The following is a 72,089-nucleotide window of genomic DNA, read 5'->3' on the forward strand; positions in this document are numbered from 1 at the left end:
TCAGCAATGCGTGATATTTATTCTTCAAAAACTGAGATGTTCCCAGTCTTCTGTGTTCAGTTTCATTCAAAAATAGTACAGTTTGGGAGTGTAGACATGATGAGATGTTCTCTAGAGGTGCCATGTCTTCACTCTTTTGTATACATTTGTATGCATTTTCTATGAAAAACATTTCTCCAGTATGCCATTTCTTCTTTACCACATCAACTGGTAACACTCAAACTACATAATATATCCACGGTGCGCCTGTTGGTCACTTACAGATGATAAAACTGACAGTCAGCATCATCTCCTGAAGGTAGGGTGGCCATAATTTCTCTTAAACTGACTTAAAAATGGACATAATTTGGGAAGCAGAAACAGGGAGACTTCTCTTAAGGTTGCAGAAGGTGTAAGATGCAAGCAAATCGCCCCTTTTAGTTGGGACATTGGGAACCACTGAGGCTTGCTGCTCACAGTAGGCAACTCAGATAACAGCTGCCCTTCAGCCAATGAGTCACACTATGTTCAAGGGGGAAGAGGTAGGAACTGTTGTAACTGTGGAAAAGAAAAGGGGGAAGAGGAGGAGAAGAAAGCTGCTTTCCCAAAATATAAAAAAAAAACACCTAACTAGACAGATATATGAAGCTTTACAGATTCAAATGCAGTTGCCTCGAAACAGTGCAGATAGTTATCCATTATCCTCGCAGTGTGTATTTTAGAACTGGCACTATTCCATTATTGTCAGAATAATCACACTTCCTTTCTACAGCATTCATATTAGTGGGCCCACTCAAGCGGTACATTGTTTACATTGCAACTTTTGATCAGTTGATTGTAAGTTCATTCACTGTGTGTGATGCAAGTAGCAGGCAATTTGCTTTACACCTGATAAGTCAGGCGCAGAGTTGAAGAACTGCCTGATGTACGTTTATCTGAATGCTTTCATTAATAAGGCACCCAGTTACATTTTTTAACATCTTTGCATTGCGACACACAAAATTAAATATTTAAATATGTTGAAATACAGAGTTTTGGTTGTAAACAACTAACAAAATTTCATTTGAAATTTTCTGCTCTCTTCTACATTTGGTATTTATACGATTTCTGAGCTTTAGAGAGAAGATCCTGCCATTGAATGACATAATCATAAGAGAGTCAGAACAGCTCGCTTCATAATTAAAAGCAAATTTTACTATTTCCTCAACTGTTGATACTTGTAATCTATTTCATTCCCCAGCCAACTGAATATTCATGAGAGAGGACACTCTTTCCACATCAGCACTGTGTTCTGAAACACTAACAGTGAATTCTCCAATATTTAGTAATTTCCAGTGCAGCCCTGTGTGTCCACACCATTCAAAGAAATTGGTCGATTTCTCCTGACATGATCTGCTAGACCAATTATCACTATTCTTGCTGTATTGTGATTCAGTGAACTGGTTGAGAAAGCAAAACTGGTCAAACAATGCACTATCATCTACTGATAATCCTTTATCTTGCAGAAATTTTACTGTCCTTGTCACTTCATTCCAAACTGGCTATGATTCCAGCTACATCCATACCAAAATGGAAGAGTCTTTGAAGTTTGTTGACCAGTTTTTTTTTTTAATAATCCGCATGTTTCGTTAAACTGTTCAATATCAGAACGAAATTTCTGAACATCCCTAGCTGATGCAACCTCTGTTTTCTGCAAGATAGATACCACTTTCAATGGACAAATTTTTTCCTCTTTACACTGTTCCATAGCTATGACATCATCTCCCAAAATCACAACTACTTCTATAATACTGTTATCTGCCTTCTCAAGTTTAAGTATTTGTCTATGAAATACTCTCATCTGACATTGGAAAAACCATAATTATGGCTCACTTACTGGATTCTGAAACACAGTTTTCATAAATTAAGGTGCTTTATCTTTTGAGAGGAAGAATTTAGTACTCACTCTACTGCAACAAAGATAACCACCTTTTTTTTTATATGTGACAACAATGCATGACACTCTATGCCAACAAACCCAAAACATTCTTTTACACTCCTTTTTTACTGTGTATATGGAAATTTAATTGAAAAGTTTAATAACAAATTTTCCCACATGGCCAGCATTTGTAATATGTGTGCAGGGCTCTACAAGATTTTTGTTTACTTCACTTTTATATTTTCCGGAAACATTGTAACACCTAGTTGTATTCCTTCATAATTAGTGTTGGCATAGTCACCACAAAACACTATGCATTTACTTTTGTCAATTTTGTTTTCCTCTAAGCCAGTGATGCAAAACATACTTCTTACAGAAGCAGTTTCATTTGGTAGAGAAGTTAATTTAAATAATTTCAGTTGAATTCCATTTTTCAGTATAAAATACTGAACAATCAATAGAAATATTTTCTTGGCTTTGTGATTACTAGCATCTGTAGCTATAACAAAATAATGGAACTTTGAAAGATTATCAGATATTCTTTTGAGTGTCGGGTGCTAAGACTGGTTTTAAAATTGCTGTTGATTTTGTTCTGCCCATCACATTTTTTTGCTGCTTTGGATCCATTAAAAAGTTTGGAGCTTAGAATATAAGTACAGCCACTGATTTCAAAGGCACGTGGTGTTTAATGGCATGAAAGTATGTTGCTAATTCTGTTACTAATTTGCCCTGTTTAAATGAATGTGAAACATAATAACTGTCCATTTTTTTATGTGCTAGCAGAGTACACATTTGATTTGTGCTTTATGCTAGCTAAATGATCCTTGAATATCTGCTCTTCCCCCCTGGTGCAATGGAAACATACTACTTATGAATTACACATTCTGCTTCATAGTCACTTTTTGCTTGTTTTATGAAGAACCATTCTTCTGAATATTTTCCTTGGCATGAAAAACTCCCTCTTTGGCATTTTGAGTTAACTTGAAACAATCAAACACTTTAATAACAAATTAACTGCAATACGACGCAGACAGAGAAACAGAGAACCACGTTGCTGCAAAGCTTCAACTGAACTGAGATAAGGGACAATGATAGAAACCCAGTAACGTCACTGCACAAACACCATGCAATAATAACCTGAACGGGACTCAGTCAGTTATGATAATAAAAACTGCCATTATTAAGCTTAACAGCTGGAGTTGAAATGTAGATCCATGCAAGAATTTGGAGCAAAAATAGATAATAAGAGCACATTTCTCTGAAATCCGGGACAAACTGCTGCCCGGAAAGTATTTTTCATTACACCGATTTCTTTACTCTGAAACCGAGACTGTCCTGAAAACCAGGACATCTGGCAACCCTGCCAGAAGGTAGTACACAAGAGCTCTCTGTAAATATTTTATAATTTCAGCAACACCATCTGATGCAAAACCCAACAGTCTTAACAATATTTATGCCTACGCTGGGAAAGAGTCACACAGCATATGCCATTGGCTGTTGCTGTTTAGTGGTAACTGCTTCTTCTTTCTAAACACTAGTACATTACTTTAGGTAGAAGGTTTAGGGTGAGAAATGCCAGTTTATTGAATGCACACTTTAACTCACATAAGTCATTACTAGTTCCTAGTAAAAAGTCGTGTATTCAATACTTATTTACGTATTGTATGGCACATGTTAAGAGTTTTGAATTCAAAGAACAGTTATAAATGCACAAACATTAGTAAACTACAACATATCAACGCAGGTTTCCAGCATAATATAACACGGATGATGACAGGTATAGGAAAATATCAATGTTTTTTTGTATAGTTTATCACACCACTCATCATTGTCAGGAAATCTTTGAAAGAACCATTGCAGGCACGTGCAGGGTATGTTGATACAACATGAGCAACCGTCTGCTGTTCTGCACCACAGTCACAAGACGGCAATGAAGATTTGTTCCACTTGTACATAATGTCTCCATATCTTCCATGGCCCATTCGGATGTGGTTCACCATAGTTCAGATTACTTGAGTCTAGTCAAATCTATGGGGTTTCTCTCCTCAATGCAGGACAGTATCAGGAATTGTGGAGGACAGTTTTGTTCGCACCAGCATTTCCATTCATCGATGGCACTGAATTCCTTTTCAGTTAGAATGCTGGCTGTGATAAGAGTGGCGCGTCTTGATTTTAATCTTTCTCTCTCCACAGGGAATACATCATTCAATACTGAAATGTCGACATTATCAACAATCTTCTTGTAAACACATACTAGCACACACACTTCTGCCTGGTATCAGGAAGAATGTTACTCAAAATGGGTAACCAGTATGTGAAAGGAATCTTATTGACCCACTGCCAAAAAATATGGATTTGTTAAGTTATACGTCTATCTTTTTCACAAATGGACCATTAAGCCAGGCAGATGCCCAGTACTCTGCTGTTGAGTATTCCAATCTTTAAGTCACATGAATCTTGAGGGTGATGTTAAAGAGCAGTCACTGTGAGGCAAATATCTGAAGTTGAGAGGTAGAGGAAACAAGATAATCTCAAAGATCTCCTAGCTAAAATGAATTAGTCCCAAGACATGTATTCAATAAATCTGATTGCACAATATTATGTTTTTTGCAAAGTTACGATCAGCGGTTCTACTTACCTTCCACACTCATGTCTTCTGCAGCTTTCAACTGCAGTTTGCTCCATAGCTCATGGAGGTGATATGTTGTCATCCATATCTCACAGTGGCCTGCTCTCATTCACAATATAAGCTTCTCTACATCCATAGTTGGTAATTAAGTACAAAACAAATCCAATAGCAAGCAATAACAGGTGCTCACTTGCAATGACTATGTCTGACCAAACACATTTCACTAGGATCCCTCTGTCAGCCGACTTTTAATGGCCAACTTGGTCATAAGCAGTGCGCATGTGCCCAAGCTGCTACATGTCTTGGGATTAGTCGACCATGTGTGGCATCCAACTAGTTGGAACAATATAGTTCCAGTGGAAGCTCAACCTAAACTGTTGATCCTATGTACTTGATGCTACTAAAGCGCAACCTAAACTGTTGATCCTATGTACTTGATGCTACTAAAGCAATGAAGTGTATTACGTGTCAACATTACCTTCATTCAGTTGGAACAACAGACACTGGCTGTGAGCCTAAAGATTTAAATTTCTGTACATTCTAACCAAAAGGGTATTTTGAACACATAAGAAAATTTTTCATGTAATGCTGATATGTTCTGTTTCTACATGTTTCTCATGATTAATGTAATTAAGAAGAGAAGTAGAAACTGAGCTCTAACATGGAAATAAAGTGTTTATGAACCCATATATAACATATTTTCTTCCTCTATTGATGAGGAATGTTGCCTTAAACTATGATCATACATTTTTTACACCTTTTATAGGATATCTGCTACAAAGAATGGGGGGCAGGGGGTGATTTAGGGAAAACATGGAACATCTAAATGTTGATGGCTGGACAGGGATTTGACCCTCACTCATCCTGTACATGAGTTCAGTGCCTTGAGCACTGAGCCAACTCAACTGGTTTGTTACAGATAGCCAGAAAACGAGCTACAGAAATGACATGCTTTTACTGCAGTGCAATCCCTTGACTTAGATTTCTAATTTTTGCTTAACTTGTCTAAATGCTCTCTTTCAATCTGGCTATATGGCATGGATTTGTAGAGATTACTCAAAAGTCTCTGCGAAATGGACAATTGTGGTTGTGGTGGTACATTTTGCCAGTGTTCCAGAGGAGAAGTCCGTAGATTTAGGAAAAGTCATAAGAGTTCTAATCTTGTTATAACGGATTTTTCAAGTGAATACAAAATATTTTAAAAGTATTTGAATCCTGGGAGCACACTGGCCATTCAAACTGATTTCTTCTCCATACAGAAAGTCATCCGCTACAAAACTCCATGGAGAACTCAGAATTGCTGTGCAACAGAAGGAAAGAGTCACTAATTACACTTTTCCACATCAGAACATATGATTAAAGGATTTGTCCCCATACCTTTGAGATACCAGCCTACCATTTCCAATAGTGCAGATGTATAAAGACGACAGTAATTACATTGCCAAGTTTTTCTGTTGGCCTTACATGCCCTGAGTCACACACGCATGAATAACAGGGAGCAGATTAGTATATTCCAGTTTATTATGCTGTATTTGAAAGTATATACCCCTATGTAAAATATGTGTTACGTCACTATCTTTCTACACTGACATCCATAACCAGTAAAGCCAGAAGGCTGCCACCGTGTTTCGCTGCCAGAACCCGGAAAGGGGCTGAGATGAAACGACGAAATTCTCCATTTTGGCACCAGAATAAACCAGTTACGACACATTTAGCCATGCCACCTGCTGCCGGGATTGGAACATTATCGATGCAGCATTGTACGATGGACAGGACACCACATGGGTGACCGGGTTACACTGTGCTTGAGCCTGGCACTGTGCCGCTTCTGGAATCTATACGATCAACACAAAAGGGCCATGTTCAGCAGCCTTAAGTACAACATCCAAGATGTATGTCATGCCCATTGTCAACTTGATGATGGTCATTCAGTTTCAACTGTACTACCAGATGCTCCTTCAGCTAGCCACTGGTCTATAGGCCATGTCTATTCCTGATGCTGCCAGGAGCTGAACTGGTGCCTTCCAGCTGGAGGCCTACTGCAGCTTGATATCACCTGACACCAGGGTGCCTTCCTGTGTCCACAGCTTACCACTCATGCTCAGGTGCCAGCCGCACCTAACTTTTGCCCAGTTACCGCCCACCCTGCGTACACGCAGTCCGCTACCACAGACTTGTGTGTGCATGCTACTGAGCTCCATTCTACACTGAGGATCCTTGGTTTGCAGCTTTGTTTGGGTGCTTCCTGCACCAGGTCCACCGCTAGTTGCTGGCTGGTCACTGTGTTTGTGCCTAACGGCGTGGTCGACTTACACTGGAGTTTACTGCCACTGTGTGGTTGCGTTTGCAGGTCTACACTTGCTGAGGTGTTGAAATTGCTGCTTATGTGGCCACCTGTCCAGTTGGACTCTTCATGTTGGTGGTCGCCTACTGCTGCTGCATGCTGAACCAAGCACGCACCACTGCCCAGGGCCACCACATGCCACTGGGGTACATACTACATCAAGATGATGCCTACAGCTTCTGTAAAATTCCGTAAAATAAACCTGTTGTTATTTTCACTGCCTGTATGATTCCATGGTGCCAATGGCCTTGCTGTGGTGGTAATACCAGTTTCCGCCTAAATCACTGAAGTTATGTGCTGTCGGTCTTGGCTAGCACTTGAATGGGTGACTGTCTTTGTCTACCAAGCGCTGTTGGCAAGTGGGGTGCACTCAGCTGTTGTGAGAACAACTGAGGACCTTCTCAGAAGTAGCAGCTCTGGTCACGAAAACTGATAACAGCCAGGACAGCAGCATGCTGACTACATGCCCCTCCATACCTGCATCCAATGACGCCAATCAGCTGAGGATGATACGGCTTTTTGTTGGTACCATTGGGCCTTCTGAGGCCTGTTCAGATGGAGTTTAGTTTTAGCATGATTCCACGGTGGCTGAGGAGCTGACGCTCTGTGCTCATTGTCCTGTCTACAAGCCTCCAACATCACTGTGACCTGCAATGGGGTCAACAACTGTCACTACATATTAGTGTGAAATAAAAGTATATCTTCTACCATGTGTGGGACCGCGTGACCGCTACGGTCGCAGGTTCGAATCCTGCCTCGGGCATGGATGTGTGTGTTGTCTTTAGGTTAGTTAGGTTTAAGTAGTTCTAAGTTCTAGGGGACTTATGACCTCAGCAGTTGAGCCCCATAGTGCTCAGAGCCATTTGAACCAACCATGTGTGGGGCTCAATCTCATTCCTTAACTGTCTTAACTACTGTACTATTCTAGGTCACTTTGGCGGTAATATGATGGATACTAGCAATTTTTACACTGGCAGATTGCTCTTCTCTAACACTAGAAATTTTTTGGCCTTGAGTGGCCCGTAAGATTAATATATTCCTCTTCTGTTACAACATATGGTTCATGATAAGATTAGAACATCAATAGAATCCTGAATCATTCATGAAAATACTCAGAGGTTGTAGAAGACATGTCTCTCATAACCAGTATGGGTTAATCGAGTTAATGTGTATGAGAGAAAAGTGTTAGAACTCATTGTAATATTCACTAGCACTCTCAACATTCTCACCGACACTGAAAAGGAGTTAACTGTGGTTTTAAATTACACATTTTGAGAAAAAAAAAAAAAAAAAAAAAAAAAAAAAAAAAAAAAAAAAAAAAAAAACCACACACAAAGATTCCTCAAAGTTTGAAGCCACATTGCAAAATTTACTACAATCAAATATATAAATTATGTAGTTTTCTAGAGCTCTTATTTTTTGTATAACTAAACCCTCCCAATGAGTAGCACTGGCTTATTTCTTGTCTTCCATTTGAAAAAAAGTTCAATTATAGACTTACCTCTGTAGTCCACCATTAATCTTCCTTCAGAACCACAAAATCTATTGTTACATTTACTTTCAGTTGACACGGCAATCTAACAGTGTAGATAACCAAAACCACTGCTCACCCTTCTCACCACAAAACAGTTATGCAATTATCAGGTTTCACATTCAATTCACTAATTTAATTTGCAGTATAAAAATTTACAGAAAACACAATTAACTATATCTCACTCTGAACAAGAAACAGTTTTCATCATTTTGTTCTAGATGTAACCCACAGAAAATCCACCAGTTCTGTTTGTCACAAAAGACACAATACTGTATACGATGTCTATTAAACTTTAATGACATGGTGTGAACTCTAAGCACAGCCAATACAACCATCTCAATATGAATAATAAAATGGGTCTGTTGGCAAAGGCTCACACCTGACTCTGACCTCATCAGAATCAACATGCCTCATAAGGCCAAAACAGTTCCAAAACTGGTTCCCCTCACAGTCGTCATGATATTCAGTCTTTAAATTGAAAGGAAAATAGTCAAAATCGTCAGTTGGCATTGCAAAACTTGGGTGTATAAAATCAGATTGTTCCCACATATCATTCTTTCCAGGATCTGACTGTACTACCGTACTTGCATACTGGTTGGAGTAATCAGTGTCCACAGACGGCTGTGCAGCATTTATAGCTCTCTTTGCTCTTGTTCTCTCTGCATTGCGTCTCCTAACTCTTTCTCTCTCTTCATCAGACAATCGCGATCGTCTAAGCTTTTGATAGTCTGCATTTTTTGCACGCCACACAGCTTTTTCTTCATCAGATAATGAAGCCCTCTTTTCCCTGGCCCGTAAACAAGCCCGCTGCCTCATTCGTGCCCTGGAAGTTGGTGACATGTTCTCACGGCGTATTTTAGCATACTGAGCATGTCTCTGGCGGTCAATGGTTGCCTGCTCTGCAGTTCGTGTTGCACGATAACGCCTCATCCGTTCTCTGTTTCTCTCTCTTTGTTCGTCACTAGTTTCCTTGGGTCTTTGTGACATCTTCAGGCTGCTTGTACACCTTTCATGACCACAGAGATATTGGTCGCTTTCAGTTGTCTACGGCACGGTATGTCGGATGTATGCAACTGCACCTGCAAGATGATACATATCACAAATCAATTCAGATAAACCCCAATTATAATTACTCAAATGATACTCTGCTCAAGATTATAGTTACTCATTTCTCCAAAAAGTATCAACCAATGAGTACTTTCTGGTAAATTCAATGCATAAACACGATTTTCAAAAAAGCTTTTCATATATTTTGGTACACAATACATTAAGGTTACTTTAAATTTCATGTAGGTACAGATCTGAGACTAAGGGAAGTAGAAACGTCTATGGATGTGCAGTATTTCACAACCAATGCAGTGTCAATCACTTGATATCACACTGAGAATGCATTAACCTTTGATAACTCCCCTAAAACACGCAATGAATAAACAAATTCTAGAAAATCATGTGTGCTCAAATACATACAATAACAAAATCTTCTAACAGAGAAAGATAATTTGATGAAAGTGAGTGGGACATACTACACATAAAACAATAGAAAAAGCACAAGATTTAATGTATACAAACATCTATCACAAAATAAAGTGAGCTGTACTACTTGATGGTGACGAAGTGCTAACCTGTTCAAGTCACTCTCCATGTAAAAAGATCATATTGAATGGTCTTCATAAAATACATTTATGACTCCAGACTCAGTCCACATGTACTATGAAACCAACCAAAAAAATCATCCCATAAACATTCAAGAAGACGGATGTCATCATATGTGTATGCATTTAAAGTTAATTCTTAAGTTGGTAGTACCAGGATGTGCGCATGCTGTGTGCACACAGAGGAGGAGCTGGTCACAGTTTGCATACAGTTGAAGACGCTTTTGGCCATGGTCAGCTATCTTCAGGCTAATGCCTCGGGGGTGTAGCAGTGGTGGAGAATCTGGTGCATCCTTGCGGGATATGTGACCTGAGGGATCCATCATCCTCACCACAAGGTAAGTGGTGTTGCCTGAGGCAGAGAGTCAATGTGGAGGCTGGCTGTGTGGACTTGCTCTTTCATCCTTCAACAGGAACTGAGCAGGCACACGGCAGGGGGAGAGGGGGTGGGGGTGCTTGCTGGTTATCAGGAGCTTCAATGCTGGGCGTGTGATTATGTCCTTCAGTGAAATAGCATCCAGGGCTGGAAAGAAATCCAATGTGAACTCAGTATGGCTGCTGGGGGTGCCTACAGCTATCGGGTGCGGAGGGTGCAGTCATGTGCAAGTTGTGGTTCACATCAGCATCAACAATATCTGTCACTTTGGTTCTGAGGCCATCCTCAGTTCGTATGGACATCTGGCAGAAGTGGTGAAGACTGCTGGCCTTGCTCGTGGTGTGCAAGCAGAGCTCACAATCTGAAGCATTGCTGCCAGAGATGATCAGGGTCCTTTGCTTTGGCTCAACCAAAGGTCCTATTGTGACTGTCTTGGCTACATATTTTTGGACCTGAGTTATGGAGCAAAGAAATGTACAATTCCTCTCGACAGGTCAGGGGCGCACAACACAAAGGAAGCAGTTATTTGGGTAGCAGAGTATTTGTGGAGTGCATATGAGTTTTTTTTAGGCTAGGCACTAGTTTGAGGCCCTCTGATGAACACTCGCCACTCAATACACAGAGAGCAAAACGAGATGATGTACTAAGTAATGACACTTTGACTGTCAAAATTTTAACAGTGAATTATTGAAGTATTTGTAAGAAAATTCCTGATTTTAGTGCCCTACAGGCAAGTTGTCATGCTCTAATTATTCTTGGAACTGAGAGCTGAATGAAACGTGAAGTAGAAGGCACCAGAATATTTAGCGAGGCAGGGAACATATATCGAAAGCACAAGTTAGATGCCGTAGGAGGGGAAGTGTTCACTGCAGTCAAAATAAGTACTGTGTCTGTTGCGTGATAAACTGAGTCTAACTACGATGTTATCTGGGCGTGCATAATACATGTAGGTGAACTCAAGCTAATTATCGTACATTTTTATTGGCCACCTGAGTCTATTGTGACAGTTTCAGAATCATTCAAAGGGCTTCTATGATCGGTAGCGTGGAAAAATCCAGAGCATGTAATATTAGTTGGAGGTGACTTTAACCTGCCGAGTATAGACTGGGACATCTATAGATTCATTGCAGCTAGCATGGACACAGACAGTCTTGTGAAGTAGCTCTGAAAATGTTTTCAGAAAACTGTCTTGACCTGCTAGTTCCATAGTCCACACGCAATGGAAATACTTCAGATCTTGTACCTACAAACAGACCTGACCTTATCGACAGTGTCACTACAGAGACAGTGATTAGTAATCATGATGTCACCACAGAAATGGTGGTTGTTGTTGTTGTCATCGTCATCGACTTCTTCAGTCCAAAGACTGGTTTGATGCAGCTCTCCATGCTGCTCTATCCTGTGCAAGCCTCTGAGTAACTACGGCAACCTACGTCCCTCTAAACCTGCTTACTGTATTCATCTCTTGGTCTCTCTCTACGATTTTTACCCTCCACACTTCCCTCCAATACTAAATTGGGGATCCCTTGATGCCTCAAAATGTGTCCTACCAATCCCTTGTTTTAGTCCTGTTGTACCACAAATTTCTCTTCTCACCAATTCTATTCAGTGCTTCTTCATTAGTTACATGATATACCCAACTAATCTTCAGCATTGTTCTGCAGCACCACATTTCAAAAGCTTCTGTTCTCTTCTTGTCTAAACTGTTTATCATCCATGTTTCTCTTCTTCAGAAACACTTTTTTTAGCATTTATATCCTCCCTACTTCAACCATTATCAGTTATTTTTCTTCCCAAATAACAAAACTTATTTACTACTTTAAGTCTCTCATTTCCTAATCCAATTCCCTCAGCATCGCCTGATTTAATTTAACTGAATTCCATTATCCTTGGTTTGCTTTTGTTGGTGTTCATCTTGTATCCTCCTTTCAAGACACTGTACATTTTGTTCAACTGCTGTTCCAAGTCCTTTGCTGTATCTGACAGATTTCCAATGTCATCGGCAAACCTCAAATTCTTTATTTTTTCTCCCTGGACTTTAAGTCCTACTCCAAATTTTTCTTTTGTTTCCTTTACTGCTTGCTCAATATACAGATTAAATAACATCGGGGATAGACTACAACCCTGTCTCACTCCTTTCGTGCCCCTCGACTCTATAACTGCCATCTGGTTTCTATACAAATTGTAAATAGCCTTTTTCTCCCTGTATTTCACCCCTGCCACCTTTAGGATTTGAAAGAGAGTATTCCAGTCAGCTTTCTCTAAGTCTACAAATGCTATAAATGTAGGTTTGCTTTTTCTTAACCTATCTTCTAAGATAAGTTGTATGGTCAGTATTGCCTCATGTGTTCCCACATTTCTCCAGAATACGAACTGATTGTCCCTGAGGTCGGCTTCTAGCAGTATTTCGATTCTTCTGTACAGAATTTGTGTAAAGATTTTGCATCCATGACTAATTTAACTGATAGTTCAGTAGTTTTCACACCTGTCAGCACCTGCTTTATTTGGAATTGGGATTATTATATTCTTCTTGAAGTCTGAGGGTATTTTGCCTGTCTCATACATCTTGCTTACCAGATGGAAGAGTTTTGTCATGGCTGGCTCTCGCAAGGCATCAGTAGTTCTAATAGTATGTTGTCTACTCCTGGGGGCCTTGTTTCGACTTGAGTTTCTCAGTTCTTTGTCAAATTCTTCATGCAGTATCATATCTCCCTTTCCATTTTCCTCCGCATCCTCTTCAATTTCCATAATATTGCCTTCAACTGCATCTTCATTGCATAGACCCTCTATATAGTCCTTCCACCTTTCTGTTTTACCTTCTTTGCTCAGGACTGGTTTTCCATCTTAGAAACGGTGGTTACTGAAGTTAATAAATCCATCAAGAATGTTAGGAGAATATTTCTGCTGCTTAGAAAATGAGTGGTCACCACTCAGATGTAGAGGAATTATGGGCAAAATTTAAACTGGAATGAGATTTGCGCTCTGCAGCAGAGTGTGTGCTGATATGAAACTTCCTGGCAGATTAAAACTGAATGCCGGACTGAGACTCGAACTCGGGACCTTTGCCTTTTGCAGGCAAGTGCTCTACCAACTGAGCTACCCAGGGTAGCTGGAACAATCTGTAGGATCCCTGTCTAAATACCACAAGGAAACGGAAGAGACAATTGGAGGAAGTAATATTTACATTAAAGTTAACACTAGGCATGTGTACATGTCCTATAACTTGATTTACTCCAAACCATTTTGATAAAAGAATCATTCAAATGATCTATGGAACAAGGGCACAATCCCATCGTTTTGGTGTCACAATATTTCCACCAGCTCCAACCAAATTTCTGTATAATACAGAAAAGGACAGAAGATGATGGTTGCACATGAAAATAAAAATGCTATGCATCCTTTCAAATAAAATGAAAACATGAAGAATAACCAGTACCTGTCTGGATGGTGCCCCAAAAATGCATACGATGTAATTTTGCAATTAATTACATGACAGAATGGTATTTCAATTTATTTACATTAAAAACTGCATGCATATTTACCTGCATACACCGCAAGAAATGCATATGCAATATCATACCAGAGGATTAAAATTCAGCAGTGCAACTCTACAAAATATGGAGAGAAACGCTTTTTCCTAAAACATCCCTCACACCTTCCAGGTGATTCAACATTTCTCTTATCTTGTAAGGGAAATTGACGACACAATTCAAATAATTACTGGCTGCTTTGTGATAATGTGGCAACCATTCTGACGTTTGTCAAGAAGCCCATAGTGAATCAAACTCTTGTAGCTTATTGCGCTATTCATTGAGGGCCCATTTATCATTTCTTATCTTAACCCAGTGCTCCCCCCCCCCCCCCCCTCCCACCACCTCCGAATTTCTCTCCACTCATTAAACTTCTTTAGACATCTAAATAAATTACATTTTGACCTTCCACTTGCATAACAGTGTTTTACTGTCATGGACCATTTACCCTTGATCACTTTAATAACATAAATATGAACTTATCACCATGGACATACTTTTTGTACAACAAGGCTTTAACCTAAGTAATGCTAACGTATTTCAAAGAAAAACTCTTTCCAGCCAACTGAGTAACAGTAATCACCACACAGAACAGCAACAGTGGCAATCAATATTTTATATTCCACAACCAATGAGAGTGATATGCTCAGACTGCATAACATGCAAAACCCATGCTTTGGAGATGAAAGTGTACCATACACAGTTTGCATTTTTCACAGATGATCCGTAAATATAAAGATTATATACCATACATACAACTATCTGTGGCTATCAGTGCAATGCTAAAAAGTTATCTATATAACATTTTCAACAAGAAAAACAAAAGAATATACCAAAAAATTTTTAAGTTAGTTACAGTGACTTTTCATAGTACATCCTCTCCAATTAAATTCCAATGATAAATGTGTGGGATACAGAAACCTTTATGTACTGAGGATCAAGGCAATCTTTACTTTAGGCAAACAATGGCTGGTTCCTTAATGTTTTGTGTGTTTACTGTGACCTCCAGGAAGAAAGATTAGGGTTTAATATCCTGTGAAAACATGCTATTAGAAATGGTGAACAAGCTTGAATTGGCCTAGTTTTTAGGGAAACCTACATCAGGATGACAAGAAAGGGATTAAAGTTTAACTCCTCCCAACAAGTACAAGTCCTGACTCCAAACAACTGTACCACCTAACTGGCGTAAAAAAACAAACAACTTTGAATGTTTCTCTCTGTTATATTATATGGTCATGTCAATGAATTATGTTGATGCCTCAAAGGAAAAAAACACACTCTAAACTTTTGAGATACATTTGTAGCATGAAAGAGTGCAGAGATGCAACAAATGATGACCCCATAATATCACAGCAGTTTCGAAAGGTACTTCGACACACAATTGGACAACACTACTGGTCATTAAAACTGTAACACCATGAAGATGGAATGCAAATGATTAACATTTCAGTGTGTTACACTAACACATTATGTCAGACATACACTATACTCTATGATTGTTAAGATTTATATGAATATTTTCTCACATATCGAAAATGACTGATTCCTGTCCAGGATCGATTCATAGCAAAGAGGTTGTAACATTAGGTAAGGATAAACAAGGGGAAAGTATCTCTGTGGTTAGGGAGCACAAAGGCACCAAAGGAAAAGATGGTTGGCTCCATGTGAGAACACGCGAAGCAATCACAGAGACAGTCAAATACAAGTTACTGAACAGTTAACATGGTGTCAGGATGAAAATAACATGGTGTAAGAAAAATGATGAAAGTGCTTCACATGAATGATATAATTGTGTCTGCAGTATAAGAAGAAGACAAAGTGGGCTCCACAGTACATAGCAAGTGGTTGCACTGGTATAAACAGTTGAAATATGGTCCTAGATGGGTGCAATGTAAAAGCCATATATGGAAAGAGGCTGCACAGACTGTGTAAATGTTGACATCCAACTTGACACACAATCTTACAACCTACAGGCAAAATACCAATTAGTATCATAAATGCACGGATGAGTATGTGGTTTGAATGTAGAAATACAGTTGTATTATTTCAAGTGCACGTGTAGGATGTGATTGACCCAGTTCATATTGCCTCAAACTGGTTTCCTTCCCCAATTCATAAACATTCCCTTCCCCAATTCATAAACTTTGGGATTTAGTGTCATTGTATGGGAAAAATATTTAAGAATATTTGTCAAACGTCTGAAGAAATTCTATTGTTCACTACATATGAGAAGTTTTTAAGCAAGCTCAAACAACACAGATGATTAAGTTTTTACTACTTTAACTTATGAGTCAAAAGTATAATTTCATTTTTTGGATAGTCTAATAATTTGAGAAAATATTATGAATAAGTCAGTTAATGATTCTGAAATTGCAGTTTCTTAAGTACTTCTGTGACTTAACTTAATGTGCCATTCCTGTGTGAATGTATCAGCACTGTCACAGAGTGATTAACAAACGATTAATGAATCACAGTAGCACACATTACTGTGAGGAAGTGGTTTCAATAATGAATTTCACTGCTGCTCAAAACTGCAGACCAGAGGTGTTTTTTTTTTTTTTTTTTTTTTTTTTTTTTTTTTTGCCTGGCGCTCTTTGTACTATTTCCACTTAATGCCACGCAAAGGAGAGCTGTTAAAAATTGTAGTGAAAGTTGCACTTAATGAACATATGGTTAATGTAAGTGCATGTCCAAATTGGTCTGGCAACCATTTATAAAACCGCCGTAACTTACATGAATGAAGCTTTATTGCCCATTTTAAACACTACTCTTTCACTTTTCTATACCCTGACATGTACTCAGCTTCTAAATTACTATTATAAATAACATAGCAACAGTAGTGGGAACTGTGTTGAGCAATTATGAAATTGGATAACTATCTATACTTAGGTAATACTTTCACAGTCAACATTTCTTTAATCTTAATGAGATTAGCAAGTTTATTTTTCAGTAAACTCAACACGTCTGATTTTACTGATGTATTACCTTGTGACCAGATGTTTTCTACAGCAAAATATTTCTGAATTCACGCAAGTATTACAAACGCAACCACATAAAGTGGTTAGGAGTAATATCAAATACATATAAGGAAATATTACACAGGATTTTTCTCATTAACAAACCACATTTGAGTGTAGCTCGTGTACAAGAAGATTTTATTATGCCTCGTGTATTTAGGGGAAATGTCTAACAGTATGTGTTGGCATTTGATACTGGCAGGACTGTGGCCTACCTCCATCATTCCGCAATACTGCAGCTTGCACTGTTCAGGATGCAAACACGGAGTAGATGGGTGTAAGAGGGCCATATCCAACACCGTGCATGATCTCAATGGCCTTGTGTGGCTAGCAACTGAGAGGACAGACATATTGTTCAATTTGTCACATAGGACCATACAGTCCCATCAGGTACCATGAGTCTGGTATTAACACAGACAGTGTGATGACATCTGAAACACCATGAACTGTCATCATGACGTGTTGCAGCTTCCCTTGTTGCATTCGCAGAGAGGTATGCTGACAGTGGTGCATTCAATGAAACTACTATGAACAGGAGTCACACCAAATCCTTGACGTTTCTGTGATGAGATGTACAGAGACTGTGCCATGCTGACCTCCTGCGATACAGAGGACATTTTGACTATTGCCATGGCTAGCACGTTCTCCAGATCTCTCATTACTCATAAAGACCAATCACGGGTTACCTAAGGACTGATATGCCACCATGCATGAGCCACTATGGCTGATGACCTGTGGACTGTAGTGGAAGCAGCATCATGCAGTGACATACCTGTACCTGTCAACTAATATCATTCTGACTCAATGCCCAGCTGGGTTGGAGCCACTGTTGCTGTCAGACATAGCAACTTTGTGTGTTAAATTTCTCATCCCCTATATCCTCAATTCATGTACAAATTTAATACTGTATTCTTTCTGGTATACTGTATATGTATAGTTTTGTTATTTGCTATCCTTCCTGGAGTTGAAATTTTAATGGCCAACAGCGTACAAAAGGAACAACATTCCTTTGATTGCGAGGCTGCATGATTCTGATAGTGGTAAAAAAGCAGATGAGTGCCCTCATTGGAAGTGAAGATAGCAGTAGATAAACTGAAAAAGAGTGCAGCAGCTGTATTTGGTGTACACATAACTGAACACTTTGAGGGACTGATAGGAAATGGTTGTACAGGCTGCTCAAGAGAATGTTGAAAGTTGTTCCAATATCCAGCATTCTGAACAGGAAGAGGAGGAGGAGATTAGTGTTTAACATCCCATTGACAATGATGTTATCAGAGACAGAGCATCTTGAAATGGATAGCCTTTTGCCCACTACTTAAAAAAAGTGGGAAAAGAAATCCACATACACACCACGAAAAATGGCTATGTTTTGGCTTCAAAGGTCAACTACTGACATAATTTTTATTAGAATGCTTTATGAGAGATAAAGCTGTCATCAACCTGCAGAGTGGTTTGAATACTGCAGTGTTTCCCCAGGAATGGTCCTGTTGCAGGTGAACACTGGACTTATGGATTTGCAGATTTGCACTTACTCACCGCTGAGGGGGGAATATGCTCCTAAAAGTTGTTTTGTACATCAAGGATTATGTGCTACATTTACAAGGCTTTTAAAAAAAGGTGCCATATTCCTACATACGGTAGTATTGGTTGAAACAAGAAGAAAAGTTCCTATAATAGGATATCTAGGAACAAATACCTATAGAAATATGGGCTGTTTTACTTTTGACGAGTAGTGTGTAGTGTTCAGCATGAGGTAGGATTCACAAGAGATGGCAAGTGAATTACCACAATATGCATGAGAGGGCAGATGCAAGTCATTGAGCAATCATCGAGGTGACATATTAGAATTGCTTCAGTGTCAATGTACGGGCCAGAATTGCTGGTGTCAGACTCATGGGGCCATACACTTTACCAAAAAAAAAAAAATTAACAGGTGCTATGTATCACCAATTTCTGCATGATGACTTACCAACACTACTGAAGACCATTACCCTTAACAGAGGAACAATGACTGTGGTTTATGTACCACAGTGAATCATCCAATTTTCTACGGATCATGTGACGCTATCCCAACGCAATGTTTCATGGGTGTCAGTTTGGTCCAGGATGTAAAGTAGCGTGGCCTCCCCAATCATTGTGCCTGAATCCACTGGATTTTGGGCTGTGGGAACATTTAAAGGAATTGGTGAATTCCTAATGCATCAACAACGTGCAGACGTTACAGGAATGTGTTACCAATGCATGATCCAAATGTAGCCAGGTGTATTTGATAGAGTCGTTGATTCACTGAGAAGAAGGGCTGAAGTATGTGTGGTAACTGCAATATCTGTAGTGCGTACTTCTACGTAATTATTGTGTACCAATCAAGAGGTACACAACAAATACTGCGACAGACCGCCACCACCACCCAGGCACTATCACTCACTTGGCATCTCTCAGTTCCGTAAAACAGTCTCCAGATGGCACTCACAAACACAGACCTCTTCCTGATTCCACACCACTACCTCCAGCGCATTGTTATGTCTGCTGATACTGTGGATGACCAATAGGGAGTACTGTGAACTGTGGACTACATTGCTTCTGCCTTGTGCTGGTGAGCATGGAAATCCTTTCGCTGACACGTGACAAAACATGATGTGCTGTGGATACACAGAGTTCTGTATCCGCAATTAGACAGTACTATTCAGTGCCCATGGTCAGTCAGCTCAGTGCAGTACCTTCCAACATAGTCATTGCTATCTACGGAGAATTACAACCAGTAGCAGAGTGTCTGCTAACATTACCATCAGTCATACTGACAATATATAGTTTGCCAAGAGACAGCAAAGTTATTTTACTTTTCTTCAATGTAAGAATCACACAGCCAACCAGTTGCAAATAACTATTTGGTGCATTGACCTAGGTTTTGATATCTCTAAGGATGTCTTCAACAGAATGAAATTTTACGAAATCGTCTGACGATGTTCCTAGCAAGAATACATGCCAAAGGCCGTAACGAGTTTAATTTTAATTTTTCACTTGATCATATCTGATCTAAACTTTGACCATGGCCTTCTCGCAATAATTTTACGGTTTCTTAAAATTTCATTCTAATGAAGACATCCTTAGAAGTGTCAAAACCTAGATCAATGTACCAAACAGTTATTTGCAACCGGTTGGTTGTATGATTCCTATGTTGAAACTTATTACACAGTTCATGAGAGACAGCCATGTTTAAAATTGTAAAGTTATTTTAGACACCACTATATTAGGTATAGGACCTTAAGTGCCACACATCAAACTATAACAAAGCACCATTTTATAACCTACTCTTAATAAATGTTATTTGTTATTTCTTATTGTGTTATTATTATTATTGTTGTTGTTAGTTAGTTAGTTGGTTGCTTGTTCCATTGATCAATCGTACGGTACGGTAGCCATTATTATGTGGAACATGTCACGTGCACAAGAAATGCACAGATGAAACAAAATTTTTTAATATATATATTACAATACAGAGTTAAAGATTAATATTTCTATTATTTACCCCATTCCCTTAAATGGCATAAAACGCATATAATATATTTATTTATTCCTATTCAAGAATTCATCTATGGTATAGAAGGAGTTGTCAAGGAGATACGATTTCAATTTATTTTTGAAGCTATTACTGTTGTTGTTGTTGTTATTTCTTATTGTGCTGCCCTATCGCACAAGTGTTTGTTTGCAAGTGTGCAATATCAGCCAACATTAAGTAACCATAACAGGGAAACTGTTTTCTGCTACTGTGGATGTTTGAGCTGAATTAATAGTAACATTCAGTTACAACATGAGAGGACAGATTGGTCAATATCTCAAAAGGTATTGGTTTTCAGAAATCATTGTAGGAAGTTTTCTTCTAGTTTTGACCAATACTATACTGTTGTAGGGATACGTAACACATTTTTAAACACACTGTATGGGGTTATTCGAGGTATATGACAGTGATTAAGGATATCATAGCTGAGTTTGTAGACTATATTATGAGGTCAAGAGTCGCATAAAGATGCACACCAGAGGGAGATCACATTTGTTTGAGAGGCGGAGGAAAGAAGAGGTCTAAAAGAATGAGTTATCTCACCTCCCTTGATTTTCATAACAGTAATGGATGAAGTTCCAAAAGCATTCAACAGAAAGGTTTCAATATCTAATGTTTTATTCTTAACCAGTGATACAACAGAATGTGGTGAGGCAGACGTGAAAGTATAGACTAAACTAGATCTCTGGTATGAAGAATTTGTAACAGTGGGTCTCAAAATCAGCAAAACTGTGACATTAGTGTTGAGCAGATTTTCCCCAACAGTCCATCTAAGACTTGGAGATGATGAGATAGGTGGACAACTTTCAGTACTAACAGTGCATAATGGTGTCTCTTTGGATAATACCAAGTCCTAACATACAGTACATCAGGTACTTAGGAATGAAATACTTTGACAGGTTTCCAAGATTAGCCTGCACAAAACAGATTTTTATAACTATATAGATAAATGGATTGGCTGCAACAACTATTACTACACACACCAAAGCTATTCAAATATACAAACTACTATGGACAGATAAATTACTATGTAGACCCCAAGGACCTACATCCAACTTGCTACAGCACAGAAATGATAATAATGACTATGATCATATACATGAATGGAATGCTGTTCCTTTATAAAAGTCTCTGTTCTTGACTGTTTGCTGTGGACATAAATGATTGCTTATCAGGAGTATGACTTTTGATTTTCAACAGTTGATTCAAATGTGACTGCATTTGTCTTTAAGATGATTCATGTGAAGGAGATTCCAGCACTTCAAAAAGAAATGAGAAGACTGAGGAAGAGCATAATTTGGTACAGGATGATAGTAGTTAAAGGTGTATGGAATGTCCAGTTCCTCAGAAGAAAGGGCATGTAAATTTTTACATGAAGGATTAACTACCAGAAAGCTTTGCACAAGATGAATAGCACATCTGTGGACTTTTGACCAAAAGCAAATTTAAAAATTAATTTCTCAGTAAATATCTGGGGCATTTTCAAAAGAATCCAACTGATACAGTGCACTCTGTGAAAACTGGTGGCCCTGCACCAAAGAAGTCTAAGTGTGTTTTGACAGACGGTTATTGTCAGTGTTTTATAGGATGCAATTAAGACAGTCTTCTTACTGAACGCCTTGTCTACAGTTAAGAGTGGAAACTACTACACAAGTCTTCTGAACTGCCTGGACAGAAAAACATTTGGAAAGAGATCTGGATTATTACAAATATTTTTTCAGGACAATGCGTCGTCCTAGAGGTGGTTTCACAACGGCAAAACTCTGTTTATATTTTTTAGTAAGTTGACAAATAACTCAAATAACTTCCATCTTGCTACTTCTCACCTAGTACACAACATAAATTTAAAACTCTGGGATTTCTATGCATTGCTGGAATTATCTCCTCCTGCCTCTCCTCAAATTCGTACAATTTGGCACCTTGTAACTTTCTGCATATCATCAAATGTAATAGAAATTTGTAACTGGAAAATGTTTTGAGTTCAACAAAGAGGATATGAGAGCTGTACGCTGATATTGCACAGACCTCTTAGGATTGTAGCTCAGTGACTAAATCTACTCACAAGAAAAAGTTTGGAAGATATGCAGCAATCTGAAATAGGACTAAAATGAAAAATTAGTTTAACTTAAAAGAGAGTGCAAGTCAGAAAGGACACATATCGGTGGATATCAAAATTATAAAGAGACACTACTAGGGTTATAACAGGACAGCGCAGAGAATACAAAATTGTAATATACATATTTAGGAAATTAAATGGTAATCTATGGAAAAAACTGACATTCTTCAGACAAAATGAAGTAAATTTAGAGAACCAGTATTTGAGGTAGACAGTGTGATGATTTGCTGCCTCTATAACATTTCTCACTCAGGTAAATTGACAGGGGGAGAAACACAATACAAATTATCTATAGAGGAATGGAACCACCAATAGACTTAACCTGGGGGAAGATTAGTTTAAGTTCCGGAATAATCTCCTTGAAGATAGACAAACCCACATTTGAATACTGCTAAATTTTGAAAAAGCTTTTGACAATTCTGACTTGAATATACTTTCTGGAACTATGAACCTACCAGGATAACAAATATTCTAAAAAAAGACACACCACAAAGGAGTTATTCATGTGGCATGGAAATCAGTAGATGAGGTGTACATGTAAAGACAAACAAATAACGGAAATTTCCAAAAATTGGATGATTTATTCAAGAGAAAGAGCTTCAAAAATTGAGACAGTCAATAATGCATTGGTCCATCTCTAGACCTAATGCAGGCAATTATTTGGCTTGGCATTGTTTGATAAGAGTTGTTGGGTGTCCTCCTAAGGCAGGGCCGGCCAGAAATTCTGCACGCGTGCGGTGCTCCTGCATGTGTGCAACTTCCGGGTCACAGCGTGCACGCCGCAGCCGTCAGCGTTCATGTAGTGCATGTTTCTACGCACAGATGTCGCTTTATCCACTTGCTGGGATACTCTGTACCGGCGCATTATAGTGCTCTTTCCACAGCTTGCAAGCCAACCATGGGAAGGTATTTTGCGTATTAAACATTTAAAATACTGTCACAGTCTACTCATTGAGACATTTACTTTTATGTTAACAGTTTAACCCAGTAAGACACGTAATACAGTTAACAACCGTGGGTTTTTATTAATGCAGCTTGACTGACGGCATGTAAATAAGCGTAATGTTTTTGAGCTAGTATTTAAGAAAGAGAGCACTTAGCGACTTCTAACGAACCTTATTCACGATTTCAAATAACATTAAACTAATGCAAGGTTTTCTATAACTAATTCTCGGTGTTCTCAGTTACACCCACATAATTTCTGTCTCACTGACCTCTGAACAGAATGATAACCGCAGACGTCTCGATGATCACCTGTTATTTCAATACCATTATTGCTATACCTTTCATCAGTTCCATCTGAAATCTGCATAATAACCGACAGTTAGATGAATGTTATGTTATCGACTTCAGCTGAGCGTAGCCCTTCACACATTTAAAAAACCCTAAATGTAAGTATACATTGAAACAATCGGTTTAATGACCAATTTTCCTCTTGCTTGTACCACATAAACAGGGAAGTGGAGCCGCCGCCATTCATTTAGGACACATGTCTAATAACAGATGTCGCTCCTTGTCGCACATGTGCGTACATGTGCAGCACTTCCGCAGGTCTGCACACTGTGCAGCGTTTGGCCGGCCCTGTCCTAAGGGATACTGCACCAAATTCTGTCTAACTGGCACATTAGACCAATAAAATCATGAGATGGTTGGAGGGCCCTGCTCATAATGCTTCATACATTCTCAATTGGTACAAGATTTGGCTGTGTGCAGGTGGGGATTATCTTGCTGAAATTTAAACGGATGACTTGCCTTAAAAGGCAACAAAACAGAGCATAGAATGCTGTTGATGTACCACTGTGCTGTAGCGTGCTGTGGATAACAACCAAAGGGGTCCTGCTATGAAAAGAAATGGCACCCCAGGCCATCAATCCTGGCTGTCAGAGCTGTATGGCAGCCAACAGTCAGGTTGGTATCCCACTGCTGTCCTGGGCATCTCCAGACACATCTGCAACCTGGAATCTCATTCACTGGATTAGAATTGTCTTCAGTGATGAGTCTCACTTTGAACTGAGCCCCAATGACCAGCTATGTTGCACGAAAATGTCAAAATTCTAGTACTGTCTTCATAATTTTGGGACTTGGCGGTGAAAGAAACTGCTGAAATTCATTTGGCAAGGAAATTAATTAATAGAGACAGCAGTATCAGCTTGGATAAGTCATGGAAGTAGGTGCTTCTTTTAATCAACTTGCAAAGATGTTGGCACAGTGCTGCTAATAGTGATACATCAACTTCCCAATGTGGATCAACTGGTAGTTACAGACCTAATTCATGCAAACGTGTACTTCACTGCCACCAATGACACTCATGTATCTGTTGCCGCATAACAGCATGGTCTATAAGTTTAAAAGGATGGAGCATGTGCTGTTGTGTCCGTCATTTGGCTCACTCTGAATATGGATCAGTAGTATACACCCAAAATGTTAGAATAAGTGGAAATTATGCAGCTACACACCCAAAAAATTGAAGGAGCAGCCATTGCACTGCAAAAACATATAGATGCACATGAAAAGACTAGTGTAACATGGACTAGCATGAAGGGCTGTATCAAATATGTCTTTGGACTGAAGATTACAATCATCATCATCATCATCATCATCAACATCATCAAACACAATAGCAGCAGCAGCACCAATAATGAGAACAGCACAAGAGAGATTAGGGTGCATATAAAGAGATATCAACATCAATTTTTCTCTGGTTCAATATGTGAATGGAATAGCACAAAGCCATCAATATTGGTAAGATATACCCTAAGCTACACATTGTAAATTGACTTGTGGAGTGTACATGTAGATAAATTACATTTACACCACATTATAATGTTACTTCCAAAGTTCAATCTGCCTTGTACGAAAGTACATGAATTATGAGTGTCCTGTTGTAAGTGAGACAGACTATTTACAGAAGACTAATAATTTTATTTTTGATTTCATTTGCATTTTATTCTCATGGCGCATCTTAGGTGACTTGATTATGATGTCTGTATCATCAAAGAGAGTTAATTATACTTTATGCATATACAATAAGAGGTTACTCACATATAATAAGAATAGTAGTCTACACAGTATTGAACCCTTTGGAACACCTGTAATGATTTGTATCCAGACATAAGACTATTATTCATACGTACTAACGGAATTATTTTAAGATGACTGTGTGCTACTGACATCATAAAACATAATGTTCTGATTCTTACAGGCAAATGCAGTGCACAAAATATAGAAAAATTTCAGTTCTGTGCTATTGTGTCATTAAAATTTATTTATTAGGTCTGTGACTGTACACAACATTTTCACTGGCTAGGTAGTCCAGTAATGCGTACTGTGACTTATTCGTCACATTCTTAGACAGATGCTAAAATATTTTTTAAAGAAAAATATGCTGACAGTGAAATTGGCCAATAACTGTTAGTTACCATATAAATCTTCTTCTTTTTTTTTTTTTTTTTTTACTGGGGGCGGGGAGTCTGATAATAGCATACAATAATCTTTGAACGTAATGCATTACCTATAAATGAGCCTCATAAAATTCAAGTGGTGCAGCTCACATTATTCTTGTTTTGAGATCTTTAATGGCTTACGAAGAGTGTTAAACAGAATGATCAATTAACAATTTTAATAAATTTTATCCTGTTACAGAAGGTTCCAAACGACGTTACACGACTTGTGATGTGAACAGGTAAAGGAGTTTATTTATGATAAAAATATGCATGGCAATCAACAACACTGTATATACATAATTCTAGATAATCTTTGTTACACTTTACCATAAATATTATTTCCTTTCAGCAGCCCAATGTCTTCAGCATTATCAGCAGAAAGAAGACTCTGAATTTACTGGTGATGAACAAGTGGGATGAAGGGCAAAAGGTCTTCCAAGTAGTCCTCTTCTTTTGTAACAACCCATGTCCCTTAGTGAAGCCTTCCCTGTGTTATATTAGCCAGAGAAACTGAGTGACCTTTTTTAAATACCAGCTCGAACTCAACTTGTAAAATTACATGTCCGTTGAAAGTGTTTCCTTGGAAATATTTGAAACAATTCACTCTTCTGTACTGAATCCACCACATCTTCAGTCATGGTACTGGATTTTTCAGTGTCAGTGTTCCTTTTCGTGACTGACTTCAACAAGTTTACCATAAACAAGAAGTCACTGTTTGTCATTGCAGAGACATGAAAGGGATATTTTTCCTTGACTTGGCAATAATATTATACCAATGATTGTGTCAAAATACATGTTGTGTCTTTCTGTAATCTCCTTTTCAGCCAAAATCATCTTCACTGGGTAGATAGGAATGCCCACTTTGGATAAACTTTTGGTCTATGATTTCAGTGTTATCCTTTTCACTTAAAACTAGTTTATTGATGTCACAGCTATTTCCCATGTCATTCTGTTAGGGCACACTGTCCCAGCAGTACATGAATCCTAATACTAATGAAAACTTGTGACAACAAAAAGTATATAATTTACTGAAAGAGATACAGCCAGAAGAGGAGCTGTGAGGGTGGGTCGTGAGTCGGGCTTGGATAGTTCAGTCGATAGAGCTCTTTTTGTGAAACGCAAAAGTCCCAAGTTTGAATACTAGTATAGAATTTTCTAAATTCTACATCTACATCTACATATATACTCCGCTTGTCACCAACCGGCGTGTGGCGGAGGGCAGTAGTCACGCCAAAGTCATATTACCCCCCCCCCCCCCATTCCACTCGCGGACTGCGCGAGGGAAAAACAACTGTCTGAACGCCTCAGTACGAGCTCTAATTTGCCTTATCTTTGAATGGTGATCATTGTGCGATTTGAAAGTTGGTGGTAATAATATATGTTCTACATCCTTGGCGAAGATCAGATTTTGGAATTTAGTGAGCAGCCCCTTCTGTTTAGCACGTCATCTATCTGCAAGTGTGTCCCACTTCCAACTTTCTACGAGATTTGTAGCACTCTCGTGATGGGTAAATGTACCAGTCACGAATCTTGCTGCTCTTCTTTGGACCTTCTCAATTTCTTGAATCAGACCCAAATGGTAAGGGTCCCACAGATACAAACAATACTCTAAGACTGGACAAACTAACATATTGTAAGCAATTTCCTTTGTTGAAGGACTGCATCGCTTCAGGATTCTAGCAATAAACCGCAATCTAGAGTTCACCTTACACGTTACTTGTGTAATCTGATCATTCCATTTGATATCATTTCGAATAGTCACCCAGATACTTGACGGATGTTACCGTTTCCAAAGACTGGACATTTATTTTGTACTCAGACATTAATGGGGATTTTCACCTTGTTATACACAGTACGTTACACTTACTAATACTGAGAGATAACTGCCAGTCATTACATCATGCATTTATTTTCTGTCAATCCTCATTGACTTGTTAACAACTTTTGTGTGATACTACTTTCCTGTACACTACAGCATCATCAGTACATAGTCTAATGCCACTGTCAATACCATCAACCAGATCATTTACATAAATCGTAAAAAGCAGCAGACCTATTACGCTGCCCTGGGGCACACCTGATGTTACGCTAGTTTCTGTTGAAGTCTCCCAATTCAGGACAACATACTACTCTCTGTCTGTTAGAAAACTTTCCATCCAACCGCACATATCTTCAGATAGCCCATAAGTGCACACTTTTTGGAACAAGCGACAGTGTGGAACTGAGTCAAACACCTTTCAAAAGTCGAGGAATATGGCACCAACCTTGGAGCCGGTATTTCGAGCCTGTTTTATCATGCAGAAAGAGGGCCAGCTGTGTCTCGCATGACTGCTGTTTCCTAAAACCGTGCTGTTTTCTGCAGATGAGCTTCTAGAGTCTAGAAGGCTCATTATGTCTGAACACAAAATATGTTCCATGATTTTACAACAAATCGATGTCAGTGAAATTGGCTGGTAATTATGTGCATTCGATTTTCTACCCATTTTATAGATTGCTATGACCTGGGCCTTCTTCCAGTAGCATGGAACTTTTCACTGTTCCAATGATCTCTGATAGATGATGGATAAGAATGGTGCTATATTGGTAGCACAGTCAACATAAAATCTTATGGGGATACCATCTGGGCCAGATGCCTTCCTGGCATCTAAGGATCTTAACTGTGTTAAAATCCCAGATACACTAAACATTAAGTCAGCCACCCTTCATTTGTTCGATAACTGAAAGGGGGAATGGTGCTGCAGTCCTCCACCATAAGTTTTTGAAAGCTAGGTTTAGAATTTCAGCCTTTTGTTTATCATCATCCGTTACATTACCCGTATTGTCAGCAAGAGAAGGTATTGTATTATTTGTAGTGTTCATAGATTTTATGAGACCAAAAATTTTTTTTTGGTTATTTTTAGAATCTGCAGATAAAATATTGCTTTCAAAATCGTTAAAAGACTCTCTCATTGACCTTTAGACAGCTGCTTTCATTTTGCATAATTTCTGTTCGTCAGTGGGGCAGTGACTACATTTAAAATGACTGTGCAAAATTATCTGCTTTCTCAGAAACTTCCTAATATGTTTGTTGAACCAAGGTGGATCCTTTCCCTCCCTTATATTTTTGCTAGACTCATATTTCTCTAGCACGTGGTGGGCAATACCTTTAAATTCAGACCAAAGATTCTCAATATCTTTGTGTCCTGCAGTGAATGCTTGGAGCTGACTATGATGATATTCACAGTGAATGCTTGGAGCTGACTATGATGATATTCATTAATGACACTTTTATTTGCTTTCCCCAACAAGAAAACTCTACGCTGTGGAAAAGTGTGCATCAGTACCTGTTAAAACAGACCTGTGCTTTGGCTTTTTAAGGCTTCTTAGTTAATGGCTTTGGGCCCTATGCCTACTTTAGGCTACAAAATATTAACCAAATGTCTGGTGTATCTCAACTTTTAGGTTATGAATTTTTAACATCCATTTTACCGTAAAGCAGAATTTATCTATTCCCATTATGCATAAACTAATGTTTTTTACATAGATAAAAGCTTTCAAGCACAAGACAGTATTTATTTTTTATGTTAAATACTCAGAAAAGGTGAAAATTAATACTTAACACACACGTCACGACTTGTGAGTTAACCTACTGGATGTTGTCGTGCCTGAGCAATGGTGCTGTGCACTTACTGCTAACACATGGTTTCATTTTTCCATGTTTTCTGTTTGCTTAAGCTGGTATTATGGTGTGAAGTATCTTTTTCTGATATTTCCAAGTCAGCTATGGCATCTTTTCTGTTAAATAGCATGTATGAAATGTGGAGTTGTCACAATATTTTTCCACTGTGAAGATGATCAAAGATCGAAACCAGTTGTGAATAAATATATTATAAGACAGCACAGTGTTTATCACGGATTTCTCCAAGGAACTAGAAGATCCAATTGCTCTAAGCGACACAACATTAGATTGGAGGTTCCTCTCAAAAATCAATCCGTCATCTGAAAGAAGTATATCTTTTGCAGGGTGACAATGTGCATTGTCCATGAAAAGAATAACCCTTGCAGATAAACCTTTCCACTCAAAATACGTATGCACAGAAGGAACAAATGCAGAACAGAACCAATTTCTGAGGACAGTACTGCTCATTTGGGCTCCATCCTGATGTTTGCAATATATTGGCAAGTTTGTTATTCCAGTGAATGCGCACAGCATTTTTGGTTTGCATGCACCCATTGAATTGCTGCAGAAAAGAACAGTCAGGCTTTCTGTACTAGGCTTATGCCAGGTAGCATGAGCTCCAGCCTGAGAGGCTAATGTTTGTGTGAGGATGGCCTTCAGTATAGTCCAATTTCAATAGTGATGCAAATCTGTTCTCAAAGAGAACTGTTCTATCTGAAGTAACTGAAGGAATTCATTGTAAAAAGCATCAGCAGTATCTTTGTTAGGACTAAGTTTCTCACCCTGAACAACAATTTCTCAAATCCCTAAACAATATTTAATCAAGTAGGGCATTGTGATGAAGTGTTAAATTTTACTTCAATTTCATGAGTTTCCTGGAACCCTCCTGCTTCCTCTTCTAACATAAGAAAAGATATGGGACCATATTTTGCTCTCTTCTGTTGGAATCACAAGTGCAGTGCATCAGCTAGTTTTGACTAAGTTGAAGTTATCAGGCAATTGCACTTTGATCGTCTACCTTTACTGTCAGCTTTAGTTGCAAAATATGACAGTTTTTCTTTATTTTTATTTAAGTCTCTCACTGTTCATTTGTCTAGTCTGAAAAAGTTTCAGTGCAGATTATCCGTTTTCTAACTTATCAATAGCTATTAATACCTTTTTGATGGTTAGAGCAACACATTTGTGTTTACATGTCATCTTCCTAGCTTGTAATTTCAACAACAACAAGAATATGATACAAGTAACACTCACTGTCAATGATCCATTTTAGAAGCTACTATTGAGATCACTCAGCAGCTGTATGATCAGTAGTTCGTTCCTCCTGGCACTAGGCGACAGTATGATTTCATTTTATATAAATATACAGCACGAATTCTGAAGGGAAATATTTCAGAAGAAAATCTAAATCATTTTCTTTTACTATCAGCTTTAAGTGAGTTGGAAATTATCAACTTTTAGCTCCTAGTGAAATGGCTAAACAAACATATACAAGAAGAAGAAACTGGCCACATACAAGTTGTAGAGGTAGTCACTGTATTTACATGGAGAAGCAATGGAAAACAATAGAAAAATATTTCATGGATGTCCAATGGCAGATTGGGATCCACACTATGTTCTGGCCATAAGACTTGTCAAATGCATTATAGTGTATTCTCAAAGTAAACATTTGTGCTAATAGTAAGAGAATAATTATGCCTTCACTTCATATTTTATTCAACAATTGCCGAACTGGGAGTTTGTTGTATGTTTGAAACAGAAACATACAAACACTCTTAGAGTTAAGTAAAGATCTTCAACTGTATTGCCCACTAATAGTAGCAAAATTCTAAATGACTTAGAAAGCTTGCCTTAAATGGGGACACTTTCAAGATATTGCACATCAACAGGATAAAAAAAATGTTACTGTGATTACTGTTCTTATAATAACACAGAGGATGTTTGTTAACAGCAGCACATGAGTTCAGATAAAACTACTGCAAAGACTATTAACCTGTTCAAGTGCACATGCCTCTTCCTCAGTGGCTAATTTGCACCAGTGCGCCCCTTTTCATTTTTGAATTCAAATTGATATTGGGTAGAAATGAATAAAATATATTGCACAAGTTAATGAAAATTTATTTTCATGATATTACAAGTTGCTTTCAGTGTGAAACATTTTAAAGAAAAATGCTGCACACAAAGAAACTTCAAATTCTGTGCACCAGTATAAAGTCTCTTGTGAAGGCCTTTTCTTGTGCACGCTACACGTCTCCTTGTTGATCTTTTCATCATTGTGGATGGCAGAAAGTCTGGAAAATGCCTGGCTATAAGGCGTGGTGCTTTTGGTGTTCGAGATGGGCGTCCCACTTTTGGCCCTTGTTGTGGTGAAGGATATGACCAACTGTCCGCTGAAGCTCATTCTGCTTTGTTCATCACCATGCTTCTTGTACAGAATGTATGAATTGAAGCATGCAATGTCCAGCAAGTGGCAGAAAACATGATAATATTTTTTCTGTCTGCTCCTAGCCATCTGATAATTGTGCAACTTAGAATCACACCTATCCATGCCTCCCATATTCTTGTTGCAATCAATGACAACATGTGGCTTCTGAATGATTCCCTTCTTCGAGTTGACATTTAAAGATGCATTATCATGGAAGGTGCTGACCACAATAATGCCTCTTTTGTTCTTCCATTTCATTATCATCTGTTTGCCTCTGTACTCTTATGTACTCTCGTTTTTTCAGTTTTTCCTTTTTTATGACGGCAGGCAACCTCATCCCTTGTAGTATCCTGCCAATGGCAATCCGTGGAGTGGGCTGCTAAATTGTGGAGAGAAGCTATGAACTGTTGTGCATATAAGTTTATCTGTTCTGCTATTACTTTGCACTAAGCATCATGCATGTAACACACAAAACAGCTTGTCATAGCATACTGTTTTAGGGGCACAACTGTACCACTGCTACCATTGCACAAATATTGATCACAAACTGAACTAGCATGCTCAAATGCACTAGATACCATCTGCTGTAGTAGTGCCTCATCACCAGAAGTTTCTGAATCAAAGTCACCTTCACTAGCCTCAAGATCCATATCTTGAGAAGCTCAGAACTGTCACTGAAATTATCACCACTTTCTAAAAGCAGCTACTCTATCTCTGAATCTGATAAATGACTTCTTTCCGCCATTGCAAAAGACCACTAACACAGTGGGAAACACAGACAAAAAAGTTGTGCTTTTGCAGCTGCTTCACAGGATGCGTACTGTCGATGCATGCTTGAGTGGAAAGTGTTATAACTAGCCCAGAATATGCTTTGTTGCCTGAAGAGAGCTGCCATATAGTGGACAAAACTCAACTGATACCACAGCTTCAAGAGCAGGCTGATAACTCCATCATTCCCATCAGCTACTAGCCACAGAATGCAGCAGACAGATATATCCACCCAACACATTGTAAATTTGCAGAGCTGGGATGGACATATCCGTCATGCTCACATAAAAGGTTAAGGAATAATACAACAGCCCTGTGCAGTTTCTCAGCCACTCAAAGAACGTATTAAATATGGCACATCTTTACTCTACCCAAAGAGTTCTCATAATCCTTCATGTGACAATCCAACTAAATGTACGACTGTAGAGGTATAACTGTGATGACAACATATGAAGTTTTGCTGGACAAGTACCCTAAATTAATTTTTCAAAATTTTACTGTGAAGTGTTAGATACTTCCAATGTGTCATTTGGGCATATCCAAGATGACAATTGTTTTAGCTGTGACATATTTGCCAAAGCAATTTCTGATGTTATCCTAGTGACAAAAGATACTGACAATGCAAAAAGGATAATTGCCTAAGATGTAAGATGGCCTTTTAGGTGCCAAAAGCACAGGAATGACTCTTTCAAGGCATACAAAATACTCTGCCTTTCAATTAACAAGAAATGCAGTATTTTATGCATGGGGTCACTGTATTTCTTTTTAGGCATTAACAATCGTTTGAATGAGCGAGTACTCATGATCACTTCCCATGAATATATTGCCAGAAGTGGACAGAAAGAAAGACTTTTCTAACATTTCATAACAAAATGGGCAACATTTGGACAGAGAGTTTTGTTCCATTTCTCTGTTGCAAGCACTGGCCAGTATACATATGTTGTTCTGATGTATTTTCTCTACATGATGGTGCATGACCCGAAAATATTTGACTGGATAACTTACATCCCTCCCATGAACGATGGACCTTGCTGTGGTGAGGTGGCTTGTGCGCCTCAACATTACAGATAACTGTACCGTAAGTGCAACCACAATATGGGGTGGTTTCTGCAGGAGTCTTTGCAGTAGTTGCAGGGATAACAATCTGGATGATTGATTGATCTGTCTTGTAACATTAGCTAACATAGCCTTGCTGTGCTGTTATTGTGAACAGCTGCAAACAAGGGGAAAGCACAGCTGTTAGTTACGGAATGTTTCTTAGTAAATACCATGCGTAATATGCATCGATAATTATTTTATGTTCTGTTTTAAACTTTTATTACTACTAAGTTTCCACAGTTTATTTATGCTGCAGCCCAGAAGATGCTGCTGGCTCAATCCACATCAACCCATGTAAGCAAAGGAAAAATTCTCCCCTTCACAGTCTCACATGTTATTGGATTTGAGATACATTAAAATTCAGGCCAACATTATAAGATAATATTATTTATTTATTTACTTTTTTTTTTGGGGGGGGGGGGGGAGAAACTGCTGATCCGAGATACAGGCTGCCAAAAATGGCAAATCTGGAAACATTCATCATGTGCAAAAAATTTTCAAATGCTCCATCTCTGGAATGGTTTGAGATTTTTAAATGTGACATATAACAATTTTATCATTAAAACAGTATCCTTGGTAGAGAAACGTGTGTCCAAGATAATCTGCTATAGGTGTCCACATATTTAATTAGAATTAAAAAAAAAAACATATTTTTTGCCAATCATAATAAATTAGTCTTTTTTAATGTTTATCAGTACCACATAGTACAGTATTCCTTAAAAAGGGAAACTTGCACTTTTCAGTTTAATAAGAGGTTTTTAAACATCCACTACCATTTTCTAGTATATTGATACCATGAAATCAAAACCTAGTCTTCTTTGGCATAGCATTTTAATTCTTCTTAATGATATTCACTAGGCAGTTTTCAAACATCATAAAAACTTCCAAAATATATATTGAAATCCTAAAACATTTAGGTTCCAAACAACAACACTTTTGTGCACTGCATTTAAAATTGAAATCAGCAATTCAATACACTAAACATGTGTTCAACTGAGTCGGTATCTTCCTTTGACACTCAGTGGTGCTTTCCTGTGGCACCAACAGGAACTGGGATATTTGAAATCTTCAGAATGCCATGGAGTGGAAGTGAGCACTGGAGGTATCGTTGCTGTCTGGGAGCTTCAAATCTACATACAGCACTTGGTCTACATAGTAGCTTAAAGTTCATGATGATTTCAGTTGACTCGTAACTGATATCTATAACTTATGCAAATCACCAATCACAATGATACACACAGGTCAAAGAAATCCATCTATGTAGGTTGTGAATGTGAACAATCTTCAGTTGTTTCTGAGACCTTGGTTGGACAAATTGAATTTTCTTATTTCTTGCTCCTTAAAGTTTGTGCAACATACGTTCAGTCACCATTACTTTGAATCCAGAAGTGTTCCTCCTGAATTTTTGTTCCCAGGTAGACTGGTTGGACCATTCTTCTATTTTTTGTTGGCAGAATTCTTCAAGGTGCTCTTTTGGCAACAGGATGATGGCTGTTGCTGTGTTGGGCCTATGGCTTTACCACTCTTCTAAAATCCTCAGCATTCTGAATTACAGCTGTACTCAGCAGGAAAGATTATGTTTCATAGCTCTGTACTTCAGTAGACCTCCTACATCATTACAAGGCCCCTGCCACGACCAATAATACATTATCCATCCTACAGCTGGCACTATTGACTATGTTAATTCAAACAGCTGGTACTGATTTTTGAAATGGTAAGGGACACGATAAGAAATGATTATGATCTTTTCTGTCTGTGGATGCAGCTCATTTGAAAATATGTCACTCCTGTAAATAATGAAACCTGGTCTTTACTGCAGTCATACCCCTGTACTTCCTATGGCATAATCACAGACCGCTACTCAGCAAAATCATAGTGAAGCACTAAACACAACTGTTAAGCCTCACTACGTCCCATCACTTCTGCAATATGCTGTTGCTGCTGCAATTTCTTCAGATGTTTGTGTGTTACTGCTTTCACTGTCCATTTTCAGTTCACCAAAGAAGGTATCAATGACAACAGTTTTCTTAGCAAGTTTATTCTCGTCCCATACTACACATGTAACTTCAGAAGAGTAATCTGTTATGTTTTCCCGACAAAATGTTTTTAAGGTGAGTCCAGGGCAAGCACCACACTCTTGAAACAAAGTCTCTTATTCTACAGTACATTACATAAGACTAATGGCTTCCCACATCCAACTGAGATGTTATATGTGACAATTTGAAACAAATTCTTCAAAGTTCAAAATTTGCACAATCCACACATAGACAGATATCTCTAGATGGATGCCAAGCTACCAATTTAGGTTATAGTGCATAAGATTTTGGTATTCGAATGTGGAATATTGAATGTCCCTTCTTATATATGGCAAAATTTTCTTTAATACTGCGGGTCATGTATCTTTTAACTTTTACCACTTTTTCTCCTGCAACTGTTCCAATGTCATTTTTGTTGGCACTCTGGTCAAACCAGCACCATTTAACTTTCACTTAATATGGCTATGCAGTTTGAACATTTGTTTTGTTAACAGGATGACCATAGTAAGGATCTGGTTCTCCAAACATTCCTCTGCAGTTATCACGCACCTAGATTTGTCCACCATGTACACAGATGGAATGGCATAAAAAATATTTTTCTTTGCAAGGGACACTGGGTAACAGTAAGAACTCGCTCACTTTCATTGACACAGCAAGAAATCAGTGGAACATTATTTATTTATTTATTCATCCAAGAACGTTGTTATGAAAAACTATGTTGTCAGCTAACATCGTGTTTGATGTGAATCCCTGAAAAGTTGCGCAAGCTTCTTTTGGTTCATCTTCTTCTGAAGAGCTTGGTCGGTTTCATTTTGGTGTCATCTCTAAAGAGTAAGTAAATTCTCTCTGTTTCCTTAATGGATACACATTATGACTTAACTGCCATGGTTTCCTAACAGAGGTAACACCAACCTCTATAATCACTGGTTCAGGGAATGTAATTCTTCTGCAGACATGAAGTCTGTATCACCCACATCACAGGAGTCTACTTCTTGTCTGCTCACTGTCACTGATACTCTGTCAAAGCATTTAAACACATATTAAGTCACCACTGTAAATATTTTAACTTTCAAATACTCTTGAAATGAGCACACATATTCACAACCTGAAGAAAGTCTGGTTCCTGACACCCATCTACATCCCTCTTTTATGGATATGTAATTAATCAGCACACGGTGCTCTCCTATGACCCCATTCAGAATACACTTCTAAAACAATCTTTCCTGCAAAACACCCTAAAAACACAATCCTTCCCAGAAAACACACTAAAATTCAACCACTGTCATTTTCGGAAAAGCTTACTGGTACTGTTTGACAACAAATTGAAATGTTGTGTTTGTTTGCCTGTTGACAACTAAATTGCTGACTCCTACATCTTCACCTTTATCTTCTAGCCAAAACACACAGAATTATATGGATGATTTCAGGCTGTTCTAGAAGATGCTGTTATACTCTGAAATTACCTAAAAATATTTGTATTTAAAAATTTAAACCATAAAATAATAATCAACACATCATATTAAATAGTTCTATTAATTTTTGCTTCTGTTATTTTCCAGACTGTTCTATAATATTCTGATACATTCTGGAATTACCTGCAACCTTCCACATTGTTCCAAAGATTTTGATGATTTGGAAGGTCTATGTACAGGTTATTTAGAATAATATAGCCTTTTACTAATTCCAACTTTGTTTAATTCCTCATTTTTATTTGTTCACATAGGTCAATGATATGATAAAAAAAGATGAGAAATTTCAGAACCACTTTGGTGTGGTGCTGTTTTCAGGATGTTTAGTACCTTCAATATGCAGCATCAGTAAAGTATTTCGAATGTTTAAGATTCATGCTTTTTAGATGATAGATTATAAAATAAATGAAATAAAGAAATTAGATCTGGAAGTTACTTTTGAATTTTAATAAAAAATATTAGACAAAAAGAACTCTGGCAAATAACTTCCATTTTTAAAAAAATAAAAAGCAGTCCAAATTACAATAAATTATTTATTTTTGATACTGGTAATCAGTTTTGATCTATGGGACCATCTTCAGACATGAGGCTCCAGATGACACAAGTAGCTGGTTCATGAACCTGCAAGGTAGTACCGACCCTTGCTGTGAACTGCTACAAGAAAAGATATCTACATCCATTGCTATGAAGCAATGACCCATATATCTGTGTCATATACACAACTGACAAAAGAAGAAGAAGAAGAAGAAGAAAAATAGCCTAAATATAAATACATAAGAATCACCATAGCACGAAAAGTTCCGAACTCAAACATGAATCCATCACCTACGATATATAAAATCCAAGTAACTCACTAGAAAACCAGAACAAACTCTTCCAATAACAACCTGATAAACTCAACTCACAACATCAAACAACGCAGTAACACACCTAATGAACAACTTTGAAACATATACCTCCAACACCAAAGCACAACCAAATACTACAACAACCCGTATACAAACACTATCCAACTCAAAGATACAGCGCCATTATGTCACACAACAGTTATGCCCCGGATCAAAGCAGACCGGTGGAATCGCAATTTTTGGTTGATCCTCATTCCTGCCTCTAAGAACCATACCGACAACAGGATATTAAACTCTAATCTTACTCCTCCCCCCTCTTCCACTTTTTTTTTAAAATTAATACTGGAGCTGCACACGAAATGCACAAAAATGCTACAGACAAATACCTATGAAATTCCGCTGCACAGACAAAATTGTGAATAATTACACAGTCAGTCATTGTCATACAGGATAATAATAATAATTCTACATATAAACACAGCAGTGTATTTCACAATAGTTGTGACCAGCAAGTATCAAATTATTATGCACGCAAGTATAAAATTATTATGCACACTATCAAATTTCCTGTTACATCCTTTACTTTCAATTACCTCCATTTACCTGTTCCTGCAACAGGGCAAGTTAAATAGGTCTGATACAGCAAGATGTACAATCAGAAATGAGAATGAAGAAATTACAAACATTCCAGAGCTAAGTAAATACGACAAAGGTGAAGTCACTGACAAAGATGAACCTGAAGCATAAATGTAGAACATGAGAAAAGTAATAAGCTGACGAGAGAGACAGACCCTTAGAAGCCCAATGGATATATTTGTTTGTGTTTGTGTGTGTAGAGAGAGAGGTAGGGAGGGGGGAGGGGGGGAGGGGGAGAGGGGGAGAGAGGGGGAGAGAGGGGGAGAGAGAGTAGCTCATCAGAAGATTATCTTGGGAATTTGTCACCGTATAGAGTAGGGTAAACATAGTCATGTGTAGGGACTGTGGTTGTTGTGAGCGGACGCAAGGAGAATTGGCCACTCTTCGGGGGCAGGTGGAGGCTTTGTCTGTTAGGCTCATCGAGCTCGAGGCGCAGGCGTCGGCTCGTAGTGGCGTTGGGGCAACTGTGGTGAGACCTATGCCTACTTCGGTGGCCTTGGAATCACATGGAACCCCTGATGTCGCTGCGTCTTCCGGCAGTGAGCATCTTACCGGTCAGCCATCACTCCAGGGTGAATGGCGGACAGTGGTGGGCTCGCGCGTGCCTGGCCGAAAGGCGAAGGTGGGATCTGGCCGCGTGGCAGCTGCCTTACCCCTTTCCAACAGGTACGGGGTGCTTCCTAGTGGTGATGACATCGTTTCCGAGCCACCACAGGATGCCTCGCCTGTTGGGCCAGTGGCCGATTCTCCGGCAAGGTCCCGACAGTCACAGAGGGCGGGCCTATTAGTTATAGGGAGCTCCAACGTTAGGCGGGTTATGGAGCCCCTCAGGAAAATAGCGGGTAGGTCGGGGAAGAATGCCAGTGTGCACTCGGTGTGCTTGCCGGGGGGTCTCGTCCGTAATGTGGAGGAGGCCCTTCCGGCAGCTATTGAACGCACTGGGTGTGACCGGCTGCAGATAGTAGCACATGTCGGAACGAATGACGCCTGCCGCTTGGGTTCTGAGGCCATCCTTGGTTCCTTCCGGCGGCTGGCTGATTTGGTGAAGACAACCAGCATCGCACGCGGAGTGCAAGCTGAGCTTAATATCTGCAGCATAGTGCCCAGAGTCGATCGCGGTCCTCTGGTTTGGAGCCGTGTGGAGGGTCTAAACCAGAGGCTCAGACGACTCTGCGACTATAATGGTTGCAAATTCATCGACCTCCGTTATTGGGTGGAGAACTGTAGGGCCCCCCTAGACAGGTCAGGCGTGCACTACACACCGGAAGCAGCTACTAGGGTAGCAGAGTACGTGTGGCGTGCACACGGGGGTTTTTTAGGTTAGAGGGACCCCCCCTTGGGCGAAACGATAAAATACCTGACGGCTTACCAGAGAGAACATCAGCATCGTTGATAAAGAACGTCCGTCCTCAGAGACCAAAAACAGGAAAAGTTAACGTAATATTGGTAAACTGCAGGAGTATCCAGGGCAAGGTTCCTGAATTAGTATCGCTTATTGAAGGAAATAGTGCGCATATAGTATTAGGAACGGAAAGTTGGTTAAAACCGGAAGTGAACAGTAACGAAATCCTAGACACAGAATGGAATATATACCGCAAGGATAGGATAAACGCCAATGGTGGAGGAGTATTTATAGCAGTAAAGAATTCAATAATATCCAGTGAAGTTATTAGCGAATGCGAATGTGAAATAATCTGGGTTAAGTTAAGTATCAAAGGTGGGTCAGATATGATAGTCGGATGCTTCTATAGACCACCTGCATCAGCAACCGTAGTAGTTGAGCGCCTCAGAGAGAACCTGCAGAACGTCGTGAAGAAGTTTCGTGATCATACTATTGTAATAGGGGGAGACTTCAATCTACCAGGTATAGAATGGGATAGTCACACAATCAGAACTGGAGCCAGGGACAGAGACTCTTGTGACATTATCCTGACTGCCTTGTCCGAGAATTACTTCGAGCAGATAGTTAGAGAACCAACTCGTGAAGCTGTTTTAGACCTCATAGCAACAAATAGACCGGAACTTTTCGACTCCGTGAATGTAGAAGAGGGTATCAGTGATCATAAGTCAGTGGTTGCATCAATGACTACAAGTGTAATAAGAAATGCCAAGAAAGGAAGGAAAATATATTTGCTTAACAAGAGTGATAGGGCACAAATCGCAGAATATCTGAGTGACCACCATCAAACGTTCATTTCTGAGGAAGAGGATGTGGAACAAAAATGGAAAAAATTCAGAAACATCGTCCAGTACGCCTTAGATAAGTTCGTACCGACTAAGGTCCAAAGCGAGGGGAAAGATCCACCGTGGTATAACAATCATGTACGAAAGGTACTACGGAAACAAAGAAAGCTTCATCATAGGTTTAAGAGTAGTCGAATCATAGCTGATAAGGAAAAGCTGAACGAAGCGAAAAAGAGCGTAAAGAGAGCAATGAGAGAAGCATTCAACGAATTCGAACATAAAACATTGGCAAACAATCTAAAAAAGAACCCTAAAAAGTTTTGGTCATATGTAAAATCGGTAAGCGGATCTAAATCCCCTATTCAGTCACTCGTTGACCACGATGGCACCGAAACAGAGGACGACCGAAGAAAGGCAGAAATACTGAATTCAGTGTTCCGAAACTGTTTCACTGCGGAAAATCGTAACACGGTCCCTGACTTCAGCCGTCGCACGGACGCCAAAATGGAAAATATTGAAATAAACGATATCGGAATTGAAAAACAACTGCTATCACTTAGTAGCGGAAAAGCATCCGGACCAGACGAGATACCCGTAAGATTCTACAGTGATTATGCTAAAGAACTTGCCCCCTTTCTATCAGCAATTTATCGTAGATCTCTGGAAGAACGTAAAGTACCTAGCGACTGGAAGAAAGCGCAGGTCGTTCCCATTTTCAAGAAGGGTCATAAATCAGATGCGAATAATTATAGGCCTATTTCGCTTACGTCAATCTGTTGTAGAATAATGGAACATGTTTTATGTTCTCGTATTATGACGTTCTTAGATAATACAAATCTCCTTCATCGTAACCAACATGGATTCCGCAAACAGAGATCATGTGAAACTCAGCTCGCCCTATTTGTCCAAGAAATTCACAGTGCCGTAGACACTGGCGAGCAGATTGATGCCGTATTCCTGGACTTCAGGAAGGCATTTGATACGGTTCCGCACTTACGTTTAGTGAAAAAAATACGAGCTTACGGAATATCGGACCAGGTTTGTGATTGGATTCAGGATTTCCTAGAAGAAAGAACACAACATGTCATTCTTAACGGTTCAAAATCTGCAGATGTAGAGGTAATTTCGGGAGTACCGCAAGGAAGCGTGATAGGACCTTTATTGTTTACAATATACATAAATGACTTAGTTGACAACATCGGTAGCTCCGTGAGGCTATTTGCAGATGACACGGTTGTCTACAAGAAAGTAGCAACATCAGAAGACTCGTACGTACTCCAGGAAGACCTGCAGAGGATTAATGAATGGTGCGACAGCTGGCAGCTTTCCCTAAACGTAGATAAATGTAATATAATGCGCATACATAGGGGCAGAAATCCATTCCAGTACGATTATGCCATAGGTGGTAAATCATTGGAAGCGGTAACGACCGTAAAATACTTAGGAGTTACTATCCGGAGCGATCTGAAGTGGAATGATCACATAAAACAAATAGTGGGAAAAGCAGGCGCCAGGTTGAGATTCATAGGAAGAATTCTAAGAAAATGTGACTCATCGACGAAAGAAGTAGCTTACAAAACGCTTGTTCGTCCGATTCTTGAGTATTGCTCATCAGTATGGGACCCTTACCAGGTTGGATTAATAGAAGAGATAGACATGATCCAGCGAAAAGCAGCGCGATTCGTCATGGGGACATTTAGTCAGCGCGAGAGCGTTACGGAGATGCTGAACAAGCTCCAGTGGCGGACACTTCAAGAAAGGCGTTACGCAATACGGAGAGGTTTATTATCGAAATTACGAGAGAGCACATTCCGGGAAGAGATGGGCAACATATTACTACCGCCCACATATATCTCGCGCAATGATCACAACGAAAAGATCCGAGAAATTAGAGCAAATACGGAGACTTACAAGCAGTCGTTCTTCCCACGCACAATTCGTGAATGGAACAGGGAAGGGGGGATCAGATAGTGGTACAATAAGTACCCTCCGCCACACACCGTAAGGTGGCTCGCGGAGTATAGATGTAGATGTAGATGTAGATGTAGAGAGAGAGAGAGAGAGAGAGAGAGAGAGAGAGAGAGAGGGGGGGGGGGGGAGAGGGGGAGAGAGAGAGAGAGAGAGAGAGAGAGAGAGAGAGAGAGAGAGAGAGAGAGAGAGAGAGAGAGACTTACTGTTAGACCATAAAGGTGAAAATGCCAGCTTAACTCAATAAAGATTATTGTTCAATGTGATAAAATAGTGTTAAGACAGCATCAATGATAAGGCTTCTGTTTCTCTAATAAAGTGTAACGCTGCAAGAATCATGAAATATTCTGGACCAGTGAGGAACTTTAAATAGTATTTTATTCAATCGTGATTTAAAAGTTTGGTACCCATGTTCTTGAACTAGGATCAGTTTTATGCTATTGTTTTTGGACTTTAATTATAGAAATAATGTCCCGATAAAAATGGTGTGCGTTTCATTCCTGTAGCATTACCCTGTCTGAGGACACTTAATTTATCATAAATTTCTGTAAAGCTTCAAATGTGACCCCGCAGCTCAACAGACATATCTGCCTCTCTGAAAAGGCTCAAGATGATAAATTTTAAAAGCTGTTTTGAACTAGCCATTTACTGTATATCAACAAATAAAAAAGTCATCACAGAACTCATAAATGGTCAAGCAACCCTTATTGGTTCACTTCACTTCATATGGCCTCACACTTCTGTTGTTGACACAACTGTTATTGTCACACAGTGCAATGTTACAGAGACTCAACACCACTATGGAATCACATATCACTTTACAAATGCATGTTACAGTAGAGTATTTATTATACATATTTTTGGGCTGAAAAAGGCTCCACAACTTAATTAGGTGAGCAAAGTTCCCTGCCAAGTCTCCAAAGCAGAAATGTACATAATTAGCTCAAGATAACTTTCAGTGTGTGATATACACCACAGACAATAATACACTGAGAATCTATAGCACCAAAAGATGTAATGAACAGAGAAAGTCGAGAATTTGAGCTAAACTGAATACACAACGCCATGAATGTTGTTCAAAACATGTTTCCATCTTTTATGGAGAGTAAACAAACTTTAAACAGTACAGTGATTTCCGTATCTCAGCAGGCTTATCTGCAACAACGGGGCTGTAGATGCGGACATCAGAAGTAGAATTATTAATGCTTTTGCAGTCTTCCAATGAATGTGATACACATAGCTCTTAGACCCCATAAGTATGACCACAAAGTTTCCACTGTACCTCTCTATGGCCATATACACACGTGAAACTGTCGATCATATCAGCACACAAGCTCAATGTTTTTCACCAATGATGGTTGGGCACAAGTCTGAAGATCTGATATAGTGACAACGTTTCAAATAATGAAGTCATCAGTAATGGTACAACAGCCTTCACAAAACAGTTGCTGAAAGAATATTGAAGTTTTCTGGGCATGTCACGTACAACAGATGGAAGAATCCCCTAATCAGGGCTGTTGTAGAAACAAACGGGCAGATGCGGAAGTAGAAGACCTTGTAACGCCTGGAAACGAACTTTGGCTAGGGATCGTCAATCCATGGACGTGGAGGGTGAAATCCTGGCAGCTGAAGGAAACCTGTAGCCAGATGTGCTACTTAGCACTGGTGGAACAAAGTCTAAGTAAGGCAGTAGAATGAAAGTATTATAAATACCATGTTCTCGCAGACTGCCATCGTGACCATGTTCAAGCAGAATGCCATTGTGACATTATTAATGTGCTTTTTGTTTACGAGGACGCATAAAGATGTTGGAGCAACGCAGTTACTAAAAATTACGAATTACTATCTCAAATTTATTGGAATACACTCCCGATTAATGTTTGAAAATACTAAACGTCATAACACGACTATTGCCGCATAGTTTCACTTAAAATTACAACAAACATCTACAGTAGGAACTCTAAAAATGGATATTTGAAAACCCATTAGGTAGGTAACTAAGTTAACAAGCTATCATCACAAAGAAACTTATACTCACATATATACAACCAGTCGCATGCACGACGATCGTAAATATGAAGAGCACAGGAACCCATTTAAAAGTGTTGAAGTACCACGTATGAAGTGTGCAGTCATGAGCATTAGTGTTCAATGCCATAATATGAAAAATCCATAGTCTCATTTGTTTATCACAAATATTTACATTTTCAGACACAGAATGACAACTCCATCGGCTTCATGTAAACGCGATTCCATCCAATTGCCTTTGCACAAAACAAAGATATTGCTACTACGTGACACTCCCACCATAGATCTTTCATTTTTCACTTAATCGAGAAAATCAATAAATTAATCACAGGCGATGTCACAGTCTAACATGAGACTGTATGCCGTATAGAGGTGTAATAAGGGGAGATGGCGCTACAGACGCTGTACGTTGCTATGAAGCCGGCGCCGCCATGTTAGATGCCCCAAAACATTAGCAGACCACTGTTTATAATTGCTACTTGTTCTTAATTTGTGTTATGTGCACACAACATTTGTTTTAGATATAAAATGTTACAACGCTTCCTTGAGTAACCCAACGTCAGGAACACATTTTCGATCGTTTTTCTGGCCTTGAATACACATTTGAATCAGTAATACTACTAATTTATCCTCCTTAATGTACCTTTCCTTTTGTTAGACATTACGAATAACTAAGAAGAGTAATATGTGACGTGAAAAGGCTGCTTTTGTAATCCAGAATTTTCCTTAATACAGCTTGACAAAGTTGATTTTCGGTCTATGTCCTCTTGCAGAAAAACCTGAGAAAATATTTAGCTATGTTTTTCACAGCGTTCGCCCAGATAGCTATTCGAGTTGGACTGATAAGATATCTAAAACCAAATGACAGAAATAAAATCACTACAGTAAAAGTAAACAGCGCATCCAAAATTCATGTATATGAAAGTAAATAACGGTTGAACGAGTCCACTTACGAATGAAATGTAATTCTTTTACACTTCAGACTACCGTGCGATCAGAGCGACCAGCACACCCATAAACGACGCAAGCTGGTATTTTTGATGAAGCAACTTTCACCACTCGAAACAATCAAAACACCAAAAGATAATACATGAAATGAATTCACATTTGCTAATACGAGCAACCATCGGCTGTACGAAGGATGACAACATTGGAAATTTGCACCGGACCGATACTCGAACCCATATTTCCCACTTTAAGCAACCAATCGCCTTAACTGCTTTGGCTATCCGTGCACGACTTCCGGTCAGTTCTAAACTTCCATATGTTGTCGTTCCTGCGTCACAACCTATCCTCGTACACACATTATGTAATTCCCATACATTTTACTTGAAAGTCATTGCCTGGTATTGGCGGATAAATACGATGTTGCAGTGCCTTTGTTGTTAAGAAGAAGGAACTGGCAGTGGAGCGAGTACAGTCATTATGAAATACATGAAATGTATTTGCAGTTGCGAATGCGAACAAAAACGTTGCAATAAGGGAATGACGACATTGAAAATTTGTGCATGTCTGAAGGAACAGTTTCATCATTCGTCTTAACAACACACTGCACTGCAACATCGTATTTATCCGCCAATACCACGTAGAGACTCTCAAGTAAAATATACTCCACTGTATGGGAATTACATAATTTGTGTATGAGTACAGTCTGTGACGCAGAAACGACGACACATGGAAGTTCGAATTTAACCGTGAGTCGTGCAAGAATAGCCAAAGCGGTTAAGGCGAACCCTCGCATAAAACGGGAAATCCGGGTTCGAGTCCCTACCCGGCACGTATTTTCGTTGTCGTCATTCCCCCATAGAGCTGATGGTTCTTCGTATTCGCAACTGCAATTACATTTCATGTAGGTATTTCATAATGGCTGTATTCGCCTCAGTGTTTGTTCCTCCAAACATGCATGAATGTCTGAAGGAACATTGCGTCATTCTTCTTAACAATACAGACACTGCAACATCGTACCTGAAGGTAATGTTTTGGGCAACTAACATGGGAGACATCGACTTCAACTTTTTGACATCATGACAGTTCTCCTTATTTTTATCTCAATGATGGGCCATATACATGGGATGTAATAAAAATACAGTGACGAACTTTGACATATTGTAGCTTGTGTTTTGATGAACAAATTGAGGATAGAAACTGTTGATTGATTGATGACTGATTTATATGATATGTTTATTCATCCATACAACAATACAAATTGTATGGATGCTGTCAATTGTGTCCTATGTACTAAAAACATGCATGGGTTCTTACAATATTCATAATTCAATTCCTACAATTTTTAAGGGCCAATTCTTACAGTATTTATAATTATGCCATAATCTTTCGCTTTATATAGACCTATGTGGTATTTGTGTCTACTAAATAGCTATCTACGATTATTCTAAATACTCATTTACCTAGTAAAAAATTTTTCTTAAAAAAATATGTATTTAGCTTATGGCTAAAAATATGAATTTCATTTACACCTTTTAGTTCCTGTGGGGTCTGTTGTACAGTTTTAGGTCATTATATAGCATACTGTTCTGTGTGTTGGACTTGTTTTTCCTCTTTAGGTACAAGCAATGGCTGGATCTAATTTCATGACCATCTATTGAGCTGTTTGTAGCATATAAATGAATATTTTTCCTTACATACATTACAGCCTGGAAAATTTATTCACATGAGACAGTCAGAATTTTCAGTTTTTTGAATAAATCAGTACAATGGGCTCAATTGCTGCAATTGTTACTATCCGTACAGCTATTTTCTGTACCTTGAAGACAGACTGAATATTTCCATCACTCGTTCCCCAAAACATGATTCCATAACCGAGGACTGAGTGTATGTATCGAAAATATGTCATTTTGAGGCAAGAAATATTGCACACTGCTTGTAACATAACAAGTTATTACAAGATGACATTTGTTGCAGTAAGGCATGCAGCCATTTGGTACAGTGGCTGCAGGATGGCTACATTTTTTTTTGCTTTGCTTACAGCGCAGTTGGCACTGCCTACCGTGAGAACTGCATAGAGTAACATTCAGTCGGTATGAAAATTCATATGCTCTACGAAACTAAATAATCCATATTAGTTACTATTCCATTTTCTTCAAATTTGGTACACAGCCTTCTGTTATTAATGGAATAACACTGTCAAAATTCCAGATTTTTATTTATTATAGTTCTGGAGATAATAAAAATTACCTAAAAGTCCTAAAACCTTTCATTATCATTTGAAGCCATTACAAAGTTATCAGTGCATAAAATCAATTAATTTGAATTTTCTTTTCAAAACTTTAGTTATTTTATGTTACATAATACAAAAATCGCACAAAATTATTATTTGCTTATAATTTTTTTGTGTGAGAACATGAGAATGATTGAGAGAGTGTATGTGGGACATATGTTAAAACTTAATGTCATTTTATCTAAGATCTTGTACAAACGAACCATGGGATAGTTAAGGTGCCACCACAATTCAGATGACGTATGAATTGTGAGCTTGCTTTTGTACAAAAGCAGCCAGAATGAAAGTTAAAGGCAGAATAAGTTTATTTATCAATTAGGAGAATATTTTGAACTTTTCTTATTTTGATTAAACAATATACTAGAAATTGAAGTTTTAATGACGTTTATTACTATCAGATTAGTGATTGGATATGGCAAGTTTCGCCTTGAGAATGATTTGGAAGGAACATTCTGATTGGTCATTTAGATCAACAGCCAACAGAATTAAGCTGTTCCCATGCGAATGTAGTGGAGTGGGCAGTGAATAGAATAGTTCGTGATAGTCGCTTGCTAACTGGCCTACGGATAACACCATGTTAGATAGCTCCGTAAAATAATCTGTAAGATGAAGAACTAGGGAGTTCAGTTCGGTTAGAACGTGTCGTGACTGAGATGACTGGAGTTACGAACATTTTAATGAAAGTTTGGTGTTTCTAAATTAAATAACTGGAGATTTGTGAGCATGTGAACTTTCTGGTTATAGTAACAATTCCATATGGCATATTTCGTGCTCTGCAAGGAATACTTTGGAGATCAATTCTTGCTAAGAAGACCACTGAAACAACCCAATGTTTAACTCGTGAAGAGTGGTGGGTTTGTGACTGTTAGATCGTGAAAATTAGTCAGGTCTAACTTGCAAAAATTCTGGTTGCTTTTCGAGTGAAAATTTGTTCTACAGACAGTGAATTTTGGAGGATAAAGTTTACCATATTAAATACGGACTTAATAGCCATTTCATGTGTTTCCATATGAATAAAAAGGCAGATTCAATATAATTTGTAAATGCTTTCTGCAAGTAGACTGCATCCTCCGAACGTCCGATTTTTTAAAAATAAACTTTCAGGAACTGACTTTCAACTCGAGTTACGCAGCCTCTGTGTGGTAGGTATTAGGTAGTGGTTTCATCAAGGCTGCTTTACACTGCCTAGCACGTATCTGCTACTACAGAGTGAAGGGACGTCGAAAGGAAGGATTATTGAGGTAGGTGGACTTTCGATAAGTGATAGAGTGAACATAGACAAACAACACTGCCCCACCACAATTGGTGCATTTAGCGTCCGGGAAATGTGAAGTTCAAGTGAGTGCTAACTTTAAAAGCAGCCGTACTAAACTGATTTATGTTAGTTTCCAGGTTAGTAAATTTAGCAGCCACTTGCATACCAAATTTCGCACTCACATCTTTTCCTTCCTTAATTTGATTTTCCATTATAATGTGACTGTCCTCACCCTATAAAAGAAAGACCCTCACATGCATAAATGAACTTTAATAGAAAGACAGAGGAACCATGTGATTCACGGAAAGGGGATTCAGGAAGGACAGCAATAGTGAAGTGGAAGATTTATCGGCTAGAACAACCTGTGGAGAAGGTGTCTAACTATGTCGGCAACAGTTGAACATCGCGTGACAACGAGCAGCAGCAGCTGGGTGTCTGCAGCAGTTGACAGTAGAGGACGGAGTGTGGACCCAGAAACTACATCTGCGGGGGAGAGCTTGACGAATGGACCCACTGTAACATCTTGCCATGCTGACAACGATCGTGAAAAGCTAAATTGTATTCTACTTCGTTTGGTGTGTGTGTGTGTGCAAAGAAGTTTGTGAATGTGGAGCAAAATAATAACCATACTATAGTAGATGAGAGTGTGGGGATAAATTTGGGTAAAGTAATATATGCAGATGATGGAGTGGCTGGTGAATTTAGTTTTGATGCATCACAAGCGAATGATAGTGGCTTGCCAGATTCAATGTCTTCTAATTATGGGACAGACAATGAACAAAACATGGCGGAAAGCGATGTCAAGTTTATACCTGTTACTGTTACATAAATAAACCAGGAACCATTGTCAATTGCTTCTGAACAGAAAGATGGTGTTTCAGAAATGTTAGCGAATGTTTTGATACATATGAACGAAATGGGTTCTGATATTGACACTAAAATGAATGGTTTGTATACTGAAGTTAATGGATTGGGTTCTGAAATGAACACTAAAACGAATGGGTTGCATTCTGATGTTAATCAAGGGATTACTAACTTGTCAGTAGAAATGGAATCCTGTATGGAAAACAAAATTTCTACATTAAGGTAATCATGGAAAAACGATATGACTTTGTTTATTGACAGTGCAAACAGTGAGAGTAGTAAAGTAAAACAAGAATGTAATAAGTGTGGTGTCACCGCCAGACACCACACTCGCTAGGTGGTAGCTTAAATCGGCCGCGGTCCATTAGTACATGTCGGACCCGCATGTCGCCACTGTCAGTGATCAGACCGAGCGCCACCACATGGCAGGTCTCGAGAGACTGACTAGCACTCGCCCCAGTTGTACGACGACTTTGCTAGCGACTACACTGACGAAGCCTTTCTCTCATTTGCCGAGAGACAGTTAGAATAGCCTTCAGCTAAGTCCATGGCTACGACCTAGCAAGGCGCCATTAACCATTTCAAGATAGAGTCTCACTTGTATCATCAAGAATGCTGTATACAAATGATGGAATAAAGTTAAGTATTTTAGCAGCTACGTACTTTTATTTATAGCATTCATTACGTCTCCTGTTTCAGACCTCTCTCTAGCCTACGTGAGATTAACTCGTGCCCTTTCGGCTCCCTCGCCTTGTGTCTCGACTGTCTTGTCTAGACACAACATATTTGGCGACGCGGATCAATCAGGATCTTGTTCTTTCTACTTGCTTTGCCTCAATTTACTTGTGTCATGGCTTCGCCACATTCTCCAGATGTACTGTCCGAATTTTATCGCTTGCAGAATCAGCAGACGCAGGCGTTATTGGATGCCCTTGGACAGCTAGTCCAGGGTCAATGTGCGCTGCAAACCGATGCGGCCGCCGCCGCTTCACCGCTACCGCAGCCACAACATGCAGTTGCACCACCATTCCGTAATTTTCAGCCAGACCTGGAAACATGGACGGAGTGGTCATGACAATTTGGATTCCATCTCACCGCCTACAGAATTCAAGGTAATGAGCGGCAGCCGTTTTTGCTTTCGTGTGTAGGTGTGTCCACCTACCGTATGATAGTGAAATTGTTTCCCCGACGCGACGTAGCAACTCTATCCTATGAAGAAATTTTGTCAGCGTTAGATGCCTATTTCAAAGAAACAGTCAATGTCGTTGCAAAACGGTATACGTTCTTTCGTACAAAACGTACGGCCGGTCAGACTAATAGGGAGTGGGTTGCAACATTGCAAGGCCTTACAAGGGATTGTGCTTTTGAGTGTGAATGTGGACTCCCTTATTCAGATACAATGGTACATGATGCAATTGCACAGAACGTTTCAGATGTTCGTATAAGGGAACAGATTTTGAAACTAGTCAATCCCTCCCTTCAACAAGTGATAGACATATTGGATAGGCAAGACACACTTGACTTTGCTCAGGAATCATTTGAAACTTCGCCGGCCATGTGTCACATTAACCGGCCCGCCGGGCCCGCTGCACGGAACGCTAAACAGCCCTCGCGCACGTCCGCGAAGCCTTGTGTGCCGCGCAAGCAGGCAATTGCAGTGAAATCCTGCCCGCGGTGTGCAACTAGACATTCGCGTGACAATTGCCCGTCACGCCAAGCTATTTGCTTTTGCTGCCATAAGAAAGGACATGTTCAAAGTGTTTGCCAGAAAAAGCTCAGATCAGACAATCACAACCATTCCAGGCCCTTTGCTTCGCACCGGAATCGAACCAAGGACACTCAGGCTCGTGGACCTTCGCCCATGGACATTCATGTAGTTAATTGCACCCCGTCCAGTGCTACTCTCTCTAACAGTGACTGTGTCCGTCCCACAAAAAGTGTGCATCGACGTCGTCGGAAATCCCGTAAAGTCGCAAGTGCTTCTGTACCTGTATCAGTTCAAATTGCACGAGACAGTCGCTCTTGTCGTCGACAGGACAATAAACTTTTTGTGGACTTAGACTTTGAAGGCAAAGTGATACCATTCCAGCTCGATACCGGAGCTGCAGTTTCCTTAATCAATCACGACACATCCAAACAGCTGGGCAAACCTCCGTTGCGTGCCGCAAATGTACAGCTCACTAGTTATTCAGGACAGCAGATCCCTGTGTTAGGACAGTGCACTCTTCTTGCAACATACAAGGGACAAACAAAACTAGTGTCATTTTACGTTCTTCGTTCTTCTACTGCAGTGAACTTGTTTGATTTAGATTTATTTCAGTTGTTTAACTTGTCTATAGTCAATCAGGTCCTATCAGTGAACCAGACTGTGCCTTCCGCCAGTGTTTCTAGTCTATGTGAAGAATTTGCAGACATTTTTGCACCGGGCCTTGGTTGCGCTAAGAACTATGAAGCACATTTGGAACTGAAAGTACACGCGCAACCGAAATTTTTCAGAGCGCGCAATGTTCCCCATGCATTGCGTGATGAGGTCGCAAGAACTTTACACGATTTAGAATCACAAGGTGTAATTGAACGTGTGCAGGCTTCTCTCTGGGCCTCACCCTTAGTAATTTTGCCGATACCTTCCGGAAAACTGAGATTTTGTGTGGACTTCAAGGCAACTGTGAATCCACAACTTGTGACTGCAACTTTTCCTTTGCCCCACCCGGAAGATCTTTTTGACAAACTGTGCCCGGGATCATATTTTTCAAAGTTGGACCTAGCGGATGCGTACTTGCAAATACCAGTGGACGAAGAATCCCAGCGCGTCTTGGTGGTTAACACGCATCTTGGTTTGTACCGATTCAAAAGACTGCCATTCGGGTGTGCATCCGCCCCTGCATTGTTTCAGCAATATTTACAAACGGTTTGTGCGTCGGTCCCTACTGCTGCGAACTATCTGGACGATACTGTGATCTCCGGAAGGACAGCAGCCGAACATTTAGAAAATCTACGAACATTATTTCAGGTATTGCGACAAAATGGTCTTCGCTTGCGGAAGGACAAATGTGTGTGTTTTGCTAGTGACTTGCCATATGTGGGACATGTCATCAATGCCCAAGGCATACATCCGAGTCCAGAGCACCTTCGTGCCATCCAAGACTTGCCTTCGCCGCAGAATTTGAAGCAGCTACAGAGTGTGTTGGGAAAAATTAACTACTATGCCAGGTTTATCCCGCATGCCTCTTCCATTTCAGCTCCGCTTCATCGCTTACGCCGTAAAGGTGTTCCGTTCGTCTGGTCGACGGAATGCGAACGCGCCTTTCGCCAGTTGAAGTCGGCGTTGCTTTCAAATACTTGCCTTACGCCATTCGATCCCCAGAAACTCCTTTCGTTGATGGTAGATGCATCGGATTTCGGGATCGGTGCTGTGCTTGTGCACAAAGATGGATCGCATGATCGTCCTATTGCCTTTGCGTCCAAATTGCTCTCGTCTGCGCAAAGAAATTATTCACAGATCGCGAAAGAAGCTTTGGCTCTCGTATTTGGTGTTACTAAGTTCCATGATTTCTTTTATGGTCGTCACTTTACCATCTTCACAGACCACAAACCTTTAACATCGCTTTTTCATCCAAACAAGCCTGTACCTCCACGTACAGCGCAGAAATTCATTCGCTGGTCTATTTTCCTCTCGCAGTACCGCTACGATATCTTGTATCGGTCCACTGCTAAGCACGGAAACGCTGATGCGTTGTCCCGTTTGCCTATTGCTGAGGATAAAGCATTCGATTCTTCCGAACTTGCTTGCATGTTCATTGATGCGGAAACCGATGATGTGGTCGACTCGTTTCCGATTGATTTTCGTCGTGTAGCTACAGCCACAGCTGCTGACCCTGTCCTTGCTACTGTTTTGCGTTTTGTTGCTGCGCAATGGCCCTTGTCAAAGTCACGGATCGAGGATCCGTTGGTTCGCCGATTTTTTGCTCACAAGGAGAGACTTTTTGTACGACGTGGTGTTTTGTTGTTGCGTTCTGATAATGATCAGTCCAGAGTCGTGGTCCCACGTTCGTTACAGTCCTCTGTCTTACGGCTTCTTCACCAAGGACATTGGGGTATAGTGCGAACGAAACAACTTGCTCGTCAGCACTGTACTTGGTTCGGAATCGATGCTGCGATTACGAATATGTGCTCTTCTTGCATGGCGTGTGCCGAGCAACAATCCGCACCGCCGCGGAAATTCTTTGCATGACCGAACGCCACTTCCCCTTGGCAACACTTGCACATCGATTTTGCTGGTCCATTCTAGAATGCTCGATGGTTGGTTGTGGTCGATTCTTTCAGTAACTTTCCTTTTGTTGTCCGGATGTCTTCCACGACGTCTTCTGCCACAATCCAAGCGTTGTCTGCTATTTTTTGCATTGAAGGTCTTCCACGGACTATTGTTTCCGACAATGGCCCACAATTCATGTCCGCAGAATTTCAGTCATTCTGCAAGGCCAATGGTATTCAACATGTGACATCCGCGCCGTTTTCGCCTCAGTCAAACGGTGCCGCTGAACGATTGGTCCGGACTTTCAAGTCACAGATGTTGAAGTTGAAAGAGTCGCATTCTCGGGAGGACGCGTTATTGCTCTTTTTGTCCTCGTATCACTCTCAGCCCCGCGATGGTCGCTCGCCGGCTGAGTTGCTCCACGGTCGTCTTCATCGAACCTTGATGTCTTTGCTGCATCCGCCGCATCAGGTTCCTGTGCAGCGGCAGACTCCTGTTTTTGCTCCAGGCGACGTTGTATTCTATCGCAACTATCGAGGTTCACGGCGTTGACTCGCAGGGCGCATTCTTCGCTGCCTCGGCCGCGCGATGTATTTGGTTTTGGGGGCCTCTGGTGAGGTGCGTCGGCATCTCAATCAGCTGCGACTCTGTCGTCGCCTGGGTTCTGCCGCACCTCGTCTGCTTTCAGCGACGGTGCCGTCTGGTCAGCGCCCTGGGGACCCATCTACTGGCTCGCCTCATCCCCAGGTGTTACCGACTCTGCCTTCCATTTTGCCTCATGGCGACGCGCCGCCGCCGCCGCCGCCGCCGCCTGTTCTCCCGCCGGCGCCGCCCGCATTGGACGCGTCGCTGCGACCGCCTGGCGCCTCCCTGGGTCACGCGCCGCCGATCGCTCCCCGTGCCCAGCCGTCCTCCGCCATGGAACTCTTGCCCGCTCCGGACCAGATGTCGTCTTCGCCCGTCGGGTGCCCCGACCACATGGAGGTCGACCCTTCGGCCCCCTTCTGTCTCATTACGGGCGCATACACCGCATGTTGATGTGCACCCTGGACTAGGTTTCCAGGCGTTTCCTAGCTCCCCTCGTACCGAATGGCCGGGTGCGGGTGGCACAGCCTCGCCTGTTGTTAGGCTCCCCACCTCATCGCATACGTCAACATGGGGTCCTCCCCACGGCAGGCGGAAGCCTTATCACATGACCATTCGCCGATTTGCGGGGGAGGAATGTGGTGTCACCGTCAGACACCACACTTGCTAGGTGGTAGCTTAAATCGGCCGCGGTCCATTAGTACATGTCGGACCCGCGTGTCGCCACTGTCAGTGATCAGACCGAGCGCCACCACACGGCAGGTCTCGAGAGACTGACTAGCACTCGCCCTAGTTGTACGACGACTTTGCTAGCGACTACACTGACGAAGCCTTTCTCTCATTTGCCGAGAGACAGTTAGAATAGCCTTCAGCTAAGTCCATGGCTACGACCTAGCAAGGCGCCATTAACCATTTCAAGATAGAGTCTCACTTGTATCATCAAGAATGCTGTATACAAATGATGGAATAAAGTTAAGTATTTTAGCAGCTACGTACTTTTCTTTATAGCATTCATTACGTCTCCTGTTTCAGACCTCTCTCTAGCCTATGTGAGATTAACGCGTGCCCTTTCGGCTCCCTCGCCTTGTGTCTCGACTGTCTTGTCTAGACACAACAATAAGGATGTTGTAACTATAAAAAATGAATTGACGTCTCAGATTAGTCAAGTCTCCCCCCCCCCATGAACCATACACCTTGCCGTTGGTGGGGAGGCTTCCGTGCCTCAACGAATCAGGTAGCTGTACCATAGGTGCAACCACAATGGAGGGGTATCAGTTGAGACGCCAGACAAACGTGTGGTTCCTGAAGAGAGACAGCAGCCTTTTCAGTAGTTGCAGGGGCAACAGTCTGGATGATTGACTGATCTTGCCTTGTAACATTAACCAAAACGGCCTTGCTGTGCTGGTACTGTGAACAGCTGAAAAAGCAAGGGGAAACTACAGCCGTAATTTTTCCCGAGGGCATGCAGCTTTACTTTATGGTTAAACGATGATGGCATCTTCTTGGGTAAAATATTCCGGAGGTAAAATAGTCCCCCATTTGGACCTACGGTTGGGGAATACTCAAGAGGATGTCGTTATCAGGAGAAAGAAATCTGGCATTCTATGGATCGGAGCATGGAATTTCAGATCCCTTAATTGGGCAGGTAGGTTAGAAAATTTAAAAAGGGAAATGGATAGGTTAAAATTAGATATAGTGGGAATTAGTGAAGTTTGGTGGCAGGAGGAACAAGACTTCTGATCAGGTGAATACAGAGTTATAAATACAAAATCAAATAGGGGTAATGCAGGAGTAGGTTTAATAATGAATAAAAAAATAGGAGTGCGGGTAAGCTACTACAAACAGCATAGTGAATGTATTATAGTGGCCAAGATAGAAACGAAGTCCACGCCTACTACAGTAGTACAAGTTTATATGCCAACTACCTCTGCAGATGACGAACAAATTGAAGAAATGTATGATGAAATAAAAGAAATTATTCAGGTAGTGAAGGGAGACGAAAATTTAATAGTCATAGGTGACTGGAATTCGACATTAGGAAAAGGGAGAGAAGGAAACATAGTAGGTGAACATGGATTGAGGCTAAGAAATGAAAGAGGAAGCCATCTGGTAGAATTTTGCACAGAGCATAACTTAATCATAGCTAACACTTGGTTCAAGAATCATAAAAGAAGGTTGTATACATGGAAGAATCCTGGAGATACTAAAAGGTGTCAGAAATGATTATATAATGGTAAGACAGAGATTTAGGGACCAGGTTTTAAATTGTAGGACATTTTCAGGGGCAGATGTGGACTCTGACCCCAATCTATTGGTTATGAACTGTAGATTAAAACCGAAGAAATTGCAAAAAGGTGGGAATTTAAGGAGATGGGACCTGGATAAACTGACTAAACCAGAGGTTGTACAGAGGTTCAGGGACAGCGTAGGGGAAAAATTGACAGGAATGGGGGAAAGAAATATAGTAGAAGACGAATGGGTAGCTCTGAGGGATGAAGTAGTGAAGGCAGCAGAGAATCAAGTAGGTAAAAAGACGAGGGCTAGTAGAACACCTTGGGTAACAGAAGAAATATTGAATTTAATTGATGAAAGGAGAAAATATAAAAATGCAGTAAATGAAGCAGGCAAAAAGGAATACAAACGTCTCAAAAATGAGATCGACAGGAAGTGCAAAATGGCTAAGCAGGCATGGCTAGAGGACAAATGTAAGAATCTCACTAGGGGTAAGATAGATACAGCCTACAGGAAAATTAAAGAGACCTCTGGAGAAAAGAGAGCCACTTGTATGAATATCAAGAGCTCAGATGGAAACCCACTTCTAAGCAAAGATGGGAAAGCAGAAAGGTGGAAGGAGTTTATAGAGGGTCTATACAAGGGCGCTGTACTTGAGGACAATATTATGGAAATGGAAAAGAATGTAGATGAAGATGAAATGGGAGATACAATACTGCGTGAAGAGTTTGACAGAGCACTGAAAGACCTGAGTCGAAACAAGGCCCCGGGAGTAGACAACATTCCATTAGAACTACTGACGGCCTTGGGAGGGCCAGTCCTGACAAAACTCTACTATCTGGTGAGCAAGATGTACGAGACAGGCGAAATACCCTCAGACTTCAAGAAGAATATAATAATCCCAATCCCAAAGAAAGCAGGTGTTGACAGATGTGAAAATTACCGAACTATCAGTTTAATAAGTCACCGCTGCAAAATACGAACACGAATTATTTACAGACGAATGGAAAAAGTGGTAGAAGTGGACCTCGGGGAAGATCAGTTTGGATTCCGTGGAAATGTTGGAACACGTGAGGCAATACTGACCTTACGACTTATCTTAGAAGAAAGATTAAGGAAAGGCAAACCTACGTTTCTAGCATTTGTAGACTTAGAGAAAGCTTTTGACAATGTTAACTGGAATACTCTCTTTCAAATTCTAAAGGTGACAGGGGTAAAATACAGGGTGCGAAAGGCTATTTATAATATGTACAGAAACCAGATAGCAGTTATAAGAGTCGAAGGGCATGAAAGGGAAGCAGTGGTTGGGACAGGAGTGAGACAGGGCTGTAGCCTCTCCCCAATGTTGTTCAACCTGTATATTGAGCAAGCAGTAAAGGAAACAAAAGAAAAATTCGAAATAGGTATTAAAATCCATGGAGAAGAAATAAAAATGTTGAGGTTCGCCAATGACAGTGTAATTCTGTCAGGGACAGCAAAGGACTTGAAAGAGCAGTTGAACGGAATGGACAGTGTCTTGAAAGGAGGATATAAGATGAACATCAACAAAAGCAAAACAAGGATAATGGAATGTAGTCGAATTAAGTAGGGTGATGCTGAGGGAATTAGATTAGGAAATGAGACACTTAAAGTAGTAAAGGAGTTTTGCTATTTGGGGAGCAAAATAACTGATGATGGTCGAAGAAGAGACGATATAAAATGTAGACTGGCAATGGCAAGGAAAGCGTTTCTGAAGAAGAGAAATTTGTTAACATCGAGTGTAGATTTAAGTGTCAGGAAGTCGTTTCTGAAAGTATTTGTATGGAGTGTAGCCGTGTATGGAAGTGAAACATGCACAATAAATAGTTTGGACAAGAAGAGAATAGAAGCTTTCGAGATGTGGTGCTACAGAAGAATGTTGAAGATTAGGTGGGTAGATCACATAACTAATGAGGAGGTATTGAATAGGATTGGGGAGAAGAGAAGTTTGTGGCACAACTTGACTAGAAGAAGGGATCGGTTGGTAGGACATGTCCTGAGGCATCAAGGGATCACAAATTTAGCATTGGAGGGCAGCGTGGAGGGTAAAAATCGTAGAGGGAGACCAAGAGATGAATACACTAAGCAGATTCAGAAGGATGTAGGTTGGAGTAGGTACTGGGAGATGAAGGAGTTTTGCACAGGATAGATTAGCATGGAGAGCTGCATCAAACCAGTCTCAGGACCGAAGATCACAACAACAACAACGATTAAGCAAGTTGCTGATGGCAGCAAACAGATGAACAAGTAAATACAGATTTAAAGAAAATCCAGGAACAAGTGAATAATGTGGGAAAACAATGTGAGGACAGTCACATTATAATAGAAAATCAAATCAAGGAAGGAAAGGATGTGTGTGCGAAATTTGGTGTGCAAGTGGCTGCTAAATTTACTAATCTGGAAACTAACATAAATCAGTTTAGTATAGCTGTAGATGAACGACTGAGTAACCATGATGGTAGACTAAAAAGAGTAGAACAAAGTGTTGCTAACAATAGTGGATATTTAATTTGTACGATGGTGAGGTAGAATCTTCAGAAACTGCATGTGTGACGCATCGGCAGTTTTTGCGACTTGATCCAAATAAAAATGTACATTCTAAGGAATATTGGGTTGATTTTCAGGATGTCTTGCACAAATCATGGAACGGTAAACAAAATATTGGTTTCGTTACATCAAATTTGAGGGGGGAGCTAGAGTTTGGGGAAATTGGGCAGTAGATTAATATGACAACATAGGGGATTTTAAACAGTTGTTTTTAAGGGATATTGGGCAAACGAAAACAGATGGAAGTTTTAAACAAATTCTGGCAGGTGAAAAAAATGATCCGAAGAAAGAGATTATTAAGAGTTTTAACAAAAATGGGTCGGAACTTTGTCGTATATTAGCTCTAAAGTGGAGACAGAAAAGATAATTATGGGGATAGAGAATAAGTTGGCTTTGTACTGGTGTAATAAAATAATCTCGGCGCCTAAAGATGATATTGATAGATTTATTCATTACCTCGAGAGGGTATAAAATATTTTAAAAGAGGAGGAGAATGCTAGAAGGGATTATAGGCCTCCTGTTAGGCAAAATGAAAACAGAGCTGAGATACATGTAAACAGAATAGGAGTGCAAAGACCTAGTAATTACCGAGGCAGGTACAAAGGGCGAGGGGGTCCTGTTGGAAGTAGATATAATAACAGAGATCGAACCACTGAATATAGACAGCAGCAATCCGCTGACAGGGATGAGTGGCGCAGACCGCCAGCCAAAAGGAATATCAGTGGCAATGACCACATAAGGGAGAGGGGAAATGGTTCAAATGGCTCTGAGCACTATGGGACTCAACTGCTGAGGTCATTAGTTCCCTAGAACTTAGAACTAGTTAAACCTAACTAACCTAAGGACATCACAAACATCCATGCCCGAGGCAGGATTCGAACCTGCGACCGTAGGGGTCTTGTGGTTCCAGACTGCAGCGCCTTTAACCGCACGGCCACTTCGGCCGGCGGAGAGGGGAAAACCAGTGGCAGTCTGTAATGGTGCTAGCGTTTGCAGGCTGCAGCAGCATAGTTTAAATCTGCTAGCAAAACCTTTCATAAGGCAGCCACCAGCTGAACATCTTGGAGGTGATATCGTAGAAACAAATATTACAGGGGAGAGGGACACTGTTAAAAATTGTGTTTTTCTGGGAAGTATAGTAGATTTTTTGCGAAATAAAAGGTCAAAACAGTGATTCCAGGAACCAGGTTAATGAGGAACAGTTATTAGAAAATAAGGAGTCAGAACAGGATATTAGTGTGAGTCAGCACTGAAATGCAGATAAGGGCTTACAGTGAACTGTGGAATTAACATGATAATAGGGGAAACGGTATTAGAGGTAGTTGAGAAAGAATATAAATGGGCAGAGGAAGTTTTACAGAGATTAGGAGGAGTAGTTTCTGATAATGATGAAGATGGAACAGAAGTGGAGAAAGCAGGGGGCCATTTTGATAATTCTGACAACACGATAGGAAGGGTTGCAAAATCTGATATTATTCGTAAGGAAGGAGAGTGTTTGGAGAATTGCTGCGATTTGTCAGTAGTGGACAGACTAATTAAAGCTTCCACCGTTAGAGAGGAAGAATATGTGCATAATTTCCAAAGATGATCTAGGAGTCAATAGACATGATGTAGTGCTAGATTTGTTAGGTGAACCTTATTCTGAAGCCAGAGAAAAAGCTGCAGGACAGCCTATAATAGAAGTTGCTATTTTTAATGAGAAAGTTCCTATTTTACCGGATAGTGCTTCCGATTTATGTGCAGTATCACAGGGTTTTGTAACTGTTCTCCCTGCTAATAAGGATGTAGTTATAATGCCAGTGAGTTGCATAAATATTATAGTAGCCACAGGGAAAAGTAAGAAAATAGTTAAACACAAAATTATGGTACCTCTCAGGATCAGTGATGTACAGTCGAACCAAAATCAGAAGAATAATTTTGTATGTTCTGGCTCACTAACTCAATGTTAAAATAAATTCTGTATTTTACATATAAAACAACCGATTTTTGAAAATTAATTTAAAAAATCAGTATATTTAATTAAATCAACCGATTTTATTAACATTAAATAAATACCTATTTTTTGCAATAACATAACTTAATACAATAAACAGATGATTTCTAACTTCATTATTTAATTTGCTACATGACTGTATCATCATAACATGATTTAGTTAATAAAAGTAAGCTATTTTTAAAAAAAATTACATTGTGAACATAAGTAAATTAATCAAAATGTATTTGTTTAGAGAAGTAAATTATTTTAAAAATTTTACATTGTGAATGTAAGTAAATTAATTAAAATGTAATAGTTAACAGAAGTAAATAATATTAAAATTTTCAGTTTATATTTTTTCAATCTTTCTTAAAATTTTTCAGCATAAATTTTTTAAGTTTTTCATTCATTTATATAGATGCAAATATTAATAGTTAAATATTTTCAGTAAGTAATCTATGTTGTGCATCATAAGTAAGATACTTTTTTCCATACATAATTAGAAAAGCAAATGTATCATTTGGTATTTTATCATTACAAATTGCACAAAGCTTCATATTTGTTTTTTGTTTAGTTATAACATTTTTTCTATGTGTCATATTGATTACATAAACTGGATAATTAGTTATAAAATTAAATGGATTAATATCAACATCTGATTTTAGTAAAGTAATTCTTTCAAAATCTAGAAATGCATCATATGCTTTTAGAAAATATTTGGTGGATTAATATCCCACATTTCTTGAGCAAAAACTTCATTTTTACTATTTTTAAATATATATTCTGTAGTTTATCATGATCAAATAATGATGCATTAACTAATTGATTATTTTTACGATTTGTCTGAAATACAACAAAAACAAAATATGGCATATCAAATTCTGTAGAGTTATCGACATTTCTTATATCTAGTTCAAAACTATTTTTATTATATAAACCAGCAATTTCTTCTGTTTGAAATTCATAAAAAGAAATAAGAATTTTAGAATTTTCAAAAATGTTTTCACTTTGTTCAAGTTCATAATTTGGTTCATATTTATCAACTGGTACACGAATTTCCCCAAATTCTGTAATAATTTTCCTTCTTTTCGAAGAGTATCTTTCATTTCAAAACCGGTATCATTTTCATCAAACCAAGTTAAAATTGCAACTCAAGAAGATGAACCACACGTAAAAACTACAGTTAAGTTTCCTTCAAACATAATTTCTCTATAATCTTTAAAAAATCCACCAAGCATTGCCAAAGGATAAAGTACTTCATTTCTTTTACTATTTACTTTTCCTGTATTAAGAATATGTCCTTCAAAACATATTTTGTCAGTAACAGATGGAATTAAATGTGTAAAACTGTTGATGAAATAAAAGGATGTTCATTTCTAGATAATATATTATTTCCTTTTTTTATTGTTATAAAGTCAAAAATTTAGTTACATTATTATCAATTAATTTTTGTTTGATTTTCCGTCATAAGTTGGATAATCTGTGCCATCATTTTCAATAATACTAAAATTCGTGTGTAATTGTGCATGATTTGGTTGTAGCCAAACCTCACGAATATTTATTTTAATTTCTGTATCTTTGTTACGAAAATTTAAATTATTTTAGTTTTCTCATTAACAAGAAATGAACAAAACTGATAACATTAAATTTTATTCATTATTGTTTTAGCAATAACTTATTTATTAAGGAAAATATGTATTAAGATATTTTCAAAATAACTGTTACAGTATCACCATTAAAGTCAATTAAATTATCATTTTCAACAGGAATAGTAACTTCTAAAACGTGAATTGTACTAAAAATTGGAACATTTACAGAATAATTTGCCTCATAAATTACTGGTCCACAAAATTTGCATTATGTTTAAATGAAGCAATGATATTAATTTCTTTATGAATATGATCATTACATTTCTAATAAATTCCATCAACAAGATTAAAATTTATATCTATTCGTTCAAAAGGAATTGTTTTAGGAGTATCTTTAGCTGTAACGTTTTCATTAGCTTCAGCAAATCTTTTAATAAAACCAATTAAACTTTCAATAGTATATGCTATATCCATATACAATTTTACATCACTCTCAATAACAATTCTGTGTAAAATTCCATCAGCTTTAATGTGTATATTGGTTTTTTTCAAAACTATAAATTTTTAAAAATTTTTAAAACTATATTGACCTAAAGGTGTTTCTATTGTTTCTCCATCACTATAAAGTTTGTTATTTTTCGTTGTAATACTTGGTGTTAAAAAAGTTGAGTAAATACCAACTTATGAAACATTAGTTAATCTTTTTCTAAGTTTAAGGGATTTATCACTAAGTTAAAATAATCTCCTCATTTACTATTAAAAATTATTAATAAATGTAAAACATATTAATAAATGAATAATTATTAATAAATGAAAAAATATTAACAAATCAACAAAACAGATTGTAAACCTAAAGTAAGAATCCCAGAAAATAATTTAAAAAAAAACAAACATGGACAACGTTTACCAAATTCTATAAGATGTGCATTAATTGGACCAAGTGGTTATGGAAAACCAACAGTAATGATTGATAATTATGTTTTAGCTCCACAAGCGTTAAACTGGAATAAAATTAAACATTTGTATGTTTATTCAAAATGTTTAGAACAATCAAAATATCAAGAATTTATAAAACAGTATGAAACATTGAAGTAAAAATTAATGAAAACACTGTATTTTTTTGAAAATAATGGGGAAATTATTCCTTAAGGTGAATGTGAATATATTCAGTTGTTGTATTTGATGATTTTATTTTAGGAAATCAAGATATTGTAAGAGAATATTTTACTGGGGGAGACACAAATATACAGATTTTTTTTTATTTTGCACAATCTTATTCAAAAATACCAAAATTCTTAGTTACAGAAAATCTTAATTTTTTAAATATTTCTAGACAAGATGATACCAATTTAAACCATATTTACCACGAATTTGTTGGCGGAGATTTAAAGTTTAGTACTTTTAAAGAAATATGAAGTAAATGTTGGAATGCTGACTTTGGTTTCTTAAGAATAGTTATGTCAAGAAAATTAAAGAAAGGTAAGTTTAGAAATAATGTACAACATTTATTAACAACATAAACATTAAATAAAAACATTAAACATTAAATAAAAACATTAAATGTGAACTTTATCATTAACATTAGCTTTAAGTTGATCTTTAACATTTACATTTACATTAACTTTAACATAAACATAAACATAAACATAATTAATGTTTTTTCTTCATTAATAAATGTTTGCAAAGTATGATGAAAAATTTGTTAAACAAGTTAAACAAAATATAAAGAAAGCTGAAAATCTAAAAGATAAATGTAAGCATTGGAAAAAACAACCTCGAACAGAATATGGGAAATATAAAAAGAAAAATCAACCGGTTGTTGATACTATTGAAAAAGTAAATCAAGTTATTGAAGGGAAGGTGACAATATTTTAAATGCAGTTGGAGAAAATAGAGAAGTTGAAAAACCAATGATTCTATATCATCAGAATATAGAAGATTTTGAAGATTAATCAACAATTAACAAATGAACAGTTTGGTTTGATTATATTCCTGGAAAATGTGATTATACATTAAGTGACAGAAATTCAAGATGCATTTAATAAATACCAAGAACAAAAAGACAGTAAAAAGATAAACAAAACTAAGAAGAATAATGTTAGTGAAAGAATGTTTAAGTACATTAATCATAGTGAAGGTAAAGTATTTGGTTTAAAACCTGTAGGTATGTTAAATATGTTGGTAATTTAACTGTATAATTTAATGGTGATAAATTAAAAATTGGTTAAAAAACATATGAAGGATTAATGAGACTTTTAGTTGAAAAATAAACTACTATAGATGAAAAGTTTGATGACATAGATTTATCAAATAATGCTGATATATTATATATTTCAGGAGCTATGTATTCTGATAATAATCAGAATAAAATATGTTCAAGGAGAGGTAATAAATATAATTATTTAAGAAAAGCAATTGTTCATGGTTATTTTACAAACTGAAGACGAAAATCAACTATAATTTCTTCAGATAATAGTTCTCCTGAAAAACCAAAAATAGATGGAGATTTAGTTGAAAATATACAGATAAATCAATTGAATATATTTGGTTAATTGACATTAGACAATTAATCGATAGATTAGCAGTAATTCATGGTGAAGAACTAGCTGGAAATAAAAATTATCATAATGAAAAATTTTAGTATCACCGTAATGTTAACATATAAATGTAGTGATTTTATAATTGATAATCCAAAAGGAATTCCGTATTTATTTAGATTTTTAAATAGTCTTCACATACATTTTGGAAAAGTGAGAAATATGGAAAATGATTAGTAAATGCTTTAATTAACAAATTACCATTTGAAATGCAATATCCAGGTTTTAATTATTATGGTCCACATACAAAATAAGAAGAAAGATTAGCTTAAGGTGATAAAGGTATAAATCCATTAGATGAAATTTGAAAAACACGATATTGCTTATAGAGATAATAAAGATTTAGAAAAAATATGTATAGCTGATGAAGAACATTAATTAGCTGTTAAAGGAAGAATGTATGGAAATGAAACATCTTTGGTGAAAGAGTTGCAGCAACAACTGTTAGATGGAAAAAGAAAATTAGGTATGGAAATTAATGTTAATATTGATGAATATGGTTGGGGGTTATAGAAGTCTTTATAAATTTATAAACTATATATAAAATATTTTTAAAGTTTTTAACTATTTAAAAATCTTTATACGTTTTTTAAATAATATAATAACTTTATAAATTTTTAACTATATAAAACTTAATCTATATAAAAATTTTTATAAAATTTTTTACTATATAAATGAATAATTATACAATTGATTATACTTTTCTACCTAGTATTAAAACTAAACTAAAGTTAATTAAATTAAAGTGAAATAACGAAAAATTAAATGCAATTGGACCATTTTTAGCAGATGTTCAATAAAGGAAAAAAGAAAAGAATGTTGGTGGAAATTTCCTTGTTACATTAGCTATTCCTGTTGTTAAAAATTATTGAATATGTAACAAAAATTATGATGTTAAAAGAATGACACAACATGAAGGTTGAATTTATTATTATTATTAGTTGCATTAACTTTTTTAGCAACAATTGGTTCATTAGCTGGAGAATCAACAGCAATTGCAAATGTGGTATTAACCAAAAATAAAAAAAGACAACTTAGAAATGGAAAAAAGTTTGGTAATGGAAAAAAGATTGGTAATGGTTTAAAGAAAACAAAAAATTTCAATAATTAATTGATAATTATCCTAGAAGATTAAGTAATTTTGATATCGAAAAACATGCCAAACAATAAAATAGTAAACATTTTTGGGGTTCTAACACAACTGATGAATTTGTAAATAAGCCACTAAAAATTGAATTCGGTATAGACAATTTAGATACATCTGATAATCCTGGTACCCATTAGATTTGTTATTATAAAAATAATGATTACAAATTTGTTTTTTGATTCATTTGGTGGAAATATACCAAAATAATTAGTTAACTTTTTACGAAAAAATTAACTATACTGCAGTACAGAAAGAATACAAAATTTTGATGAAGTAATATTTGGTCGTTTATGGGTATTAGTTTTAAAATTGCTATGTGAGAATTATAATTTTGTAGCTATTTCAGATTTAATAAGTGGAAATTTTTAAATATAAGATACAAAAAAAATGATCAAGTAATGAATACACCTACATTCAATTTACGAAAAATTGAAAAAATTGAAAATAGTATTAAACAACTCCAATTATCAATAGATCCAAAGATTACTAATGTAATTTATCAATTTCATAAGAATTTGATATTATTGTCAAATAACTAAGGGTTAATTTGGTTATAAAGATGAGGGCTTGTTAATGTAAATAATCTAATTGCTGCAAAATATGTAGGTAACAAACAATACTTAGAAAAAAGATATATTACAATAACTTAATATACAAACATTTAAACATGATTTAATAACATTGTTAAGAAAGAAAATTATAAGAAGTTTCTTTTCGATTTAAAGCAAAGAAATTGTATTATGGATGGTATTATGGCACATTATAATAAAGAAATAAACAATATGAAAAGAACTCTTTCATGCATTAGATAAATTTGATTCAGTAGAAATCATCAGGTTCAGCAATTAATAAAAGCTTAGACAAAAAAGCAGTTGTCGACCAATAAGTATTAAAATCATATCATTAATTTTAACATTATTAAATATTTTAATCTATATAAGTTCATATATATATATATATATATATATATATATATATATATATATATATATATATATATAAAGTCATATTTCACATGACTTTCACAGTTTTTGTTTAAAGTGCAAAAAATTTACAGAAACTCGTAATCTAAATAGAGTAACAACTGAAAATGGCAGAGAAAAAATTGAAGGTATTTTTTAAATTTGTATACCTAAAGAGAGTAAATTTGTTAAAAAAATTTGTAAAAGGTCAAGGTTTAAATAATATTCTTGAAGAAATTATAATGACGTACATAAGCCAATTAGAATAAAATTAGTAAAGAAGAAATGTTGTTTCTTTTAATATAGATAATTTAAGGGAAGCCCATCTAGTTGAACTGGATTCAGGAATTACAAAAATAAATATAGGATACAAACATTCATTAACAATAATAGATGTTTTTCAAAATATGCTTTTGCTGTTCCTATTAAAGATAAAAAAGCTAAAAATATAGTTGTTGGTTTTCAAAAAATTTTTATGATTAGAAAACCAAATACTTTCTAAACAGATAATGGTAAAGAATCTTATAACAAAGATTTTCAAGAATTCGTGAAGAAATATAACATTAATCATTATTCATCTTCTTCAGAATTAAGAGCATCTGTTGTGAACTTCACAACAGAATACTTAAAGAAAAAATGTGGAAGAAATTTGCTTTCCAATGAAATTATAAATGGTGAAATAAGTTAAGAATCAAATTGATGAATACAATAACACAAAACATTGTTAAGTTGTTTGTAAACAATAGAAGTTAATGAAAAAAATTAAAGAACATTTAATATTATTTCTAATGAAAATGCTAAATTTAAAAAAGGTGATAAAGTTAGAAGTAGTAAACTTAGAGGTCTTTTAGAAAAAGGATATATAGCCAAATGGTAAACAGAAATTGTTGAAATTGAAGATGTTATGTATTCTAATCCAATTACATATAAATATTAGCTACATATGCAATTTTTAGAATAGGAACTACAGTAAGTAAAATACCCAGATGTATACTTAGTTGAATATGGGTTAAAAAAAGAAAGATAATCAAGTTTATGTTTTATGTTTAAGTTTTGATAATTCACAAAATTGGATAAATAAAGAAAAAGTAATTTTATTAACAGCTAGTTTATTATTTATTTTAAAAATGAATTAGTTTTAATAATATTAGTTTTTTAAAAGAATTAATTTACTATTTAGTATAACACTCAATTTTTTTACATAAGTTTGAAAGATTTCCATAAAATTTGAATTTGATCATCTTGTAGTTCATTTATTTCATTTTTATTTTAATTCTTTCATCTTTTACATTAATAGGTTTATCTTTACTTTTAAAGCTATCATCTTTTTCACTTTAATTATTTAATTGTTCTTATCATTCAATGTTTGTAGTTTTTGTATACAAAAATTTTCGTGTTTAATTTGATGTTAGTAAAAGGTTTCCATTTAATGAAACTGATTTTGTATATGAAATTTTTTTATTAAATTTATATTGAAATAATTTTATTAATTTTATATGTTGTTGTTGTTGTTGTGGTCTTCAGTCCTGAGACTGGTTTGATGCAGCTCTCCATGCTACTCTATCCTGTGCAAGCTTCTTCATCTCCCAGTACCTACTGCAACCTACATCCTTCTGAATCTGCTTAGTGTAGTCATCTCTTGGTCTCCCTCTACGATTTTTACCCTCCACGCTACCCTCCCATGCTAAATTTGTGATCCCTTGATGCCTCAAAACATGTCCTACCAACCGATCCCTTCTTCTAGTCAAGTTGTGCCACAAACTTCTCTTCTCCCCAATCCTATTCAATACCTCCTCATTAGCTACGTGATCTACCCACCTTATCTTCAGCATTCTTCTGTAGCACCACATTTCGAAAGCGTCTATTCTCTTCTTGTCCAAACTGGTTATCGTCCATGTTTCACTCCATACAAATACTTTCAGAAACGACTTCCTGACACTTAAATCTATACTCGATGTTAACAAATTTCTCTTCTTCAGAAACGATTTCCTTGCCATTGCCAGTCTACATTTTATATCCTCTCTACTTCGACCATCATCAGTTATTTTACTCCCTAAATAGCAAAACTCTTTTACTACTTTAAGTGTCTCATTTCCTAATCTAATTCCCTCAGCATCACCCGATTTAATTTGACTACATTCCATTATCCTCGTTTTGCTTTTGTTGATGTTCATCTTATGTCCTCCTTTCAAGGCACTGTCCATTCCGTTCAACTGCTCTTCCAAGTCCTTTGCTGTCTCTGACAGAATTACAATGTCATCGGCAAATCTCAAAGTTTTTACTTCTTCTCCATGAATTTTAATACCTACTCCGAATTTTTCTTTTGTTTCCTTTACTGCTTGCTCAATATACAGATTGAATAACATCGGGGAGAGGCTACAACCCTGTCTCACTCCTTTCCCAACCACTGCTTCCCTTTCATGCCCCTCGACTCTTATAACTGCCATCTGGTTTCTGTACAAATTGTAAATAGCCTTTCGCTCCCTGTATTTTACCCCTGCCACCTTCAGAATTTGAAAGAGAGTATTCCAGTTAACGTGGTCAAAAGCTTTCTCTAGGTCTACAAATGCTAGAAACGTAGGTTTGCCTTTTCTTAATCTTTCTTCTAAGATAAGTCGTAAGGTTAGTATTGCCTCACGTGTTCCAACATTTCTACGGAATACAAACTGATCTTCCCCGAGGTCCGCTTCTACCAGTTTTTCCATTCGTCTGTAAAGAATTCGCGTTAGTATTTTGCAGCTGTGACTTATTAAACTGATAGTTCGGTAATTTTCACATCTGTCAACACCTGCTTTCTTTGGGATTGGAATTATTATATTCTTCTTGAAGTCTGTGGGTATTTCGCCTGTCTCATACATCTTGCTCACCAGATGGTAGAGTTTTGTCATGACTGGCTCTCCCAAGGCCATCAGTAGTTCTAATGGAATGTTGTCTACTCCCGGGGCCTTGTTTCGACTCAGGTCTTTCAGTGCTCTGTCAAACTCTTCACGCAGTATCTTATCTCCCATTTCATCTTCATCTACATCCTCTTCCATTTCCATAATACTGTCCTCAAGTACATCGCCCTTGTATAAACCCTCTATATACTCCTTCCACCTTTCTGCCTTCCCTTCTTTGCTTAGAACTGGGTTGCCATCTGAGCTCTTGATATTCATACAAGTGGTTCTCTTCTCTCCAAAGGTCTCTTTAATTTTCCTGTAGGCAGTATCTATCTTACCCCTAGTGAGACAAGCCTCTACATCCTTACATTTGTCCTCTAGCCATCCCTGCTTAGCCATTTTGCACTTTCTGTCGATCTCATTTTTGAGACGTTTGTATTCCCTTTTGCCTGCTTCATTTACTGCATTTTTATATTTTCTCCTTTCATCAATTAAATTCAATATTTCTTCTGTTACCCAAGGATTTCTATTAGCCCTCGTCTTTTTACCTACTTGATCCTCTGCTGCCTTCACTACTTCATCCCTCAGAGCTACCCATTCTTCTTCTACTGTATTTCTTTCCCCCATTCCTGTCAATTGTTCCCTTATGCTCTCCCTGAAACTCTCTACAACCTCTGGTTCTTTCAGTTTATCCAGGTCCCATCTCCTTAAATTACCAACTTTTTGCAGTTTCTTCAGTT

At 38.1% G+C, this 72,089-nt stretch overlaps 1 protein-coding gene across 2 annotated transcripts; it reads right to left on the reverse strand.

The window, feature by feature from the left end:
• Positions 1–8,507: 8,507 nt before the first annotated feature.
• On the reverse strand, positions 8,508–46,370 carry LOC126248994 (uncharacterized). Of its 2 annotated transcripts, none has more exons than XM_049950570.1 (2): positions 46,163–46,370; positions 8,508–9,483 (listed from the first exon to the last, which is right to left on the reverse strand). In XM_049950570.1, exon 2 carries the CDS (start codon positions 9,389–9,391, stop codon positions 8,741–8,743), a length of 651 nt encoding a protein of 216 aa, XP_049806527.1. In that variant the 5' UTR covers positions 9,392–9,483; positions 46,163–46,370; the 3' UTR covers positions 8,508–8,740. The 2 variants fall into 2 exon arrangements, with proteins under 2 accessions (XP_049806527.1, XP_049806526.1); XM_049950569.1 differs by lacking the exon at positions 46,163–46,370 and adding an exon at positions 45,220–45,597.
• Positions 46,371–72,089: the final 25,719 nt, after the last annotated feature.

This window comes from Schistocerca nitens, chromosome 3 (assembly GCF_023898315.1).
Source record: "Schistocerca nitens isolate TAMUIC-IGC-003100 chromosome 3, iqSchNite1.1, whole genome shotgun sequence".
Classification (NCBI taxonomy): Eukaryota; Metazoa; Arthropoda; class Insecta; order Orthoptera; family Acrididae; genus Schistocerca; species Schistocerca nitens.

Bases quoted from the DNA above. Each gene is read 5' to 3' on its own strand.
- LOC126248994 (XM_049950570.1), bottom strand. From the start codon at position 9,391: ATGTCACAAAGACCCAAGGAAACTAGTGACGAACAAAGAGAGAGAAAC.